The sequence below is a fragment of the Capra hircus genome, chromosome 15 (assembly GCF_001704415.2).
Source record: "Capra hircus breed San Clemente chromosome 15, ASM170441v1, whole genome shotgun sequence".
In the NCBI taxonomy this organism is placed as follows: Eukaryota; Metazoa; Chordata; class Mammalia; order Artiodactyla; family Bovidae; genus Capra; species Capra hircus.
The window spans coordinates 81656765-81728853 of NC_030822.1; the positions used below are offsets into that span (position 1 = coordinate 81656765).

Sequence of the window (72089 nt, forward strand, 5' to 3'; positions counted from 1 at the left end):
CTTATATCTTCTTCTTGGATTGATCCTTTGATCATTATGTTGTGTACTTCTTTGCCTTTTCTTACAGCCTTTGTGTTAAAGTCCATTTTATCTGATATGAGTATTGCTCATTATTTTTCACAGAGCTAGAACAAATAATTTCACAATTTGTATGGGAATACAAAAAACCTTGAATAGCCAAAGCAATCTTGAGAAAGAAAAACGGAACTGGAGTAATCAACCTGCCTGACTTCAGGCTCTACTACAAAGCCACAAGACAGTATGGTACTGGCACAAAGACAGAAATATAGATCAGTGGAACAAAGTAGAAAGCCCAGAGATAAATCCACACACCCTATGGACATCTTATCTTTGACAAAGGAGGCAAGAATATACAATGGATTAAAGACAATCTCTTTAACAAGTGGTGCTGAGAAAACTGGTCAACCATTTGTAAAAGAATGAAACTAGAACACTTTCTAACACCATACACACAAATAAACTTAAAATGGGTGAAAGGTCTAAATGTAAGACCAGAAACTATGAAACTCCTAGAGGAGAACATAGGCAAAACAGTCTCCGACATAAATCACAGCAGGATCCTCTATCACCCACCCCCAGAATTTTGGAAATAAGAGCAAAAATAAACAAATGAGTCCTAATTAAATTTAAAAGCTTCTGCACAACAAAGGAAACTATAAGCAATGTGAAAAGACAGCCTTCGGAATGGGAGAAAATAATAGCAAATGACACAACTGATAAACAATTAATCTCAAAAATATACAAGCAACTCCTGCAGTTCAACTCCAGAAAAATAAACTACCCAGACCAAAAAAAAAAAAAAAGGACCAACGAACTAAATAGACATTTCTCCGAAGAAGACATGCAGATGGCTAACAAACACATGAAAAGATGCTCAACATCACTCATTTTCAGAGAAATGCAAATCAAGACCACCATCAGGTACCATTTCACGCCAGTCAGAATGGCTGTGACCCAAAAGTCTACAAGCCAGAAATGCTGGAGAGAGTGTGGAGAAAAGGGAACCCTCTTACACTGTTGGTGGGAATGCAAACTAGTACAGCCACTATGGAGAACAGTGTGGAGATTCCTTAAAAACTGCAGATAGAACTGCCTTATGACCCAGCAATCCCACCGTTGGGCATACACACCGAGGAAACCAGAATTGAAAGAGACACGTGTACCCCACTGTTCATCGCAGCACTGTTTATAATAGCCAGGACATGGAAGCAACCTAGATGTCCATCAGCAGATGAATGGATAAGAAAGCAGTGGTTCCTATACACAATGGAGTATTACTCAGCAATTAAAAATAATAAATTTGAATCTGTTGTAATGAGGTGGATGAAACTGGAGTCGATTATACAGAGTGAAGTAAGCCAGAAAGAAAAATACCAATACAGTATACTAATGCTTGTATATGGAATTTAGAAAGATGGTAACGATAACCCTGTATATGAAACAGCAAAAGAGACACAGATGTATAGAATAGTCTTTTGGACTCTGAGGGAGAGGGAGAGGGTGGAATGATTTGGGAGAATGGCACTGAATCATGTATAATATCATATATGAAATGAATCGCCAGTCCAGGTTTGATGTATGATACTGGATGTTTGGGGCTGGTGCACTGGGACAACCCTGAGGGATGGTATGGGGACGGAGAAGGGAGGGGGGTTCAGGATGGGGAAAACATATATACCTATGGCAGATTCATGTTAATGTATGGCAAAACCAATGCAATATTGTAAAGTAATTAACCTCAAATTAAAATAAATAAATTTATATTTTAAAAAAAGAAAGAAAATTCTCATAATGGCAGTTTCCATTCTCTATCGAGAGAAGTGTATTCAATAGCTGGCCAGAATGTGAAGAATGTTTCCAAGTCTTACTTTGATGCCTAAGAGAGAGGGGAAGGGCGGCTCTGGCAGATGAAGTCAAACTTTTTCCTGATGTTTCTCAAGGACTGTTTTCAAAATGGTCCCTGACGACCCTGTATGCAAGACAGGAAAAAAGACACAGATGTGTATAACGGACTTTTGGACTCAGAGGGAGAGGGAGAGGGTGGGATGACTTCGGAGAATGGCATTCTAACATGTATACTATCATGTAAGAATTGAATCGCCAATCTATGTCTGACGCAGGATACAGCATGCTTGGGGCTGGTGCATGGGGATGACCCAGAGAGATGTTATGGGGAGGGAGGTGGGAGGGGGGTTCATGCTTGGGAACGCATGTAAGAATTAAAGATTTTAAAATTAAAAAAAAAATGGTCCCTAAAATAAAAAAAAAAGCAAACTTTCTTGCTTAACTTCCAACTGGAATTTAAATAGGTTTCCCTGTGAGGTCATAAACCTGGACGACTACCTCTCAGTCCCCCTCGAGGTTTAGCAATTTCCCATCATAATGATTTTCCAAGACACTGTGGTTTGACTTACTTAAATGTTTTAAAAATTGTATGGCCTCCGCCAATTCAAGACTTTTTTTTTCTTTTTTATACAATCCTAGTGTTTGTATTTAAAGATTATTTCATCCTTCATATTCAGAAATGGAAAACTTTCTATTGGGTTGACTAAAAAGTTTGTTCAGATTTTTCTTTAAGCTGTTATCGAATAGATCATAGTGTGAGACAAAATATAATATCTCTGCAAAATTGGGATAAAATGCTTGTGTGCACTAAATGCAAAAAGGTGAGTTCTGGGACTAGGCAAAGCATCAGACAATGAAAACACCCCCCATTTCATGACAAGAATGAAATTGTATTGATTAAAGAACAACAAACTTCACAAATATACAAAAATGTGTACATTATTCCAAGATGTTATTTTCTTCTCTCAGTGCCTGACCCTGATAAACCATGACTTTAAAACAAAGTGAATTTTTCACCATTGAGGATAATGTTTGCTGTGGTTTTGTCATATATAGCTTTTATTATGTTGAGGTATGTTCCTTCTATTCCTGCTTTCTGGAGAGTTTTTATCATAAAAGGATGTTGAATTTTGTCAAAGGCTTTCTCTGCATCTATTGAGATAATTATATGACTTTTATTTTTCAATTTGTTAATGTGGTGAATTGCATTGATTGATTTGTGATATTGAAGAATCCTTGCATCCCTGGGATAAAGCCCACTTGCTCATGGTGCATGATCTTTTTAATGTGTTGTTGAATTCTGAATGCTAGAGTTTTGTTAAAGATTTTTGCATCTATGTTCATCAGTGATATTGTCCAGTTGTTTTCTTTTTTTGTGGCATCTTTGTCAAGTTGTGGTGTTAGGGTGATGGTGACCTTATAGAATGAGTTTGGAAGTTTACCTTCCTCTGCAATTTTCTGGAAGAGTTTGAGTAGGATAGGTGTTAGCTCTTTTCTAAATTTTTAGTAGAATTCAGCTGTGAAGCCCTCTGGACCTGGGCTTTTGTTTGCTGGAAGATTTCTGATTACAGTTTCAATTTCCATGCTTGTGATGTGTCTGTTAAGATTATCTATTTCTTCCTGGTTTGCTTTTGGAAAGTTGGGATGACCCAGAGGAATAATATGGGGAGGGTGGTGGGAGGGGGTTCAGGATTGGGAACTCATGTACACCCGTGGCAGATTCATGTCAATGTATGGCAAAACCAATACAGTATTGTAAAGTAAAATAATAATAATAAATAAAAAATAAAGAGCCAAAATAAATAAATAAATAAAACAAAGTGCACAGTATCTAGAGACTAAAGGAATTATTCTCTTTTCATTTTTTTGAGAAAAAAAAAAAAGGTGAGAGGAATGATAGGTCTGTTTATTCTGATGGAATGCAGCATTAGGATTGGGAAAGTCCAGACTTATTTCACAAGGTCCCTGCAGAGACAGACCACAGTGAGGAGTTTGTTGCCCTCTATACTCTTCTACCCCATAGAAAGAAGCAGTTCTGAAATAATTCATCAGAAAAGTGAAAGCCTGTAAGTGCCTAGGTTTCATTTGACTATGGTGTTAAGGGACAAGTGTTAACCATCTGACAGCAGCCCACACTCCTGAAGGCGATGGTATTTTGAAGTTATGACTCACTCACAGGACTCCAGCAATTAATCCTAGAACCCTGGTTCTTACTTGAAAGCACACTTAGCATCTTCTACTTTATTCCATATTTTCCTTTGCTTAATTCTTCATTATTTGTTTCTGTTAGAGGAAGTGAGTGGGACAATATTGAAATAATATTGTTAAGATGGAGTGGGCAAGATCATATAATAAGCAGGATATCTACGAAAAAAGTAAGGTGAACTTAAAAACTTTAAAATCAGAGAAAGAGAGAAGGATGCACAGATAAAAGCACAAAAATAAGGGGATGAGGCAGAGGGAAGATAAGTTACAAGATGCCCTTCTAGGATTTATCCAATAGTACACACTTTCTGACAGATCAAAGTTCCTGACAGATTAAAGTTCCACCTTCATCATTAATTAAATTACAAAGTGTGTATCTCCAAAGATATATGGCTCAATTTTGGGCCATTTCTTCTGTTCTTTAGAATTCTTCTTAACTGGGCACACAAAAACATTTACCAAAAAAAAGCTTTATGATATGCCTGTCTTCTGGTAAGTCTAGTCCCCTATCTCTATTCTTTTCATATTGTTTATCATCAAGGCTATGCAAATCCAGGCATATTCCCTTATAAATATTAGAGCTGGTTTATCAATTTCCATGAAAATATACTTTGTCATTTAGGGATATGCTGTTATTTCATCACAGAGCAGCAGTCTCTTAAATCAGGGTCTGTCTGGGGTGTACAAAATAAGCCATATAATTTGTAAAGAACTCCACTATAATAATATGACTAAAATATATTACAAAATTAATGGATGTGTGAGATATAGTAATTTAGTGCCTGAAACTTAGAATCACAGGTAAAGAGGATGTATTATGTATTTTTTTAATCAAATAAGAGCACAGAAATAAACTTTCTGGTGTCCAAACATCTCTTCCTCTTCAGTTCTAGAACCTACTTCCTCCTGTTCTCTTTAGAATCCTTGTATTTTGGAATAATGCCTCTGAAGTTCCTTTTTACCATATGTCTATTATGCTTTATATCATAAATGATAAGCTTCATTGTTTATTGGACTGTCCACAGTTATTGCTGGCCAATTATTTTCTCAACAATATTTTATTAATGAGCACAAATTGTGAGGACTAAAGCCTGATGTAAAATGTGAACACTAATTCATTTCCTGGTCATACTAGGAATTGCACAGTGGAAATAAAGAATTACTCAACTTCCAACCGTGTCATCCTTTAAATTCTTTAGGCTATTATCACTGCATTCCTAGAAGGTGATATTTTCGACACTGACCACAGCCTGCCTCCCACTCACCACACCAGTAGGCACAATAGGTGAAAGACCTGACTGCAGACAAAGAAAAGCAGTCTCATACATGCTAGTTATATTCCTCATCACGCATGGTTTAGCACCAGCACAGGAAAACACAATGCCACCACATCCATGGAAGCAGGAGAGGACCAGTTCCACAATATAGAGCAATGTAGACCCTTTGCAGGAGTTAAGCACAGCCGCCTCTGAACAACTGACAGATGCATAACATAGAGCTTAAAGAAGCACTGGGATGACCTTCTTGGGTGTCAGTAGGAAAAATGAACAGGATATAGGATATGTGCCTATACCAGTGTGTATGGTGGTACTGCAGTCAGCCATGGACAGGTGAGAGCCAAGAAAGGCCAGACATCTGGCCCAAGCCAAGGGTCAGAAAGGGACCACATATAATTTAAATCTTTAATGGGTCTTGTGTCCCCCAAGTCAGCAATGTGAACACCATCCTAGTAATAAATTGAATACAATATCATAAGAAAAAAAAAAAAAAGAACCAGCTAGTGGAAGCTATTTGCTTGCTAAACTGCCCTTCTGGAACCAAGGTCCTGACCATGGGGCCATATATAGCTTCATAGGTGAAGAATACAGAGCCTTGGAGAATACCTGGTGGACCCCATGGGAGGGATAGAGAATCAGAGATAACCCAGAAGGGGAAAGACAGATATGAGAGCCATACAGTCTAACCCTGGCTGGAACATCCCACTAGAAGTTATTTCCTAGTCCCAGATACTGGAAGAGAGTTTAGAAAAATTCTCAGAAGACCTTCAACATACGGAGAGAAGAATAGTGGCCCTGCTTGCCTGGGCTCAAGGGCAGTACTACCTAAAATATCGGCTCTTCCCACTTATAACTGTAAAGTAAATTAGCTATGCTAATGACTGGAACAAATTATACCACGCAGAGACAAATATACAATGCACAGCCTAAGTAAAGACTCTACAGCAAGAACACACTGGCCAGTATGAGGGACAGACTGGTGCCAGTAAGGGGTCACTCATAAGAGTTAGGTTCAGAGAGATAGCAGGCAGCCAGTTAGAGCTACCTGGATTTACTAATTGTAAGAATTTTAGATTTTACCCTGAGTGACATGGAGAGGACTTGTAAAGTGTGATACAATCTGACTTACTAGTTTGATGGATAATAGTGAGTGTTGTATTGAAGATAGACTACTAGAACAGTAGATGCCAAAATTAAAACAGAAGAATAAGAATGGAGTGAAAGAGGAGAGTGAAAAAATGGGCTTAAAACTCAACATTTAAAAAACTAAGATTATGGCATCTGGTCCCATCAATTCATGGCAAATAGATATGGGGAAATGGTGGACAGAGTGACAGACTTTTTCTTCTTGGGCCAGAATCACTTCAGAGGGTGACTGTAGCCAAGAAATTAAAAGACGCTTGCTTCTTGGAAGACAAGTTATGATAAACCTAGATAGCATATTAAAAAGCAGAGAGATTACTTTGCAAACAAAGGTCTGTCTAGTCAAAGTTATGATTTTACCAGTAGTCATATACAGATGTGAGTTGTCCATAAAAAAGGCTGAGCATCGAAGAATTAATGCTTTTGAACTGTGGTGTTGGAGAAGACTCTTGAAAGCCTGTTGGGTTTCAAGGAGATCAAAACAGTCCATCCTAAAGGAAATCAGCCCTGCATATTCATTGGAAGGACTGATGTTGAAATTGAAGCTCCAATACTTTGGCCACCTGATGTGAAGAGCCAACTCATTAGAACAACCCTGATTCTGGGAAAGATTGAAGGCAGGAGGAGAAGGCGATGACAGAGGATGAGATGGTTGGATGGCATCACCGACTTGATGGACATTAATTTCAGCAAGCTCCAGGAGATGATGAAGGACAGGGAAGCCTGGTGTGCTGCAGTCCATGGGGTCACAAATAGTCAGACACAACCGAATGACTGAACAACAGCAAAAAGTTTTGAGGCATTTCAACAATTCAGGTGAAAAATGATAGTAGTTTGATACTAGGTAACAGGTCTAAAGGCTTTCCCTGTGGCTCAGTAGAAAAGAATCTGCCTGCAATTCAGGAGATGTTGGTTTGATCCCTGGCTCAGGAAAATCCCCTGGAAGAGAGCATGGCAACCCACTCCAGTATACTTGCCAGGAAAATTCCATGGACAAAGGAGCCTGGTGGGCCAAAGTCCCTAGGTTTGCAAAAGTTGGACATAATTTGGCCACTATACCACCACTACTACCACTGAAGTTTGAGCCAAAAAGATTTTCTGATAGATGTGAGGTGAAAATGAGAGATCAGATATGCCACTGGCTGAGACAGAGAATGCTGTAACTGAAGTAGGTTTGGGGATGAAGGATGAACCAGGGCACAGCTTTAGCCTTATTTGCTTTAAGAAATCTGTTAGTCTCAGGAGGAATACTATGGAGGAACTTAAATTTCCAGGTTTCAACCTCAGGAAAGCCATCTGACCTGGAGTTAATTTGGGAAGTGTGGCCTTTTAAAGAGAGTGTGCCAAAGAAGACTGGATGAAATGTTGCTGATGGATTTTGTAATATGAGAAGCAAGTGATGAGTGCTGTATCTAGTGGCATAGAGGTCACAGATGACATCAAAAAGAGCATTTTCAGTGTTAATATAATAACTGAAGTGTGAATGAATATGGTTAAAGAAAATAGAAGGAGAGAAATTGGAGACAGGTATTACAGAATCCTCTGATTTTTGTTATAAAGCAAAGAGAATGAAATGAGGTCATAGACAATAAAAGAAATGGGATCAAGAGATTTTATTTTTAAGGATGAGCTAGATAATATATTAGTTCTTTGCTGACGTAAAATGATTCAGAAAAAGGAAATGCAGATGAATTAATAGGGATAGAAGATATTTTTGACCAATGTCTTCACGTGAAGTTTAAGATGAAGTCCAGTGTGCATGATGTTGGTTGCTTTTGGATAAAACAGAAAATTCATTTAGAAGAATCAAGAGGTTATCATATAACTGAATGTTAGTCATGGATGGCGGAGCCTGGTAGGCTGCAGTCCATGGGGTCGCTAGGAGTCAGACAGGACTGAGCGGCTTCACTTTCACTTTTTATTTTCATGCATTGGAGAAGGAAATGGCAATCCAATCCAGTATTCTTGCCTGGAGAATCCCAAGGATGGGGGAGCCTGGTGGACTGCCGTCTATGGGGTCGCACAGAGTAGGACACGACTGAAGGGACTTAGCAGCAGCAGCAGCAGCAGTCACTCAGTTGTGTCCGACTCTTTGCAAACCCATGTGCTTTAGCCCACCAAGCTGTTATGTCCATGGAATTCTCCGGGCAAGAATTCTAGAGTGGGTAGCCATTCCTTTCTCCAGGGGATCTTCCTTACCCAGGGAATGAACCCAGGTCTCCTGCATTGAAAGCAGATTCTTTCCCGTCTGAATCACCAGGGAAGCCTGTATGTAACTAAACGGGTGCTGGCAAATGGGAAGATAAAGTTGTAAGAGTCTGGAGAAATTTCTTCTGATGGCTTACATTTTCTAACTGAAATAGGAATTAAGTTCATCTAATGTTTCCCAGTAAGTCTGATGCTTGCAGCAGTTTTTTTTGACCAATACTCTCTTTCAAATTAAAGAACCATTTTATTCCTACACTTTGATATTTTTGTATCGTGAGTAGTATCAAATTTTTTTGATATAGATAGATATCATATGGTTTACAATCTAATATTAGCAACAGCAAGTTTCTATAAAAATAAGCAGTAAGGCCAAGGATTATTTCAAAAGATAAAACAACATCATCCATTGAGCTGCTAAATAAATGTTTATTGAATAAAGCTATTTCATGTGAAATAATTAATGGGACCTATAGAACAGATTAGAGAAAAATATTGTGGCATCTACATGACAGGAAATAATTTCTGCTTGAATGGCCAGAAGAGCTTTTACCTAATAATAGAAGGGATAAATTATATATCTAACCTTGCTGCTGGAAAATTACAAAAATATTACAAATATTTAATGTTAGGGATCTCATTGTGATCTTCCCTATTCTTTAATTCCACAATTAAAACAGGAAAAAAAATGATCCTCAAATGTTCTTACACAGTTCAAAGTTATAACACTGCCATGATTTTTTTCTTCTTCTTTGACATGAAGCAGGCAAAAGAGTTGTAAAGTGAATCTAGAAATTCAAATTTTAAATATTGTAAGCCAGCAGTAAATATTACATTCTGCCATTGATGCAGCAAAATTCAAATGGAAGTTCTGTGCAAAGATGTTTGACAGCAATTTTCTATGTCATCCATAAACTCATGAAGAGTTTGATTTTTAATTATTATTCTAATAAAATTATTTTGAAGTCCATGTTCTTTTCAAACCTGAGATTTAGAAAATAGTAGATTCTTTCATCATGGCTCTGGCTGCCTTTTACATTTCACCTTCTACCAGATTTTCTCCTGTCCTCTGTGTATAGATTACCTTGATCTTCACTTCAAGGTGGTTTCTATCTTAGTGTTTACCCCCAAGCTTTTCTCTTGCCTTGAATGTTCTTCCCACTGATGTACTTAAGGATGGTCCTGTCTCATCATTCAGACCTCAGTTTTGAAGTACACTCTCAGAAAACCTCCCTTTGTTCACCTCACTAGAGCTATCCAGTCACATGTGTGTCACTTCATTAAAATTTTCTGAATATCAGTTATCAACTTATGACCTTATTTTCATTTTAATATCATCTTCTTTAGTATCTTTAGTATTTTTGACTTCTGGAGAAAGTAAACTCCAGGAAAAAAGTCAAATGTATTGCCTTAGTCATTACTGTACACCTCAATCCTATAAGAGTATCTGATGCTTCATTCTACCTTGGCAAAGATTCTTCAAAAAGTATATGTACTTCATAGTTATTGAAAATAGTTCACAATTAATGCGAAATACCTTTGCACATACACATTCTGTGTTTAAAGATAAACTACTGTTTTATATGTCATGCTTTTATGAAATAAAAAACTGATACTGTAATTATTATCATCATATACATCAAATATTTTTAAAAAGTAAGAAAACTATAATGGAACACTGCTGCTGCTGCTGCTGGTAAGTCGCTTCAGTCATGGCCTACTCTGTGCGACCCCAGAGGCAGGCAGCCCACCAGGCTCCCCCGTCCCTGGGATTCTCCAGGCAAGAACACTGGAGTGGGTTGCCATTTCCTTTTCCAATGCATGAAAGTGGACACTAAGTTAGACCAAAATCTTAGTCTTCCAATATACCTATTTAAGCAATGCAGTTTTGAAAAGTATCAATGTGTCTCTAGTGACAAAGAAAGCAAGACCTGGAAGAAATAAAGTCTTTTGCATTTAGAAACTAAACTCTCAGATTTAACAGCGAGGATAGTTCTTCCCATAGTTAAAAAAAAAATTATGTCTATATAGAATACTCTTGAGAGTCCCTTGAACTGCAAAGAGATCCAACCAGTCCATTCTGAAGGAGATCAGCCCTGGGATTTCTTTGGAAGGAATGATGCTGAAGCTGAAACTCCAGTACATTGGCCACCTCATGCGAAGAGTTGACTCATTGGAAAAGACTTGGATGCTGGGAGGGATTGGGGGCAGGAGGAGAAGGGGACGACAGAGGATGAGATGGCTGGATGGCATCACTGACTCGATGGACGTGAATCTGAGTGAACTCCAGGAGTTGGTGATGGACAGGGAGGCCTGGCGTGCTGCGATTCATGGGATCGCAAATAGTCGGACACGATTGAGCGACTAAACTGAACTGAGTTGCTCTCTTCTCATAAAGGATTACATAACTTCAAGATATAGACAAACATTCTGAATTATGCTGACATGGCTATTTCTTTTTCAGCTCACATAAAGGAAGAAAAAAAAGTAGTAGAGAATGTTTGTAGTGGTGTCTTCCATATTAAACAATAAACTACTAACTTGAAATTACACTGCCTTCTAGAACTTCCAAAAAGGACATTTGGAAGCAAGAAAACCATAGGAAGATTCTATCTTCCAAAAAAGATAGGGAGATTTTATCACCTAAAGAGTTAATATTTATGTATTCTCCCTTACTTTGTACCCAAATCTATTTCTTTTAGACTTATATTCATTCAGCAGTATTTATTGAGCACCAAGTGACTGGAAGTGTACTTGTAGCATGAATGAATAAACCCAATGCCTCCCCTTACAGGGGTTATAATCTTATGGGGGAAACAGAGAAAATTAAAATAAAGAAACAATTTTTTAAAGTACAGCTTCTGATCATTAATGTGAAGGATATAACCAGATGGAGAAGTAGGGAATAATAGAAGGGAATGACTAGAAAAAGTCATCAGGGAAAATTTGTCTAACAAGATGGGAACTCTTCTGAAAGCAGATAAAATAAGATGGAACGGGACAAGCAAAACTGCTGGAAAGAGAATTCCAGCAGTAAATAGAATCAGATAAACAAAAGTTCTGAATTGAGGAAGACTTGAATTATGCAAAAGACAGGTTAAAAAGGAAGAGAGAGACAGAGAGCTTTAAGAAAAGGGTTGAAATGTAAAATGTACTTGAGACGTAGACAATACCTAACTTTATTACCTTAAATTGATTTGCATTCTTAAACAGATTTGCATTATTTGTTGTGTCCCAAGTGGGTTATAATGAATGGGAGGTAAGATCTCACTGTACTTCAGGAAAGAATTGCTCTTAGCATGTAAGCTAATGACCACACAAAGCCCCTTGTTTCATCCACAATTTCCTCATGGCATTTTTTACCTCTGTGTTCCTCAAGGTGTAGATAAGGGGATTTAACATGGGAGAAATGATGGTAAAAGACACAGCCATCACCTTGTCTATGGGGTAGGTGGCCACAGGCCTCAAATTCAAAAACATACAAGGCACAAAGAACATAATGACCACCATGAGGTGGGAGCCACAGGTGGAGAGGGCTTTATCCCACCCTTTGGAGCTGAAGGACTTCACAGAGCAGAGAATGACCACGTAGGAGGTGACGAGAATCAGGAAGATGGTGACACACATCACCCCATTGTTGAGGATGAGTAAGAGGCCCAGGGTGCCGGTGTCCATGCAGGCCAGTTCCAACAGTGGGAACAAATCACACGTAAAATGATCAATGATGTTAGGGCCACAGAAGGGTACTTGATACATAAAGAGAAGTTATATTGTTGCATGTATGCACCGCCCCACCCCCAGCCAAGCCACTCCCAGCAAAAGGCAGCACATCTGAGGCCCCATGATGGTCATGTAGTGAAGAGACTTACAGATGGTGACTGAGCAGTCATAGGCCATCACCGTGAGAAGGCTGATGCCCACTCCACCAAAGAAGTGGTCAGCGAAGAGCTGGACCATGCAGCCTTCCAGGGAGATGGCAGAGAGGGAGTCACTCTTAGAAAGGGAGTCCACAATCATCTTGGGGGCAATGGCAAAAGAGTAGGTGTCATCCACAAAGGGTAAAAAGGTAGGGAAAAAGTACATGAGTGATCTCAGACTCTGACTTGTGACCATAGTTACCACAATGAGGAAGTTTCCCAAAATGGTGAACACATACTTGATTAGAAACACAGCAGAGAGGATTTTCTGCAGCTCTGGATTCTTCATCATGCCCAAAAGGATGAATTCTGTCACATTGTTGGGATTCCCTATTTACTATGGGCTGATGTAAGCTTCTTTCTAATCTGAAAAGTCTAGAAAATAATATTATTTGTAGTTAGTAATCATTGAATGTGTTGGACATTATTTGCATTGTTACACCCTCCTGGCCTACCTTTTTCTCCAGCCATCTGTACAACAACCAGCTGATAATAATTGTATCCTGATAACAGCTTGATCCTTGTGATTCTCTCTACAACACCTCTCACCAGTGTATCTCCTGCTTTCCTTCCTGACACTTGCTGGTTGAGACACTTAAAAGATTCTGTTTCATCAATCACATGGTGTTTTAAGGAATTATCATATCTTAAGGAAGACTCTTTGCAACTGCACAGACAGCAGCCCACCAGGCTCCTCTGTCCATGGAAATCTCCAGGCCATAATACTAGAGTGGGTAGCCATTCCCTTCTCCAGGGGATCTTCCAGAGCCAAGGATACAACTCAGGTCTCCTGCATTGCAGGCAGATTCTTTACCATCTGAGCCACCAGGAAAGCGCTTTATTTGTATATTATTTTATAAGGAAAACCTAGATCATCAGTTGATAGGAGCCAGGGGATCAATGGATTCACTTACATTCATTCCTTGTCTTGCTCACCCCCATTTACAACCTTCATTCTGTTTTCCAAAATGAACCACTTACCCACAAGGCCTTCTCTCAGCCTATGCCTTTTAGAAATCTCACATTAGGAATCTGAACTTATGTTATCACTAGACACACCTAATAGCCAATAATTTAGAAAGTTTCCTATAAATTGTCATTCATTTATTCTGTATACTTACTGAGCACCTACAATGTGTTAGCTGAAAAACTTCCAGGTAAGGTAAGTCATGTTCCACCAAATATCAAATGCTGTGCTGTGTGCAAAGTAGTTTAATTAAATTTAATGACATTCATAGAACTGAATCCATCCAAAGGGAACTGCATTGAACCGTGGGGCCCAGGCAAACAGGTTCGAGACCTTGCTTCCAGAAATGAGAGAGTGCTGCTCTCAGAGCCTGGTCGCTATTCCCCCGACAGTCAGGTTGAAGAATCCCAGTAACTTTCTTTTGTCTTTGCTTGTTTTATTCCCAAACATTCATTAGCCAAAATCAAGAGCTTCTCCATTCCTTAGAATTCCAAGTTCAGTGTCAGTCACTGCCATGAGACTTTCTTTGTAATAACGTCTATTTCTTTCCAGTGTGCCTGTGAAATACCATTGCTCATAAGATGTTTACATAAAACCTACACTGCATATATTTCTCACTTAATAACATGTCTGATAGTGCAAGGAATACAATTCAGCACCTTCTCCAGAAAAGGGAGAGAGAACGAGCTCTCCTGAAGCAATGCATGTGCAAAATAACTTTCAGAAGAGAAAATATCAGTATGATATGCAGACTTCAGAAAAGATAATATAAGCTAGTCTTTGACACAAGAATTTAGACAATTCTAAATTTATAAAGTTATAATATAGAGAATGAACAAGGGCAATGACGTGGTCAAGGCACAGAGAAAGAAGCATGAATACATGGTGTGTAGAATCAAATTATATGGATTTTGAGGTCAGAAAAGCTAGGTTTCATTATGGACCTTCCAGGGATGTATCAATAACTAACCATATATCAATTGTTTTTCTCAGGGTTGTTATATGAAACAAATTAATTTCCTGGGATTATAGTTTAAATGTTAATATTAAACCTTATAGTCATTAAAATGCAATAAAAATGTGAACTTAAACTATAGCTTAAATATTTTTTTTAATATAACAATGTCCTGGTATATGTTGTGTGTCTCATGAAAGTTAGTCACACATACCCATGCTAATCTCAGGTTGGTGGTGTTTTAGGTAGAGATATATATCCAGACTGGAGTTCAACTGTGAATATTAAGTAAAAGCTTTAGTGGTGACTCAGACAGTAAAGAATCTGTCTGCAATGTGAGAGACCTGGGTTCAATCCCTGGGTCAGGAAGATGCCCCGGAGAAGGAAATGGCAACCCGCTCCGGTATTCTTGCCTGGAGAATTCCAAGGGCAGAGGAGCTTAGCAGGCTACAGTCCATGGGGTCGCAAAGAGTTGGACACGACTGAGCGAGTAACACTTTCAACTTTCATCTTAAAGAAATCTATGTAAATACTTCATTTTTCCCATTTCAGTTGATTCTTTCTTCTAAGTATCTGCAATATGTCAGACAACCTCTCTGTGCCTCAGTTTCATTCTCTATAAAATGGGAAAGTAACATTACCATCTGAAAAGGTTGTTTTAAAGTTTGAATGGTTTTATGAATGTAAAGGGGTTAGATCATCATTCTCATTTGTTTTCCCAGCATGAGGAGAATGCCACTGACAATACACAATTTCTAAAAACTTCCCCTCCTTTGGATCATGTGTTTACATATGCATCTGATAAATGTTCCATTTACTGGCAGGATATTGACTTAATGACTCCTCAACACTTTGGTAGAATGTAAGGTTTTGAATTGATCTGAAAGGAAAAATATGCCAAAACTCTTTTCTAAAACATAGTTCTGAAAAAAAAGAATAATAACTTAAATAAAAGGCTTTTATTTATGTAAGTTACACCATTGGAAAATAGTACATACAGATAGAGTGATAAAAACTTTGCGGTCAAAGGACCTCTCCCAACTGTAATCACTCATGGACACTCAATCACCAGTCTAGTGCACGCTCTTCAGATGTTCATTTGTGTGTAGGTAAATGCACATTTTTTAGTGTGTTTACTCCAGATAAAAGTATACACAATGCAATAATATACATGAAATTCTATTAAAATTTGCATGAACATTATTTGTCAGTATTTATGAATTCTCCTTCATTTTAATTGCTACATATTATTCTATTTGGGGCTTCCCTAGTGGCTCAGAGAGTTAAGAATCTGCCTGCAGTGTGGGGGACCCTAGTTTGATTTCTGCACTGGGAAGATCTCCCGGAGAAGGGAATAGTTACCCAAACCAGTATTCTTGCCTGGGAAATCCCATGGACAGAGGAACTTGGTAGGCTACAGTCTGTGGGGTCACAAAGAGTCGAACATGACTGAGAAACTTAGACACACATACAAACATTATTCCATTTTATGGTTGCAACATAGCTCTTTTAACCAGTCCAGTTTTGCTTGGAATTATATTTCTAATATTTTGCCTCCCATACAGGGCCATAAGGAACATCCCTTACAGAAATATTTACTTAGTAGTTTGAATATTTCTGTTGAAGAAGTCTATATCATCACCACATCAAAAATGTGCTTATGCTTAAATTTGATAGACTCTGTAACATTCCTCTTTCAAAGATTTGAAGCACCTTTTATTGTCATAAATCATATATTACAAACTATTAAACAGTAATTTTCCCCACAGGGTTTCCAATTCTAAATATTATCATTATTAAATGAATATATTTAAAATAAATTAGGTGAAAACACACCTCATTTTAATTTGTATTCATTCATAGAATTTCGCTAATGACATAAAGAATAAATATATTATTGGCCTCCAGATAAATTTAAATTGCATGCAATTTAATGTCTAAATAGACATATATAATCTTAACAAATGTACCAATCTCATAATAATACATCACCCTCAGCACCAAAGCCAACACCATCCCTGTAGGCAGAGCTGCTCACAAAGGAATGTATTTTTACATGGATAGATATATTTCTAAAGTCAACGCTTTAGTATCACTGTAAAAATGGAATCATTAATCCATTCAAATAGAGAGGAAAAATCATGATAAAAAGTCTTTCTCAGAGATGATTAGTGTAAAAATTAAGTTAAAGGAAATGGTACAAGAAGAAAAAAGAATATATCCAAGTATATATGTATATGCATATACACACACACACACACACACACACACACACAGAGAAAATTGCATGAAAGAAGAGAAACACAAAATCTATCTTAGAGTATCCTACATATATCAGCTACTCCTGTTCCTCTCTTTTCTTAAACAAATCTCTGGAGGAATCAACCTGCCTGACTTCAGGCTGTACTACAAAACCACAGTCATCAAGACAGTATGGTACTGGCACAAAGACAGAAATATAGATCAATGGAACAAAAGAGAAAGCCCAGAGATAAATCCACACACCTATGGACACCTTATCTTCGACAAAGGAGGCAAGAATATACAATGGAGTAAACACGACCTCTTTAACAAGTGGTACTGGGAAAACTGGTCAACCACTTGTAAAAGAATGAAACTAGAACACTTTCTAACACCATACACCAAAATAAACTCAAAATGGATTAAAGATCTAAACGTAAGACCAGAAACTATAAAACTCCTAGAGGAGAACATAGTCAAAACACTCTCCGACATAAATCACAGCAGGATCCTCTATGATCCACATCCCAGAATTCTGGAAATAGAAGCAAAAATAAACAAATGGCATCTAATTAAAATTAAAAGCTTTTGAACAACAAAGGAAACTATAAGCAAGGTGAAAAGACAGCCGTCTGAATGGGAGAAAACAATAGCAAATGAAGCAACTGACAAACAACTAATCTCAAAAATATACAAGCAACTTATGCAGCTCAGCTCCAGAAAAATAAAAGACCCAATCAAAAAATGGGCTAAAGAACTAAATAGACATTTCTCCAAAGAAGACATATGGATGGCTAACAAACACATGAAAAGATGCTCAACATCACTCATTATCAGAGAAATGCAAATCAAGACCACAATGAAGTACCATTTCACACCAGTCAGAATGGCTGTGACCCAAAAGTCTACAAGCAATAAATGCTGGAGAGGGTGTGGAGAAAAGGGAACCCTCCTACACTGTTGGTGGGAAAGCAAACTAGTACAGCCACTATGGAGAACAGTGTGGAGATTCCTTAAAAAATTGCAAATAGAACTGCCTTATGACCCAGCAATCCCACTGCTGGGCATACACACTGAGGAAACCAGAATTGAAAGAGACACGTGTACCCCAATGTTCATCGCATCACCATTTATAATAGCCAGGACATGGAAGCAACCTAGATATCCGTCAGCAAATGAATGGATAAGAAAGCAGTGATACATATACACAATGGTGTATTACTCAGCCATTAAAAAGAATATATTTGAATCCGTTCTAATGAGGTGGATGAAACTGGAGCTGATTATACAGAGTGAAGTAAGCCAGAAAGAAAAACACCAATACAGTATACTAACACATATATATAGAATTTAGAAAGATGATAATGATAACCCTGTATGTGAGACAGCAAAAGAGACACAGATGTAAAGAACAGACTTTTGGACTCTGTGGGAGAGGGAGAGGGAGAGGGTGGGATGATTTGGGAGAATAGCATTGTAACATGTATACTATCATGTAAGAAATGAATCACTAGTCTAGGTTCGATACAGGATACAGGATGCTTGGGGCTGGTGCACTGGGATGACCCAGAGAGATGATATGGGTAGGGTGGTGGGAGGGGGGTTCAGGGTTGGGAACTCATGTACACCTGTGGTGGATTCATGTCAAAAAAATTTAAAAAATAAATTAAAAAATAAAACAATCTCTGAAACATAAATACATTATTTTATTTGATAATCTCATAATCTGGACAGAGACCAAAGGGAGACACTTATATTTTGATAAATTGCCAAAGAGATTAAAGTAAATTAAATTGTTGATAGCTCAAAGCTCTTCATCCTGAGGCTACAATTTGTTTATACAGACAAACCAACTGAACTACTGACAGATTTTAAATATAATTGTGTGTGCATATAGGTAATTCAATTATTCAAAGATTTTAAAATAATAGTTCAAATTAATAAGGCTGTAACTGTCTTAAATACTCAAATATTTGTTAAAATCACCTCCAAAACTCAGTCTCATGTCATCTCTGTGACCTCAAAAGCCCAGTTACCTGATGGTCCCAGTAAATAGAAGGCAGATATTGTGGAAGTAAATTTTTTAGAACCATGTCAGGGTAACCAAAGATCTGGCTCCATCCAGGATGTAGTTATGAGAACTTTCCTCTAAAAAAGGAGCTTGGAGTCATGACACATTAGAGTTACAACTTAGCAAATCCAAGCACAGAGGCAAATAAGTCAGGACCACATTGGGAGCAAAACATCCAATCACTTAATAGAGAGTTATTTTGATAGGACCAGAATTTCTAATGATTTTAAAGAAAGATTTTAAACACATGATCTAAGTGTCCAGAGATTTACATAAGAAACCACTTGCATGAGGCAAAGTAATTCAGACTTCATCCAAATAGGAAAGGTTGCCAAATAAGGCAGCCAGCTAAGCTGTTTATAGAATTGTTCATGGAACTGTGCCTACCATTTAGCTATATTTGAGTTTAATTTGAAAACAGTTTGTAATACACACCTTAGCAGACACGTCATTATTGAGATGTTCTCCTTTGGTTAACAGAACCTGGGCTCAAAGAGGGCAAATAGTCATTTTCAAGTCCAAACTTGCATCATTTCAACTGCACCCCTTTGAAGCTGTGCCTCTGCTGACTGAGGCACTAATCACCATACTAGTCAATTCCCATCTACCCCTGCAATGATCTGCTTTTCCCAGGGGCAGAGGTTCACTGGAGCCAGGCCAAGCTGATACTCCACAAACACAAAGCCATATCACAATATTAACCATCCAGTAATTTTTGAACAACTAAACTCTGTTCTTCAATAGAAGAATGCCCACACAATAATTTGCCTGCCTGATAATACAGATGAAGAAAAGTCAATAGGACTTACTTTTGGCCACCTAGGTAGTATTAAGACTGAAATCTTGTATCATCTAACCTGATGTTCTCTACATCTTGCAAGACTGTTGTTAAAATAATATCACATCTAACTTCAGGAGAGTTGTCATTATAATGGATTCTAAAATGTTTCTAAGCCAGAAAAAATAAGGACTAAACTTTCACTTCGTAACAGGATTCTCAGTTGACATCCTTTGAATTTAGAAATATTTGGGGTCATCAGTTCAGTTCAGTCGCTCAGTCGTGTCCGACTCTTTGCAACCCCACGAATCGCAGCACACCAGGCCTCCCTGTCCATCACCAACTCCTGGAGTTCACTCAGACTTATGTACCTCGAGTCCGTGATGCCATCCAGCCATCTCATCCTCTGTCGTCCCCTTCTCCTCATGCCCCCAATACCTCCCAACATCAAAGTCTTTTCCAGTGAGTCAACTCTTCGCATGAGGTGGCCAAAGTACTGGAGTTTCAGCTTTAACATCATTCCTTCCAAAGAAATCCCAGGGCTGATCTCCTTCAGAATGGACTGGTGGTTTCTCCTTGCAGTCCAAGACACTCTCAAGAGTCTTCTCCAACACCACGGTTCCAAAGCATCAATTCTTCAGCGCTCAGCCTTCTTCACAGTCCAACTCTCACATTCATACATGACTACTGGAAAAACCATAGCCTTGACTAGATGGACCTTAGTTGGCAAAGTAATGTCTCTGCTTTTGAATATGCTATCTAGGTTGATCATAACTTAGTCTTTTAATTTCATGGCTGCAATCACCATCTGCAGTGATTTTGGAGTCCCCCCAAATAAAGTCTGACACTGTTTCCACTGTTTCCCCACCTATTTCCCATGAAGTGATGGGACCGGATGCCATGATCTTTGTTTTCTGAATGTTGAGATTTAAGCCAACTTTTTCGCTCTCCTCTTTCACTTTCATCAAGAGGCTTTTTAGTTCCTCTTCACTTTCTGCCATAATGGTGGTGTCATCTGCATATCTGAGGTTATTGATACGTCTCCAGGCAATCTTGATTCCAGCTTGTGTTTCTTCCAGTCCAGCATTTCTCATGATGTACTCTGCATAGAAGTGAAATAAGCAGAGTGACAATATACAGCCTTGACGTACTCCTTTTCCTATTTGGAACCAGTCTGTTGTTTTATGTCCAGTTCTAACTGTTGCTTCCTGACCTGCATACAGATTTCTCAAGAGGCAGGTCAGGTGGTCTGGTATTCCTATCTCTCTCAGAATTTTCCACAGTTTATTGTGACCCACACAGTCAAAGGCTTTGGCATAGTCAATAAAACAAAAATAGATGTTTTTCTGGAACTCTCTTGCTTTTTCCAAATTTTGGGGTTATAGCCTTCCTTATTTTCAACCTTCGATAGTTAAAAATAGCAATATCTTATATACTTCACAGAATACAACTGGTTCGTTAATATATTTGACAACATACTCTGAGAAGCCTGCTGAAAAGGAAGAGCCTCTCAGTTTTACTGAATATGATCCGTACAGGTGATGGGCCAACCTCTGTGCTTGGAAGACGTTTCTTAGTTGCACCATGAGTAGTTATCTTGACTAACCATTCAGATATAAGCTATGGCTGTATTCGTTAATCTTCTTTCTTTTATCAATCAGTTCAGTTCAGTTCAGTCGCTCAGTTGTGTCTGACTCTTTGTGACCCCATGAATTGCAGCACATCAGGCTTCACTGTCCATCACCAACCCCCAGAGTTCACTCAAACTCATGTCCATCTAGTTGGTGATGGCATCCAGTCATTTCATCTTCTGTCGTCCCCTTCTCCTCCTGCCCCCAATCCCTCCCAGCATCAGAGTCTTTTCCAATGAGTCAACTCTTCACATGAGGTGGGCAAAGTACTGGAGAATAGTGTTCTCTAAAGGCACACTGTAATATTATTTCCTTAATCACTCCCCTTAAAATATTATAAACACACATATACTGCTCACATATCTGTTTTATGTATATCCGTGCTTTATATATAAAAACTTTGACAATTTCATCCTCCAAGAAAACATTACTACATGCTTTGAAGAGATATTTTCTTCATTTCAAGTGTATGTATCAGAGAAACCTACTTATTTTTTAAAAGGGTGAGAAGAATAATGCGATTATTTAAACTTTGCCCTAACTACAATTCTAGCTGGATTTAAAAACTACACAAATCTCTATCCAATTCTTCCGTTCTGCAACACCCTCGTATAAAATGATTTTCATCAGACCCATTGCTAACAAAATTATGTTTTTCATTTATTTATTTGTTTATTATGCATCTACTCCCTACTGGAAATTAACTTTCACACAAACACAACTCTTATTTGTAAAAGTTGTATACCCAGTTCCTATAACTCTCTCACATATTGTAGGCACTAGACAGTATTATTTGGCCAAATTAAATATGTCAAAATTTCCTAAGCTGAATTTCCCATGGAGGCATTTTTCCAGTAGTATTTGTTAACACTATGTGATAACAATGTGAAAAGCCCTGAGGAAACGGTACCTATGTAGTTGCTCAAGGTGCTACCTTCATGCTCAAACAAAGTATCAGTCTCCTCAATGACTGAGCCGCTTATTTTTTGTCCAAATATCTCTTTCATCTGAGTGTCACTCTTTTTTGAAATTCAACTATTTGATTTTTATTTCTTAAGTCCATTGTACTTCACTTTTCAAGATGTGCATAAAGGGTAGCATATCTGCACAAATGAGATCATTAGTTGTTTTTTCTCTGATACAAGAGGAATCAGAGATGCAAGTAGCCTGGGAAGTGAAGATCAATGCAGAAATGAGAGGAAGAAAATGCCCCACCCCTTCCTCCACCCCAAAATAAAGGCTGAATACTTCAATGACAATCTTCACAACTTGATCAGATCTGTGTTTTTATATGTTCACATCAAGCTAGGAAGAAATCTTGTGAAGCGGAAAGAGTAGAGGAAGCAGAGTTTCAAAGGTTTGATATTGTTTAATTTATTGTCACATTTTCTTTTTTATAAAATGAAGTAACAACCTCTCTAATAATACATGTTGCTTCATTAAGAGAGTTAAAGCATATAAAAGTGAAAGTGAAGTCGCTCAGTCATGTCCAGCTCTTTGAGACCCCATGGACTCTAGCCTACCAAGATTCTCCACGGGATTTTCCAGGCAAGAGTACTGGAGTGGGTTGTCATTTCCTTCACCAGGGGATCTTCCCAACCCAGGGATCGAACCCAGGTCTCCCGCATTGTAGGCAGATGCTTTACTCTCTGAGCCAGCAGGGAAGTCCCTATCAAAATGTATGCCTCATAGTTGGCCTTCAACAATGAGCTCACCTTCCTTTGATGCCTAATATTTTCACTAAATTAACAGTCCAGATTAAATGAAAATATTCTTAACAACAGATTCAAACATTATTTATCTCTTTGATTTTAGGAGAGACATATGTCTTTATATGTTTCTTAAAGAATCAGACATAATCAAATGGCACTGTCCTCATGAGATTTTTGATGATGAGTGCAAAGAAATATTTTAAATTCCCTAGAATTATTTATAGACCAATAAAATTCCATACACCGAGGTGAGATTGCCTTACATTTCTTTCTTCTTTTCTTACACCTTCCAAGTTTGCTGTTGACACTGAGCCTTTGGTATAGCCCCTTCGGTCTTATTTTCCTCTTAAAATCAATAATTTCGTCTTTGAGTAGAAATGCCATCTACTTAATACTTTTTCCATTCTTACCCTTGAATTACTATCAGCTCCTATCTAACAGTCATAATGCAAAATGAACCCTATATTATTAAGTGTAGATTCTATTGCAGTGCTTCTCATTATCAACCTCAAAATTGATCATCTTTAACAGATTAAGTGCTGATGACATTATCTTCCAGGCTTAGATATTGTGGGAAAACCTTCTGTTTCTTATGAATCTGAGGTACCATGCATAAGCTAGTAAACAGTCACCCCACAGAATAGGTGTGGATGCTCTGGCATATCGATATGGTCAAATTATGGTGAAACAGTTACCCCATAGAATAAGTGTGGATGCTCTGGCATAACAATATGGCCAAATTATGGTGAAAAAATGGCTAGAGATGACTACTGAGTTTGAGAGAATATTTCTGAAAAAGCACAATTTGGAGTGTTATAGTCAGAGAAGCTTTGACTTATAAAGTGTTAGGTAATAACTTAGAATGATCTGGTATTCTCCATGTGTCTAGAGGAGCATTACAGGTATCACTGCTTTCCTAAAGTTTGTGTTATGAAAACTTTTGTAAAATTTTGCTTTCATAAAAGGCTATCATTAGTACAGTAATGTTTTTGTTCATAAGAGCAAAATTTCTCTTCTGATTTCTTTCAGTTAGTGGAAATAATTCCAAGCGTAGGTATTCTTATATTGCCCTACATATGACAAGGCTACAGCAAATTTGATTATCTTCTTCAAGGAGAAAGTGAATCATTAACATTATAGATACATTTCTTATCTATAGACGTAAATGTATCAGGAGTTGGTGATGGACTTACATGCTACAGTCCATGGGGTCACAAAGAGTCAGACACCACTGAGTGCATGAAATGAACTGAACTAAAGGGTGTCAAAGACAACTGTGTTTTATTTGAAGAAAGTAGAACTGAGATTTGGAAAACCTAGATTCAAATGCTGTAGCTAAAACTCTTAGATATGTTTTCTTCTTGTTGCTGACGTGATTAAAGAATGTTTACTCTTCTTTATTCAAAAGACTTCTCAAGTCTTGTTAAGAAGAAAAGAAAATAATTCGTTTATATTCTATAAAAACTGCAAGTGATAGGATATTTAAGATGATAAGACCAAATTAAGAATAATTTTCAAATTTCTGGTTTATTTTTTATGCTACAAAAAGAATTAAAGATAAATTGAGAACTGTTCCTTCCTCCTTTAGTGAGTGTTTCTCTTTTTGCTTTTGATAAATTCATAGTGCCAAAAAAATCAGCAGTGATTCTTTCACTCCATAAATATACCTAAGAATTTCTAGGATTTATTTGCTTTACCACAGGTTAAGTAAAAATAAAAGAAGATCTGAAATCAAGGCAGGCCCTAGGGAAAAGCCAATTTCATCCAAGCAATATTTGTATGAAGAATTTAGTAGAGTAGAAATACATACTCTATAATCATCTCACTAGGCATTCATAGGTGTTTTTCCTATTGTACATCCTAAATCTATGCACATGAATGTTAAAGCCTTGGCAGAGTACATTAAAAGTTATAAAAAGCACCTAGCAAAGTACCTATCCATTAAGCATTCAACAAATTTTAGTTTCTGGGGCCTTTTTAATGTCAATGATCTGCAAATTTTATTAATTGTTTTTTTTTTCATATTTTACAATAGATATAATCCTCTCTACATAGATAAATCATCATACTATTGGCTTCATGAACAGTCTACTTTATTCTCCTCTTCATCAAATTCATCATGGCATTTTTCACCTCTGTGTTTCTCACTGTATAAATGATAGGATTTAACATGGGAGTCAGGATTGCAAAGAACACAGCCACCCACTTGTCCACAGGATAGGTGGCCACAGGACGCATGTAGGTGAATATACAAGGGACAAAAAAGAGCACCACTACTGTAAAATGGGAGCCACATGTAGAAAGAGCCTTGTGTCGTCCTTCAGAGCCGTAGGATTTCAGGGAGTTCAGGATGACTGTGTACGAGACGAGGAGCATGAAAAAAATGAGCAAACACATGGCCCCACTGTTGGCTGCCACCAGCATACCAAGCTTGTAGGTGTCACTGCAGGCAAACTTTAACAGTGGAAAGAGGTCACACATGAAGTGATCGAAGATGTTGGGACCACAGAAGGTCAAGTTGACCATGAAAACAATCTGCACAGTGGCATGCATAATCCCCCCGATCCAGGCTACCACCACCAGGAGCTGGCAGAGCCCCTGTCGCATGATGGTTGTGTAGTGCAGAGGCTTGCAGATGGCCACATAGCGGTCATAGGCCATGACGATGAGGAGTATGATTTCTGATCCTCCCAAGAAGTGCTCCAGAAAGAGCTGAGTCAGGCAGCCACCCAAGGAGATGGTTCTCCTCTGGTACAGCAGGTCAGTGATCAATTTAGGGGTGGTAACGGATGTGTAGGAGGCATCTATGAAGGCCAAGTAAGTGAGAAAGAAGTACATGGGAGCAGAAAGTGTGGGGCTGAGGGAGATGGTAATGACAATGAGCAAGTTGGCCAGAACAGTGACTAGGAAAATAAACAAAAACACAATGAAGAGTATTTTCTGCAAGAGTGGATTCTGTGTGAGTCCCAAGAGAATAAATTCAGTCACATTGTTAGGAGGTATAAGAACATCCATTTAGGAAGTAATACCTTCTTGGGGCCTGAATTACCTACAAAGGAGTAAAAAGTGGCACCTGTTAATCATGAAAGGTTTGTGGTCTGAATTTCTTAGAACAAAACAGAGCAGTCACTATAGCTGTGGCTCAAGTCCTTGGCAGTTTTGCCCCAGTAATTGTTTCAAATCATTCTTATTTTTTTTCATGATGTGTTCCACCTTTTCAGACACCCAGCACCTGTCACTTGTAAAACATCTGGAGGGAAACACGTGATGTGTAATTTACTGAGAAAATACTGGGTTCCCTACATGAAACCTAGATTCTCCTCCTGATTTCAGCTGCTTGCAACTCTGCCATGTCATCTCAGTGTTCCTTGATTTCAAGCCCTCCTTTGTGTATGTGAGGTTACAAATTGTAATTCTCAGATGTATCTCCAAAGCTGAGAGGTGTCCCACAGGGGTTAGAGCTATTCTCTTTTCCGTGAGAATTTACATTTGAATTCTTAGATCTAGCTGTGGAAAGAAAGACACATCAATAAATCTATCACAAGCAGGCGGTTTAGGGAAATGGATATAAGTCTTTGGTAACACACTGTCCATTTTACCTACCGGAGCACATATGCTATTCAAGTGTATTTACTAACTGTGCCTATCACAGTGCCTGGCAGGATTTCTACAGTGTCTGAAACCTGTTAGATGATGAGTAAATGCTTTCCGAGTTGTCGTTCATGGGTAAGAGTATGCCTTCTTCCACAGATTATAAATCCAGAAGAATTCAAGTGTTCTTGTCCTCCAGCTCTGCTTATCATTACTTTTTATGAAAAACAAAAATAAACATTTGAAAGGAAGCTGCATTCCACTTTAATAATTTCTGACACACTTTATGGGGTAAGTATGAAAATATTAATTGCCTCTAGGAAAGATTATATTACTGGGTAATTTTACTTTCAGGATAATTACAATATTTATTAATTAATATTTTTAATTCTTCAAAATCCTGTTCCACATGCAATTTAACATAGTTACATTCAGTAAATGTACAGCTTCAGTAGACATATAAAAAACTGTGACATAGGTGTGCAGTAAAATAAGATTTATCAATCAAAGAAAATCATTATTTTCAAAGTTTTAAAAATAGAGATTTGATGTGAAAAATATAAAGACTCTGCTGGATGAGATAAAGTAACTATGCATATATACCCAAACACATATATAATCTGTTTGTATAAGTAATTATTAATATTACAATTCATCCATTCAACAAGTATTTATTGGATATGACTATGTATAGTAATGTGTATGTGTTCACATAGAGTCATAAAAAATGTGCCTATTAAATGTCTTTGTAATCCTTTCCCTGAAATTTCATCACCAAATAGCAGCAAGGCATCCATCCTTGATATGAGTCACCCTCCCACTCCATTATGTTTCTGCTACAGAAATTCCCCTGCCTTCTTTTCCCATCTTCCCATAGCATCCATCATCAATCATTCTTGGTTACAAGATACTGCATTACTAATATGATGAGGACAGGTGAGACATACATTTTCCAAAGAAAAGAGAAAACATAAACATAATTTTAAAAAACTATTCTTTTTTCCAAGATGAAAATTCTATACATATGTGAAAACAAAGTACAGCAGCTTCACTGAATTTCCTTATTCTGAGGTGGAGTTTCTCAGCAGATCATAAAAAGTATAGTGAATAGAAAAAGTAAGAATTAGATATAACTAATAAAATTTATTCAGACATAACTGAAAAAAAAAGAAATTATTCTGTCTTTTTTTCTTTGACTCCAAAATACTCTCTCTAGAAATAACTTAATGGAATTTTTTTTTTTAAACAGAAAAATTAAATGTTCAAATACGTTCAACACAGTTATTAAAAGCTGTGGAAAATTTAGAAACCACACAGAATGCTGAACATTGGGGAAAGGGATAACTAAAATATATTCCATATTTTTGAATAATGTATTATTTTAACAGAGGTGTTAAATAAATATCAGTAAGAAGAAGTCTGATATATTTTTACTTCTAAATTGATAGCACTGTAGTTAAACCTATTTTTCTTGATGCTTGACATGCTTAAAAGAGATTTAAATCTTAGACTGGTGGGTGTGAGAGGTGATTATATGATTTGTAAAATCCATTTAAACCTGATATTCTATGACTGCATAATGTCCTGTCCGGGGGGCGAGCTGGGGAATCTCACCCATGAACTTGTCTGACATAGGTCTACAGCCAGGGCCCCAGGCAGCTGTTAGTGCACCAAAAAAGAAGTAAATTTCAATATTAAAAGCATCAACTAATTCAGATACAGTAAGTGTTTTTTTGAGATATAAACAGTACCTGTGGAGAAGGGCTTTCTCTTGAGCCTCAAAAGTGTTACCATATATCCTGTTTGGGAGCAAAGTCTATGAAGTTACTTACCTGTGCCTAATTAAACCCAAGGGATATTTCATCATCATTACCAGGTCTTGCCAACAAGCTGATTATCTCAAGTAAGGAACTGAACATCAGAGATGAACTTTTACAGAGTACATCTTTGTAAACTTCATCCTGATGTCTACATGAAAACAAAACGTGATGAGAGGAAAAAAAAAAATTGACCATATATGAACTTAGATATTTGATAGTAAATGAGCTTAAATATGGAGTCTGAATATTTAATATTAAATATGTAAACAGTTGGGTATCTATTTTTTAATTTTTTATTAAATTTTATTTTTTAGTAGATCTACCATTCATGTCCATGAAAATAATTTTTCAAAAAGGAGTTTCTTGGATCTATACCAGGAAAGCCTGTTCCCAGAATACAAATCCAAAGATAGAATAGTTCAAAATCCTGAAAAGACAGCAACACAGATTCTCAAACTTGAAAGGTAAAACAAAATGAAAACAGGAGAGATTATATATGGATCATATCACTGTTGATCAGAAACTAGTTGAGGTGTGCTTTGACCTTTGATAGACTCAGGGACTAATTTCACAAAAACCGGGTACCCGTCAAAGTGTTCTCTTGGCAGCTTTATGTACTTGGGTAGCAGCTTTATGTACTTGGGTAGGTGCAAGAACATGTTCTCAAAACAACAAAGCACTTGAGTAGAGTTTGTATGTCTTATTGTTGTTCAGTCAATAAGTCATGTCTCACTGTTTGCGACCCCATGAACTGCAGGACACCAGGCTTCCCTATCCTTCAATATCTCCCAGAGGTTGCTCTAACTCATGTCCATTGCTTCAGTGATACCATCCAATCATTTCATCCTGTCGCCCAGAGGCAACATGTATTAATCCAATCCCAAAACACTTTTATACCAGGAAGGTATTTCTTATGTTATTTATCAGAAATAGAAAAGTTTGGGGGAATGAGATAATTTTACTTCTAATAGAAGTACAAGCAAATATAAAAATACTTATAGCAAGTTATTGGCATGGGAAGAATCACAGAACTTGGAAACAGCTTCCAAATCACCTAAGTAAATTACTTTTAGAAATGTAAAGGTTATGGAATAAAATAATGGTATGTTGCAAAGTCACTTCAGTCATGTCCGACTCTGTGGAACCCCATAGACAGCAGCCTACCAGGCTCCCCTGTCCCTGGGATTCTCAAGGCAAGAACACTAGAGTGGGTTACCATTTCCTTCTCCAATGCATGAAAGTGAACAGTGAAAGTGAAGTCGCTCAGTCGTGTCTGACTCTTCGCGACCCCATGGACTGCAGCCTACCAGGCTCCCCCATCCATGGGATTCTCCAGGCAAGAGTGCTGGAGTGGGTCCCCATTGCCTTCTCCTAAATGACGGTATAGTAAAAATTAAAACCCACATCTCCTAATCCTGAAGCTAGTGTCCTAGATTTCTTTCTGATTAAAAGATTTAAAACACTTTTCTATTTTTTACACTGAGAAATAAAGGAAACTTAATTTAATGTGTGTTAGGTATGTGGAGGCATTAATATTGCTAAATACATGTGATGAATCCAAGTAGAATTGAGAAAGGATGAAGGCATATTTTAGGACTTAGTATCTGTGCTGTAAATTGAGTTCTAACAGGAAACATGTAATTCTAGAGCCTTAAATAGGATGCTTATAAAATAGTATCTGATTTCCAAGTCTGATATAGAGCAATTGCCAAAAGCAAGACAACTTCTAATTACTCTTTTAAGTCAAGAATGTACAGCTTATAGAGAATCAGATTATCATTCATTATATAAATCAGAATAATCTGTTTCCAGAATGTTAAACCTTCATTGTGCTAAAAAAAAACCATGTACCTAGACATTTTAATTTAATGCAGGTGGACTCTGAGGCCTTATATGATGTGAATGACTTAAATATGTATTTCAATTATTGGAGGAGGTCAAGTGATCCAGATATAGAGACTGGGGCTGAACAATTTAATTTTTCAGTTCAAAATTTGATCAGAATATACAAAATCAACCATATGGCACAATCAGAGTATATGCTAAAAAATTTCATTTTTCACAGATTTGAAAATGCAACTATGATCCTGTCTTTGAAATTTTAAGTTTAATTTTTTATCAGATTCGACTATAAAATCTTAACACAGTATGATTACATCTATAAGAGATTGAAGCTATGCAATTCTCTTGGTGTTTAAGATCTATAAACTATTCCACTAGGATAAGGATTAGTTCATATAGCGGTTTCAGGAATAAGTAGTTTAAGTAACCCAAAGAAAATTACTTTTTAGTTGTAATTACTGATACTGAAAATATTCATTGATTCTCCGAAAAAAAAAAGAAAAAGAATATCATGTCCTACACAACCTCTTCCAACTAAAGTCACATTTTTTACTCCAAAGTTTCCTCATGGCATTTTTAACTTCTGCATTTCTCAGGGTGTAGATTAAAGGGTTCAACATGGGAGTTATGAAAGTTAAAACCAGTCATGGATTTATCAATGCTGCTGCCGCCTCTGCTGCTGCTGCTAAGTCACGTCAGTCGTGTCCGACTCTGTGCGACCCTATAGACAGCCACTCATGAGGGTCCCCCATCCCTGGGATTCTCCAGGCAAGAACACTGGAGTGGGTTGCCATTTCCTTCTCCAGTGCATGAAAGTGAAAAGTAAAAGGGAAGACACTCAGTCGTATCCGACTCTTAGCGACCTCATGGACTGCAGCCTACCAGACTCCTCCATCCATGGGATTTTCCAGGCAAGAGTACTGGAGTGGGTTGCCATTGCCTTCTCCAATTTATCAATGGGTAGGGTTGAATTAGGCCTGGCATATAGGACGATACAGGGAACAAAGAATAAAATGGCCACCATCATTCGGGAGGCACAGGTATAGAAGGCTTTGTGATTCTCTTCCAAACCATGAGTCTTCAGGGATTGTAATATGACACCATAGGACACTAAGAGGATGAAGAAGACAACAGTGCAAATTGTTCCTCCATTAGCTGTCATAAAGAATCCAGTGAGGTGGGTATCAAAGCAAGTTAGTTTCAGTAAAGGGTATATGTCACAGACAATGTTGTCAATCACATTGGGGCCACAGAAAGGGAGATGAGAAATATACAGCAATTGAACCAGTGAGTGCAGAAAGCCTCCAGTCCAGGCCACCAGCAACATAAGGACACACACCGCCTGATTCATGATGATCAAATAATGAAGAGGTTTGGAGATGGCTACATATTGATCATAGGCCATCACCACCAGAAGAATGCCTTCAGCACCAGCAAATAAATGATCTATAAAGACCTGAGTCATACAAGACTGGAAGGAAATAGTCTTTTCCTCATGAAGCAAGTCAGTGATCATTTTGAGAGTAACAGTAGTAGAATAGACAGGATCTATAAATGATAAAGAAGCCAGGAAAAAATACATGGGGGAACCAAGTGACCTGCTGGCTGCAATGGTCACCATGATAATCAGATTGCCCAATATTGTTGCAATGTAGGTAAGTAAGAATAGGACAAATAGAACTTTTTGCATCTCAGGATTTTGTGTGAGCCCCAGGAGGACAAGCTCTGTCACATTGTTCCTATTTTCCATGTGTGCTTCTGAAGCTGTGAATCGAGTGTCAGAGGCTACAAACAAATGGCCAGTAATAACTTCAGAGGATTGCAAGCTTTGTGTCAAATACGTGGTGCCTTACTCAACAGTGTTGGCTCCATGAGATCTCACACATAGAAATTATAGAATATCAGAATTGGACACTTTTCCCACAGCACTTCATTCATTTTATCAAATTCCTTGCTTAAACTATAGCGGTGAGACTTCAGTATTCTAACTGGGAAGTATATATGAGTGGGTGTGAGTTGACGTACCAAATGACAAGAAAGTTGCTTTCTCTAGAATACCTCTCACAAACACCAAATGTTTTAACTTTATATATAATTTCTTTCCTTTCCTTTCCTTTCCTTTCTTTTCTTTTTTTTTTTTTTGAGAGCAATTTTGGCATTCTGAAATATACCATGAAAACAATCAAATCCCTAATAGCTTTATTTATATATTTACATAAAGTAATACCTGGGCATGGGGCATAAAATTGTAAACTGATGCTTAAATAGCAGCCTTTCTGAGTTGCCATGAGCTCCAAAATCAGTCAGTCGCCCTCTGCAGGGAAAAAACCAGGGACATCATAAGTGCTCAATAAATGCTGATGAGATTCCACTTATTTACAATGAATTTCAAAACACATAAGAAAGCACCTGAGAACAGATAAATGTATGAACTTCTTCCCATCCAAGAAAATACAATGAAAGCAATGTTTTGTTTGTAAATACACACACACACACACACACACAACATGTGTGCTCAGTCACTAGCTCTGTCTGACTCTTTGTGACTCCATTGACTATAGTATGCCAGACTCCTTCCTCTGTCCATGGAATTCCTCAGGCAAAAATATTAGAGTGAAAAAAAAAATTAGGGTGGTTGCCATTTCCTCCTCCAGGGAATCTTCCAGACCCAGGAATCAAACCCATGTCTCCTGTTTCTCTTGAATTGGCAAGTGGATATTTTACCACTCAGCCACCTAGGAAGCTCCCTCAATCCTGCCCCGGCCCTGCCAAAGACACACTAAACAGACATTTATTATAGTCTAGGTTATTGGAGGAAAATAATAGATAATACAAATCTATGTTAATGAGTACTACATAGACACATTTCTTGATTTACATAACTGTTTAGATTTGATTATTGCTAGCCATAGCTCAATTCAGGATGCCAAAATAAAAATTTTAAGCAGAATCTTGGTATAGTAGAAAGAATTCCATGCCAAAAATCTAGAGCTATTATTTTATTTTGCTCAGGCATCTTAGGAAAACTCATACTTTTCTTGGAAAGATGACGATATTTCCAGATACTATGAGTTTCTGAATTTTTGTCATTGAAGCCTTTATCCTAAATGACATGCTAACACTTTTGCTGGTAGATCATCTTTATATTAACCAGAGTTAATTAGTGTGTATTGAAGGTTGTTTAACTATTATAGTAATCAATAAATTAAACTCATTATTTGGTTCATATTGTAAGTTCCTGGTTTTTTGAGTCTATATGAAAAACAGGACAATCCTCACTTGAGGAAAATAGATCCATGGCCAGTTTTACATGTAATGCGTGTAACTTCATTTTGGCAAAATTATTTCAAGTGTGCTCCATCTCAGTGTCTAATTTACAGACTGTCATTTGTGAAAGGTGGAAGATTGTTCTCTTCTTTGTGCATTTGGTAATTCAATTTATGCTCAGATATCAGCGGGAAAATAAAAGTGAGAAAGAAGGAAGAAAGAAAATAAGAGACGACTGAGAAAATGTAGATTCAAAACAGCAAAGGCTAAATATTAAATAAAATATGCTTTGAAATCAGCCAACAGTTTGGGTTGAGGGTACTGAATGAACAAGGAGTGGAGGATTTCCTGAGCTGTCCAGCTAGAGATGAATTGGAGGGTAACTCAGAATCAGCATCAGGATTTGCCTCTCAGAATCTTTATACTTCTAGGTCAAAAAAAGAAAAGAAAAGAAAATTCTGAAAGTATGTGAATTGAAGAAACCAGTTGCCTCAGAGTTCCATCTTCAAGGTTCTGGCTGTTCATTGTATACATACATAGTTAAATATCTCCACTCACAATGACATAACCACATATTCATTTGTAATGGAAAATAAATACTTGTGGTTCCTGGAAGTTGTCCTGTGTTCAAGAGATAACTTCCAGTAGGAGAGTCTAACCCTTTGACCTTCTGAGCATTTAAAACATTTATGTGTTTATAGCTGGTTTTATGCTTTCATCTGTTGAGTTTGTTGGGACAATAAACATGTCTTAATAACTGTTTCTCTGGAATCTGAGTGTGCCTCATATATTTTAAGTGATCAAGAAATAGTTCACTATTAAAATATTCTTATGAACACATTTATTCCTCTAAATGGTTTAAACCATTAATTTGACAAGACATGATAAAAAATCCTATATTTTATCGATATTATATTTTATTAAAATAAATATATCTGCTTTAAACACTTGGGATATTCTTCAAACTTCTTAATATAATCAATTGGAACAAATAAATCTTTAAAGAATCTTCAGAACATGTAAATCCATGTTAACTATCCCACAATGATAAATGAAGTAAGATAAATTAAGTAGGTCTACACAATGACAAATTCAACAACATGAGGAAAAACAAAACATCTACATGGATATGCAAAGTGTAAAATACTGAGAAACATTTTCATTCAGTAATATATTAGAAATTATAGACTGAAATTTCAGTTTCTGAAAATTTTGGTACATATTCTTTTGAAACGTGATCGCAATTCATGCCTAAATATGTTTCTCTTTAACTGTCTATATAGTAAAACCTGGGGCTTCTCTTGTAGCTCAGTCACTATCTGCCTGCAGGAGGCCTGGATTCGATCCCTGGGTCAGGAAAATCCCCTGGAGAAGGGAATGGCAACCCACTGCAGTGTCCTTGCCTGGGAAATCCCATGGACAGAGGAGCCTGGTGTACTGCCATCCACAGGGTCACAAAGAGTTGGGCGCAACTGACATTAACACTATCACTGTCACTGTCATAGTAAAACCTGCTTCCCACGTGAGCTATAGTGACCATTAAAATGATGCAGCAAAAAAATTGACGTCCTAAAAAATGCTTATCCAGTTCATTAGGTTAAAAAGAGATAAATTTTAAAGCAATATCACATTTTCCAAATCAATTTCTTTATAACAAAAGTGTTACATCTAAACCCTGAATATGGTTGAATAGACTTTGGAAACAAATACACACACACAAAAATAAAACTATCAGAGATGTCATATTGCCCAACTTATATATAGTTATATAACTTTTCTTTTGTTTTATAAATATAAAATTTATTTTATAAATATTGTGACCCTAAACGTCCACAGTATACTTTTTGAGAGTGCAGGTTCTAAACTCTTGTTTGGAATTTGAGCCTCAGAATCTGTACTTACAAACTTTGTGACTTGGGTAAATCATTCAACATAATCTCTGTAATTAAACATAATACAATCTAACACACTAGGGTTTAAAGAGAATAATGTAAATGAAGATCTTCAAAACTGTAAAAAATTGTCTAGCAAATAATAGGCATGAAATAAGTTCAAAATATATTTTATTATTCTTTTGTTTCTCCATTTAACTTTAGTGTCACATCTCTATAATTAGTTTTACTTGAGTTTTGTCAAAATCTACTCTTTTATATAACTATCCAAAGATGCTTTCCTGAGGGATGGAGAGATTGATTGGGTCATTATTATATGCAGTTTTGAAAGATGTCTGGTTTTACTACTCACATGATTGTGTGGACATTCCCTTTTATGTCTTTCTCCATATCTCACTCTCCTCTTTGAAATGTATCAATACATTTAAATTTAATTTGAGGGATCTTCTTTCCATAAATTATGAGGTCAACTGACTGCCTAATGCTATGTGTCTTGTTTCATTTACAATATTCATAAGACCCTAAAAATGAGAAAATATCCAGTTCATTAACCCCGTGAAGATAGATGCTGACATTTTCTCTAAGACTTTAATATACTTTGTGTAGAACACAATTCATGAATTGTATTTCCACAGACACTAAAATTCACTCTCCAGCTAGGTGTAAGTACAAATTGATGAGTCTAACAAGTAAATAAAGTCTCTGAATGTAAGTTTTTTACATTTCAAGTTTTGAGTTCCCTTTTATAATAAGAAGCTATTGATTTACATATCAAAATGTTATTTGGGGTTTATACGCAAAGGAATAAGAAGCAGAGATTTTAACATTCATACATCAGTGTTCATAGAAGCATTTTCCACAATAGCCTAAAGGTGGTGACAACTCTAATGGCCATCAATTAATGAATGTGCAAACAAATTATGGTATCTACAGACAATGGTATATACAATTGGTGCAGAGGTTAAAGCGTCTGCCTGCAATGTGGGAGACCTGGGTTCAATCCCTGGGTCTGGAAGATCCCCTGGAGAAGGAAATGGCAACCCACTCCAGTATTCTTGCCTGGAGAATCCCATGGATGGAGGAGCTTGGTGGGCTACAGTCCATGGGTCGCAGAGGGTCGGACACGACTGAGCGACTTCACTTCACTTCATGCTGATACATGCTATCAGATGAATCTTGAAGAAATTAACAGTAACAGATCGAGAAATTAAAGTAACAGATGAATCTTGAAGAAATTATGCTAAGCACAATATGCCAGACACAGAAACATTTATATTTTATGATCTCCCCTTTATGAGGTACCTAGAATAGTCAAACTCAATGAGGTAGAAAGTATAACGGTACAACAGGGACTGGAGGGATGAGGAGACAGGGAATTACTTTTTTACACATCGAGTTTCAGTTTAAAATGATGAAAAAAATTCTGTTAGATGGAGAGTGTTACTGTATAATTTACCACAACAACAACAACAACAACAACAACAACAAAACAAATTATGAAAAGGAGTTAAATATCTACACAAAACAAGAATATTAAAAATACCGTGTACAAGGTAGCAACTTGTAAAGAACTATAATAATCTTTGGGTTTCCCTCAGAGCACAGAACCTGCAATAAAGGAGACCCTGGTTCAATTCCTGGGTGGGAAGATCTGCTGGAGAAGGAATAGGAAACCCACTCCAGTGTTCTTGGTTTTTTTTTGTGGCTCAGCTGGTAAAGAATCTGCCTGCAATGTGGGAGACTTGGGTTCAATCCCTCGGTTGGAAAGATGCCCTGGAGAAAGGAAAGGATATCAAAATCTTTACTATCATTATCTTCAATATATGAAGATGCAAAATAAATAATTGTTTGATTTTCTAAATTATATGAAACATTCAGTTCAATTCAGTTGAGTCGTTCAGTCGTGTCCGACTCTCGGCGCCTCCATGAATCCCAGCACGCCAGGCCTCCCTGTTCATCACCATATCCTGGAGTTCACTCAGACTCACGTCCATCGAGTCAGTGATGCCATCCAGCCATCTCATCCTCAGTCGTCCCCTTCTCCTCCTGCCCCCAATCCCTCCTAGCATCAGAGTCTTTTCCAATGAGTCAACTCTTCGCATGAGGTGGCCAAAGTACTGGAGTTTCAGCTTTAGCATCATTCCCTCCAAAGAAATGCCAGGGCTGATCTCCTTCATAATGGACTTGTTGGATCTCCTTGCAGTCCAAGGGACTCTGAAGAGTCTTCTACAATACCACAGTTCAAAAGCATCAATTCATCAGCGCTCAGCCTTCTTCACAGTCCAACTCTTACATCCATCCATGACCGCTGGAAAAACCACAGCCTTGACTAGACGGAACTTAGTTAGCAAAGTAATGTCTCTGCTTTTGAATAAACTATCTAGGTTGGTCATAACTTTTCTTCCAAGGAGTAAGCGTCTTTTAATTTCATGGGTGCAATCACCAACTGCAGTGATTTTGGAGCCCCCAAAAATAAAGTCTGAAACCGTTTCCACTGTTTCCCCATCTATTTCCCATAAAGTGATGGAATCGGATGGCATGATCTTCGTTTGCTGAATGTTGAGCTTTAGGCCAACTTTTTCGCTCTCCTCTGTCACTTTTGTCAAGAGGCTTTTTAGCTCCTCTTCACTTTCTGCCATAAGGGGGATGTCATCTGCATATCTGAAGTTATTCATATTTCTCACAGCAATCTTAATTCCAGCTTGTGTTTCTTCCAGACCAGCGTTTCTCATGATGTACTTTGCATACAAGTTAAATAAGCAGGGTGACAATATACAGCTTTGACGTACTCCTTTTCCTATTTGGAACCAGTCTGTTGTTCCATGTCCAGTTCTAACTATTGCTTCCTGACCTGCATACAGATTTCTCAAGAGGCAGGTTAGGTGGTCTGGTATTTCCATCTCTTTCAGAATTTTCCACAGTTTCTTGTGATCCACACAGTCAAAGGCTTTGGCATAGTCAATAAAACAGAAATAGATGTTTTTCTGGGACTCTCTCACTTTTTCCATGATCCAGCAGACGTTGGCAATTTGATCTCTGGTTCCTCTGCCTATTCTAAAAGCAGCTTGAACATCAGGAAGTTCCCGGTTCACGTATTGCTGAAGCCTGCCTTGGAGAATTTTGAGCATTACTTTACTAGCATGTGAGATGAGTGCAATTGTGCGGTAGTTTGAGCATTCTTTGGCATCACCTTTCTTTGGGATTGGAATGAAAACTGACCTTTTCCAGTCCTCTGGCCACTGCTGAGTTTCCCAAATTTGCTGGCATATTGAATGCAGCACTTTGGCAGCATCATCTTTCAGGATTTGAAATAGCTCAACTGGAATACCATCACCTCCACTAGCTTTGTTGGTAGTCATGCTTTCTAAGGCCCACTTGACTTCACATTCCAGGATGTCTGGCTCTAGATGAGTGATCACACCATCATGATTATCTGGGTCATGAAGATGTTTTTGTACAGTTCTTCTGTGTATTCTTGCCACCTCTTCCTAATATCTTCTGTTTCTGTTAGGTCCAGACCATTTCTGTATTTTATCGAGCCCATCTTTACATGAAATGTTTCCTTGGTATCTCTAATGTTCTTGAAGAGATCTCTAGTCTTCCTCATTCTTTTCTTTTCCTCTATTTCTTTGCATTGATCGCTGAAGAAGGCTTTCTTATCTCTACTTGCTATTCTTTGGAACTCTGCATTCAGATGCTTATATCTTTCCTGTTCTCCTTGGCTTTTTGCCTCTCTTCTTTTCACAGCTATTTGTAAGCCCTCCCCAGACAGCCATTTTGCTTTTTTGCATTTCTTTTCCATGGGGATAGTCTTGATCCCTGTCTCCTACACAATGTCATGAACCTCATTCCATAGTTCATCAGGCACTCTATCAGATCTAGGTCCTTAAATCCATTTCTCACTTCCACTGTATAAACATAAGGTATTTGATTTAGGTCATATTTGAATGGTCTAGTGGTTTTCCCTATTTTCTTCAATTTGAGTCTGAATTTGGTAATAAAGAGTTCATGATCTGAGCCACAGTCAGCTCCTGGTCTTGTTTTTGTTGACTGTATAGAGCTTCTCCATCTTTGGCTGCAAAGAATATAATCAATCTGATTTTGGTGTTGACCATCTGGTGATATCCATGTGTAGAGTCTTCTCTTGTGTTGTTGGAAGAGGGTGTTTGCTATGACCAGTGCATTTTCTTGGCAAAACTCTATTAGTCTTTGTCCTGCTTCATTCTGCATTCCAAGGCCAAATTTGCCTGTTACTCCAGGTGTTTCTTGACTTCCTACTTTTGCATTCCAGTCCCCTATAATGAAAAAGACATCTTTTTTGGTGTTAGTTCTAAAAGGTCTTGTAGATCTTCATAAAACCGTTCAACTTCAGTTCCTTCAGCATTACTGGTTGGGGCATAGACTTGGATAACTGTGATATTGAATGGTTTGCCTTGGAGATGAACAGAGGTCATTATGTCTTTTTTGAGATTGCATCCAAGTACTGCCTTTCGGACTCTTTTATTTACCATGATGGCTACTCCATTTCTTCTGAGGGATTCCTGTCCACAGTAGTAGATATAATGGTCATCTGAGTTAAATTCACCCATTCCAGTCCATTTTAGTTCGCTGATCCCTAGAATATTGATGTTCACTCTTGCCATCTCTTGTTTGACCACTTCCAACTTGCCTTGATTCATGGACCTGACATTCCAGGTTCCTATGCATATTTCTCTTTACAGCATTGGATCTTGCTTCTATCACCAGTCACATCCAGAGCTGGGTATTGTTTTTGATTTTGCTCCATCCCTTCATTCTTTCTGGAGTTATTTCTCCACTGATCTCCAGTAACATATTGGGCACCTAATACCTGGGGAGTTCCTCTTTCAGTATCCTATCATTTTGCCTTTTCATACTGTTCATGGGATTCTCAAGGACTAAGCGCAGGTGGCTGTGAGAGCCGGCACACTAAGCGCAGGTGGCTGCGAGAGCTGGTGCACGAAGCACGTCCGACAGAAGCTACCCCACGTCCGAGGTCAGTGGCGGCTGGAGGAGACATCCCGCATCAGAGGTCAGTGGCAGCTGGGAGGAGACCCCCTGTGTTCCAGGTCAGTGCGTTGACCAAGAGGAGCTACCCTGCATCCGAGGTCAGGGGCAATGGGGAGGAAACACCCCACGTCCAAGGTCAGGGGCGGCGGCCAGGAGGAGCTATCCCTCGTCTGAGGTCAGAGGCGGCCAGGAGGAGCTACCCTGCATCCGAGGTCAGGGGCGGCCGGTAGGAGACACCCCATGTCCGAGGCCAGGGGCGGTGACCCTGAGGAGCCACCCTGAACCCAAGGCCAGGGGCAGCAGCTGGGAGGAGCCACCCATGCTGGAGGCCAGGGTTGGTGACCAGGAAGAACATCCAGAGGGGAAGTCGTTGGGCAGGCACAGGAGGGCCTAGAGGAGCTATCCCATGTTGAAGGTTAGGAATGGTGGCGGTAAGGAGATACCCCTTGTCCAAGGTAAGGATCAGTGGCTGCACTTTGCTGGAGCAGCTGTGAAGTGATACCCCACGCCTAAGGTAAGAGAAACCGAAGTAAGATGGTAGATGTTACAAGAGGGCATCAGAGAACAGACACACTGAAACCATACTCACAGAAAACTAGTCCATCTAATCACACTAGGACCACAGCCTTGTCTAACTCAATAAAACCAAGCCATGCCTGAGGGGGAACCCAAAATGGGCGGGTCATGGTGGAGAGGCCTGACAGAGCGTGGTCCACTGGAGAAGGGAATTGCAAGCCACTTCAGTATTCTTGCCTTGAGAACCCCATGAACAGTATATGAAACATTATAAAAAATTATTGTGCAGACCTTATGCATGTCCTGTTATATTTTGTTATGTTATATTTAAACTCTATTTCAGTTTGAATTTAAACAATCTTAATACAAAATATTGGTGAACATTATCATCATTGGACTTATTCCAATAGTATTTTGTAAAATGGAGTAAATGTACATACTATATTATTCCTGGAACTTTTGGCATAAAATAATTAAAAAGTCAAACAATAAATAAATCAGCTCCTTAAGAAATATACATGATTAATTTCAAATAACTCTATTTTGCCCTCTTTTCATAGCAAGGAAGATTTTTATGAATGTGTTACCTGGGTTTTCTATTTCTTCTTTTGTCTCTTGTTCCAAATTCAGGCTTCTCCAATTTTATCTTTGGTTCTTGAAAATGAGTGTTTAGTTTGATGAAGATAAGGCAGGAGTGAGTGAAGAAAAAAAATCAGGACACACTTAGTGCCTGCAACTGGAAGTGCTTTGTTATTTGGATACATCTCTCTGCCTGCACAAAGCATGAACATCTTGTTCAACTTTTATAAGCTTTTTACACTCTAGATTGTAGAATTACTCAGAACTGGCTTCAAAATTATACAGTTGATGTCACTGAATTTGAAAGCTGTTATTGAAAATATATCAAGAACAAATTTAAAACTTCATGAACAAATTAATTGAATAATTTCAACAATGTTTTAGTCAAAACTGTAAAACACTGCATTATTACAGAAATTGACTATATTTTGTATATTTTAAAACATTTATTTGACCATTCTAATATGTTTCATAGTTAGGGAACTAATAGATTTTATTTTACATCTTGACAGTGACATTAATACCCAAGGAGAAATCTTCCAGGTAAGGGAAGATATGAATGGGCACTTAATCAACAATGAACAATAAGTCACTTCATTTAGTTGTTAAAAAAAAGTTTGTCCCAAGGTTTGTTCAAGATTAAATTCACTGAGGAATCATGCTCTAGAGGACTGAGTTTTTTTTTTTCAGTGCATGGTATATTTTCAGAGGCTTCTCCTGGCCAATCATTTTAGGGGAGTTAAATGAAAAGAGAGTCTTCTAATAGAAAAGAATAAGCCTCTTACTTGGACTTCCCTGGTGTCTCAGATGGTAAAACGTCTGTCTACAGTGTGAGAAACCTAGGTTTGATCCCTGGGTTGGGAAGATTCCCTGGAGAAGGAAATGGCAACCCACTCCAGTACTCTTGCCTTGAAAATCCCATGGATGGAGGAGCTTGGGGCAGGCTACTATCCATGGGGCCGCAAAGAGTCAGGCATGACTGAGCGACTTCACTTTCTTTCTTTCACTTTGGGCTTCCTAGGTGGCGCTAGTGGTAAAGAACCCACCTGCCAATTCAAGACATGTAGGAGATGATTTCATCCTTGGGTTGGGAATATCTTCTGGAGGAGGACGTGGCAAATCACTCCAGGATTTTTGACTGGGGAATCTCATGTACGGGGGAGCTTGGCAGGCTAGAGTCCATAGGATCACAAAGAGCTGGACATGACTGAAACAACTTAGCATGCATGCACATCTCTTATTAATAGCAAAGCAGTAAGGTTGCTTAAACAAGAATCATTTATTTTCAGCTAATCAGTGTATATTTGAAACTCTCAAGTCTAAGATGGCACTGGAATAAAGTGAAAGTCTGTGTATGATAGACATATTTAATAAGATTGTCACTAATCAATTGACTTAAAGTACCATTTAACTTAGATAACATTCTCATGCAAAATTTCGAATCAAACTTTGTCCGGAAGAAAATAATCTTTCTTAAAAAGAAATGCAGAAATAAGTAACCAGGACTTACAATTTGAAAGACACTATTATAGATTACTATAATAAAGTATAGAAACCAAACCCAGGAATCTTTAATATAGCTATGGCAAGTCCTTAAATCTGAATCTCTCTACACATGGTCTTTTAAAACAAACAATACAATGGAATAAGCACATAAGTTCACATATAACTAACACTTTATCGTAACTGAGACACTGAGAATAAGCAAGTTCCAAATTGATTCTAAATAAACAAATAAGCATCAAATTCCAGCAGAACAATCTGGAGTTTATGGTCCAAGCTTGAGAGGAGAGTGAGAGAACTTGCAGAGAGGATTGAAAAGAAGAGGAAAGTAGCAATCCCAAGATACAGCATAGCCGTAATTGTGTAAAAGAGTCAATCACACTAATTTTTTTAAACTTTTTATTTTGTATTTGGCTATAGCCAATTAACAATGTGGTAATAGTTTCAGGTGAACAGTGAAGGGATTTAGTCATACATATACATGAGTTCATTCTTCCCCAAACTCCCCTCCCATCCAGGCTGTGGCATAGCATTGAACAGAGTTCCATGTACTATACAGTAGGTCTGTGTCTATTATCCATTTAAATTATAGCAGTGTGTACAGGTCCATCCCAAGTTCCCTAACTATCCCTTCCCCCTTTCTTTTCCCCTGACAACCATAACTTTGTTCTGTAAGTCTGGGAGTTTTTTTCTGTTTTGCAAGTTCATTTGTACCATTTCTTTGTAGATTCCACTTACAAGGGATGATATATGATAATTCTCCTTCTCTGTATAACTTACTTCACTCAGTATGACAATCTCATTGGCCATCCAGGTTGCTGCAAATGGCATTATTTCATTCTTTTTAATGACTGAGTAATATTCCTTTGTATATATGTACCATATCATCTTTATCCATTCCTCTGTCAATGGATATTTAGGTTGCTTCCATGTCTTGGCTATTGTACATTAGATGGCGACCCCGTGGACTCTAGCCCACCAGGCTCCTCTGTCCATGGGATTCTCCAAGCCAGAATACTGGAGTGGGTTGCCATTTCCTTCTCCAGGGGATCTTCCTGACCCAAGGATTAAACCCAGGTCTCCCGCATTGTGGTCAGACATTTTAACCTCTAAGCCACCAGGGAAGCCCTGTCAATTATTAGAGAAATGCAAATCAAAACTATGAGATATCACCTCACACCAGTCAAAATGGCTATCATAAAAAACAAAAACCACACACACACACACACACACACACACACACACATTAAGTGCTGGAGAAGACGTGGAGAAAAGAGAACCCTCTTACATTCTTGGTGGGAATGTAAATTGGTTACAGCCACTATGAAGAACAGTATGGAGATTCCTTATAAAATAAAAAATTAAGCTACCATATGACACTGCAATTCCACTCCTGAGCATATATCTGAAGAAAATCATAATTTGAATCAATATATGCACACAATATTCATTGCAGCAGTATTCCCAATAGCCAGAACATGAAAGCAACCTAACTGTCCATCAATAAAGGAATTCACAAAGAAGATGTGATATATATACATAATGAAATATTACTAAGCCATAAAATGAACAAAATGTCATTTGTTGCAGCATGTATGGACCTAGTGATGGTCATACTGAGTGAAGTAAGTCAAATAGAGAAAGAAAAATATCATATATCAATCATATATCACTTATATGTAGAATATAAAACAAGACTACAAATTAACTTATCTACAAAACAGAATTTGAGTTACAGATGTAGAAAATAAACTGATGGTTATAAGTAGGGGTATAGCTGGGGAGGTGTAAATTGGAAAATTGAGAGGGACACATACACTCTGTGATATATAAAACAGAAATGCAATCTCACATTGCATCACAGCAAAGCAATGGGCCCATAATTCTGAAATTCGCTGAACTTATGTTTCCCTATCACTCAGAAACATGTTCTATTCCATTTGTTTCTTTAGCCCTTTCCATTTTTCTTTCTTTCTCTTGCTACTGCGTTTTTCTTTGTCTCCTTGTATTCATTATTGTAAGATGCAAAACAGAAGAAAAATCAAAAGTTTATAAAAACAACCTGACTGTATGCATCCTTGTTTATACCATTTAGGATCTGGATAGAAAATGTTGAAAAACATAGGTAGTGGTGTATACATTATATTTGAAAAAGCTCAAGACATATTACTGAAGAACTAATGAAGAGGTGACATGTAGAAAATCATTCTTCCATTGTTTTCTTCTATGAAGAATCTGTGGATTTGTATTATATATTAAGCATTTACATTTGGTTTGTTTCACAGGTAAAATATGAACAATTGAGTACAGTATTGAAATATTCAATGTGCTGGCATTTGTAGTTTTGATAAATCCCATTGCTGGCAATGGAGTCATGCTAGAAAAATTTGATTTCTATTGCAAAAGGATTAGAGACTTTCCTGGTGGCTCAGATGGTAAAGCATCTGCCTACATGCAAGAGACCTGGGTTCGATCCCTGGGTCAGGAAAATCCTCTGCAGAAGGAAATGGTAACCCAGTCCAAAACTCTTGCCTGGAAAATCTCATGGATGGAGGAGGTTGGGGCAGGCTACTACCATGGGGCCACAAAGAGTTGGGCACGACTGAGCGACTTCACCTTCACTGCATATGAATAACATTGATGGCTTGTATTTCAATGTAGATATGAGATGTGAGTATGTCTGAGTTGAAATTATTTGATGGCAAGGAAGTAAAAGGAACTTGTACATTTCCCATGTTTGGGGCAGGGTTTTACTTCTTGTCCAATAGTCAAAATGTGAATGATAAGAGCAAAAAATGACCATTAAGGATACATTCTACATTTGCTCCTACAAATGCAATTCTAATCTTTGCAAGTTATTCTGGGCCCTAGTAATTTGATGCCTATAAAGTACGTCAATCAATCAGACTTGCCATTTTGGCAACGCACTCCGTATTTTTGTCTGGAGAATTCTGTGGACGGAGGGGCCTGGTAAGCTACAGTCCATGGGGTTGTAAAGTGTTGGACACTACTGAGTAACTTCACTTCACTTCTTCTTCTAGGTCCCACTCATAGGAGCAAATAGGAGATCTGAGAGTGAAAATTAAAATCACCAGTGTATTAATTCCCCTAGCACTTTCCCTTAAGAGCCATGATTTGGAGTGATCATACCTCTCTAATCAAGCCAAGGCTCCTGTTAATGACCCTTATTCTTTACTTATAGCTATTACCATCCTCTAAATATATATATATATATATCTTCCTTTGGCCCCTTCATAGCTTGGATACTAGTGACTTCTCACTGTTGCTAGAAGTAGGTACATCATCATTTTAAAAAGTCTCTTTATCTTGAAAACTTTGTGAGTAGCTTTCAGTTGTTTCTTTGAAGACTAATATCTGTTCCTGTCAGGACACTGACATACAGGTGGGAGTTATAATATTTAACACACACATTTTTATAGAAGATCACCACAAGCATCCCTATTGAAGCTATAAATGATTCAAAATTTCCTTTTTTCTCAGTTGTTACCTTGCTCTCCTATATCAAATAATACAATAATAAGGAGAAACAAATATTTTTAGCCAAACACAGCATTTTCTCCTGTCTAAATATCGTGAAACAGATGGAGAAACAGTGGAAACAGTATCAGACTTTATTTTATTGGGCTCCAAAATCACTGCAGATGGTGACTGCAGCCATGAAATTAAAAGATGCTTACTCCTTGGAATAAAAGTTATGACCAACCTAGATAGCATATTCAGAAGCAGAGACATTACTTTGTCGACTAAGGTCCGTCTAATCAAGGCTATGGTTTTTCCAGTAGTCATGTATGGATGTGAGAGTTGGACTGTGAAAAACCTGAGCACTGAAGAATTGATGGTTTTGAACTGTGGTGTTGGAGAAGACTCTTCAGAGTCCCTTGGACTTCAAAGAGATCCAACCAGTCTATTCTGAAGGAGATCAACCCTGGGATTTCTTTGGAAGGAATGATGCTAAAGCTGAAACTCCAGTACTTTGGCCTCCTCATGCAAAGAGTTGACTCATTGGAAAAGACTCTGATGCTGGGACGGATTGGGAGCAGGAGGAGAAGGGGACGACCGAGGATGAGATGGCTGGATGGCATCACTGACTCGGACGTGAGTCTGAGTGAACTCCAGGAGTTGGTGATGGACAGGGAGGCCTGGCGTGCTGCGATTCATGGGGTCACAAAGGGTCAGACACGACTGAGCAACTGAACTGAACTGAATTGTAATATCCTGAACTGCAAACACATAGACATTGACTTGAGGAATAGAAATTGTCTTAAGTGCAAATGCATAATGTATCCACAGAAAGTTACGATGATGAAAGAATAATTTTAACACTTTAAAATTTTAAAAACTTTTTTTTGTGTGTCAGAACTATGTTCTATTAACCAAAATGACTTTCTCCCATTAATTTGGATTAAAAAAATATATTTTCAAGATTAGCTTGTTTTTCGCTTCTGAAAAGAAACAATTCTTTCTATTCTTTCTTCTAAAATCTGATTTTAATAAAAACTGAGAAAATTAAGTTACAAGATAAACTTTATTTTTTTCTGGTAATGACACAAACACAGTTGCCTTTTATTCATCTTGAAGAATTTCTCTATTAGATTGATTCTCTAGTCGATTAATTCTACTTTTTGGGTGCTTTTGTATAAATGGAAAAAAACCTCCTTGTAGAGTTCGTTTAATTGACTAAATCATCCATTGTTAGAATCGACTGCCCATTGACTGCTTTAGGATTAGTAACAAATGTATTCAATGTGGGTGACACATTCTTATAATTGCCTACAGTTAACCTTTTATACCAGAGTTTTGCCATAGCACTTTTCACCTCTGAATTTCTCAAAGTGTATATTAAAGGGTTCAGCATTGGAGTGATGATGGTATACATCACAGTTATGGATTTATCAATGGGAAAGTTGAAAACAAGTCTCACACACATAAAAATACAGGGAATGAAAAAGAGAACCACCACTGTGATGGGGGAACTGCAGGTAGATAGGGCTTTGTGCCTTCCTTCCTGACTGTGAGCTCTGAGGGAGTTTAGGATGATCCCATAGGATACTAGCAGGAGGATAAAGATAACCGTACAGATTGCTCCACCGTTAGCAACCACCCTGAGACCTGCAATGTGTCAGTACAGACAAGATCCAACAATGGATAATGTCACAGATGAAGTGGTCAGTGACACTGGGGCCACAGAAGGGGAGTCTGTACACAAAGAGGAATTGAACCATCGAGGGCACAAGACCTCTCACCCAGGCCACCTCCAGCAGCAGGATACAAACCTGTCACTTCATGATGGTCAGGTAGTGCAGTCCCTTACAGATGGCTACATAGCGATCATAAGCCATCATGTCCAGAAGGAAAATCTCAGACCCTCCAAATAAGTGTTCTACAAAGAGCTGTCCCATGCAAACTGGGAAGGAAAGTGTCTTTTTACCACTGAGTAATTCTATAATCAACTTGAGTGAAATGGCAGTGGAATAACCTGTATCCATTAGTGAAAGATAAGCAATGAAGAAGTACATGGTAGTCCAGAGAGGGGTAGTCCAGAGCAAGTTTCCCACCATTGTCACAAGGTAAATGAACAAAAACAAGACAAATAATGTAATTTGCTCCTCAGGATCCTGAGTGAAACCCAGGAGAATAAATTCTGTTACTTTGTTACTATGTCCCATTTAGTCTTCTGTAGGAGGCTCAGTATTAAAGAATCCACTTATCAATACACTAGACACAGGAGACACAGGCTCAGTCCCTGGGTTGGGAATATCTCTGCAGAAGAAAATGACCGCCCACTCCATTATTCTTGCCTGAAAAATCCTATGGGCAGAGAAGCCTGGCGGGCTACAGTCCATTTTTTCTCAAAGAGTCGGCCACAACTTAGGAAATGTTTCAGAAGTAAGAACTCAGGAGAACCAGACCTGTACTGAGATTGTGAACAGGACTGTAAACATATCTGTTACATTTTGGAACACATCTTCATCATTATATCTTCTATGGTGGTTTGCACATAAAACACATATAGTAAATATCTACTGAGTTCTTTCAATGAGCCCGTGAAGACTTCATTTGGGAATTCTGTTATTCTTCAGATGGTTCTGTTGGGGTTATAAGAGATTATATCTTTATGTCTTAGAGCATCTTCTACAGAGAGGAGTAATTAAAGGCCTAACAAGCAATCATACATTTAATAGAACTTTATTGAAATTATATCAGTTTTTGACACAAAAGCCATCAATGACAAACTGGTGAAAGATCTCTGTTTCCCAGAAATTTCCTCTTTGGTAATAACAATCAACTATAGTGAAGGACAAGGAAGCTTGGTGTGCTGCAACCCAGGGAGTTGGAAAGAGTCAGACAGACACAGACACAACTTAGCAACTGAGCAACAACAAAACTGACTACTAACAACAGACCACAACCCAGTCCTTTGAATTGGTAGTGTTTTTAGTGAACACCATTGCAATATGACTTATATAACATCAAAAATAACTTTTGAAGTAATTCCCTTAATATTATAATAGTTCACACTATTAGATATTCAATCCTTCACGTTTCAAATGCTGTTTGATTTTCATGAATCTCATTGGCTCTATCAAAGAGCTATACCAAATATAGAGAATTATATAACATATTGTTTCCTACAGCAATTACTTGGTCTGACTCTTTGACTATCAGATTTTTAAGTAACTGTAATTTTCTTCATTTAATCTTTTTTTTTTTTAAACTGGAGTGTAGTTGCTTTGCAATATTGTATTAGTTTCTGCCATACGACAAAGTGAATCATTTTTATGTACACATATCAGTTCAGTTCAGTTGCTCAGTTGTGTCCGACTCTTTACGATCCCATGGCATGCAGTATGCTATGCTTCCCTGTCCATCACCAACTCCCAGAGCTTGCTCAAACTCATGTCCATCAAGTTGGTGATGCCATCCAACAATCTATTCCTGTGTCGTCCCCTTCTCCTCCCACCTTGAAACTTTCCCAACATCAGGGTCTTTTCAAATGAGTCAGCTCTTCATATCAAGTGGCCAAAGTATTGGAGTTTCAGCTTCAGCATCAGTCCTCCCAATGAATATTCAGGACTGATTTCCTTTCAAGTGGACTGGTTGGATCTCCTTGCAGTCCAAGGTACTCTCAAGAGTCTTCTCCAACTCCACAGTTCAAAAGCATCAATTCTTCAGTGTTCAGCTTTCTTTATGGTCCAACTCTTACATCCATACCTGAGTCTTAGAGTGAACTGACTTGAAGACAGTGTCTAGGGTAAATACATTGTTCATTAACATAGATTGACAAACATTCTATAAGAAAAAAGCATTGGTTAGCCCAAGGTTTGAGAAAAGTTAAGTTTATGTGGAGCCAGATGTGGTCATGGCAACCCAGAATTTTAAGAGAAACCTCTTTTTAAATTTGTATAGAGAAGGGGGGAAAAAAATCTAACACTTGTTTGTTTCCTCCTGCAGCTTAAGAGAGAGAGAAAAGTATATCTGACACTTGCAGCCTATTTCCTCTGTTTGGAGACTCCTGGCCTTTCTGCCTGTTACCATCTCAATATTGTACATAGAAAACCCTAAAGATAGTATCAGAAAATTACTAGAGCTAATTGGTGAATTTAGAAAGTCATAGGATAGAAAATCAATACACAGAAAACATTTGTATTTCTATATACTGACAATGAAAAATCAGAAAGAGAAATTAAGGAATTAATATCATTCACCACTGCAACAAAAAGGATTAAGTATCCAGGAACAAACTTACCTAAGGAGAAAAAATAACTATACACAGAAAATTATAAGGCACTGATGAAAGAAATCAAAGATGACTTAAATGAATGGAGAAATATTCCATGTTCCTGGGTAGGAAGAATCAATACTGTGAAAATGACTATAATATCAAATGCAACCTACAGATTCAATGCAATCCCTATCAAATTACCAATGGCATTTTTCACAGAACTAGAACAAAAGATTTCACAATTCATATGAAAACACAAAACACCCAGAATAGCTAAAGGAGTCCTGAGAAGTAAGAATGGAGATGGAACAAACAACCTTTCTGACTTCAGATTATATTACAAAGCTACAGTTATGAAGATAGTATGGTACTGGCACAAAAACAAACATATAGGTCAATGGAGCAAGATAGAAAGGCCACAAATAAACCATGCACCTATGGGTAACTTATTCTTGACAAAGGAGGCAAAAATATACAATAGGGCAAAGACAGCCTCTTCAATAAATGATGCTGGGAAAACTGGAGAGCTACATGTAAAAGAATGAAGTTAGAACACTTCTTAACACCATACACAAAGATAAATTCAAAACAGATAAAAGACCTAAATGTAAGACCAAAAACTATTTAACTCTTAGAGGAAAACATAGAGCAGAGCACTCAATGACATAAATCAAAGCAAGATCTTCTATGATCCACCTCCTAGAGTAACAGACATAGAATCAAAAGTAAACAAATGGGACCCGATTAAACTTAAAAGCTTTTGCACAGCAAAGGAAATTATAATCAAGGTGAAAGACATCCCTCAGAATGGGAGAAAATAATAGCAAATGAAACAACTGACAAATGAAATTAACTGCCAAACTATATAAGCAGCTCATACAACTCAATACCAGAAAAACAAGCAGCCCAATCAAAAAGTAGGAGAAAAACATAAACTAACATTTCTCCAAAGAAGACATATAGATGGCTAATAAGTACATGAAAAGATGCTCAATATGACTCATTTATTCAGTTCAGTTCAGTTCGGTTACTCAGTTGTGTCTGGCTCTTTGCAACCCAATGAATCGCAACATGCCAAGGCCTCCATGTCCATCACCAACCCCCGGAGTCCACCCAAACCCATGTGCATTGAGTCAGTGATGCCATCCAACCATCTCATCCTCTGTTGTCCCCTTCTCCTCCTGCCCTCAATCTTTCCCAGCATCAGGGTCTTTTCAAATGATTCAACCCTTTGCATCAGGGAGCCAAAATATTGGAGTTTCAGCTTCAGCATCAGTCCTTCCTATGAACACCCAGGACTGATCTCCTTTGGGATGGAATGGTTGGACCTCCTTGCAGTCCAAGGGACTCTCAAGAGTCTTCTCCAACACCACAGTTCAAAAGCATCGGTACTTCAGTGCTCAGCTTTCTTTATAGTCCAACTCTCATATCCATACATGACTACTGGGAAAACCATAGCCTTGATTAGATAGACCTTTGTTGTCAAAGTAATGTCTCTGCTTTTGAACATGCTCTCTAGGTTGGTCATAACTTTTCTTCCAAGGAGTAAGCGCCTTTTAATGTCATGGTTATAGTGATTTTGGAGCCCATCCCTCCCAACCCCCGCCAAAAAAGAAAGTCTGTCACTTTTTTCATTTGTTTCCCCATCCATTTGCCATGAAGTGATGGGATCAGATGCCGCGATCTCTGAATGCTGAGTTTTAAGCCAAAATTTTCACTCCTCTTTCATTTTCATCAGGAGGCTCTTTAATTTTTCTTTGGTATATGTGTGTATATATATATATATATTTCATCTTTTATGAATTTCTTTGCCATTTAGGTCACCACAGAGCATTGAGTATAGTTCCCTGTGATATACAGTCGGTTCTCATTAGTTATCCATTTTATACATGGTATCAATAGTATGTATATGTCAATCTCAATCTCTTAATTCATTTTCATTTAATCTTTACCTGTCCCACAGCTCTTAACCCACATATGGTACATAGCAATATTTCAGAATATATTTTTGAATTGGTCTAACTCACAGCTGTTGCCAACTATTACACTGAGATTAGCAGATAATACTTTTTTCAAAACTCTTGGGGTGAGCTAGATAGTGATTTTTACTGCTAAAGTACTGAGAGTGCTCAAAAATAGGACTTCAGTAAGCAGCATACTGGAGGGAAAAATCTGAGTTTAGTATGAGAAGGCGTGGGTTTGAATCCTTTTCTAAGTGTAATGGCAAGTCTGTGTCAGTTTGCTCATTTGAAAATAAAGGAATTGAACTAGATGATCTTAGAAACCTTTCCAGTCTATCTGTGATACTGTTTGTGCAGCTCCACCTTATGCTATTCTGCTGATATCTTTTTTATTTCTTCAAAATTTTTAAAATTATGCAAAAATTTTCATGCTTATGACTATTACTTTAAAAATGCTAGCTAGCAAGCAATAAAGGGATTTGATAATTGTAGGGACCAAACAATGACTACATATTTCTCATCCAGTGAGCTCCTATCTAAAATCCAAAATATCCGTGGAGAGAGAGTATGGCACAGTGATAAGTAATGTTTGCTTAAGAGCTGCTCTGCCTGTGTTGGAATCCTGGCTTCACTACCTACAATTCAGCTGACCTTGGAAACTTAATAAACCCTCTTTCAACATTAATTTCATCTGAAGGAAACAGAGGATACCAATAGTGCCTGTCTCTTAGGGCTGTTTGTTTTATAAAGCAGGGACATTACTTTGCCAACTAAGGTCCGTCTAGTTAAGGCTATGGTTTTTCCTGTGGCCATGTATGGATGTGAGAGTTGGACTGTGAAGAAGGCTGAGTGCTGAAGGATTGATGCTTTTGAACTGTGGTGTTGGAGAAGACTCTTCAGAGTCCCATGGACTGCAAGGAGATCCAACCAGTCCATTCTGAAGGAGATCAACCCCGGGATTTCTTTGGAGGGAATGAGGCTGAAGCTGAAACTCCAGTACTTTGGCCACCTCATGCGAAAAGTTGACTCATTGGAAAAGACTCTGATGCTGGGAGGGATTGGGGGCAGTAGGAGAAAGGGACGACCGAGGATGAGATGGCTGGATGGCATCACGGACTCGATGAACATGAGTCTGAGTGAACTCCGGGAGATGGTGATGAACAGGGAGGCCTGGCGTGCTGCGATTCATGGGGTCGCAAAAGTCGGACACGACTGAGCGATTGAATTGAACTGAACTGAACTGAAATCCCTGGAAGTCTCCCTAGTACTTATTAAAGGCTAGATAAATGCTATTATTACTGTTTCTAAATACTTTACTATGAAAACTGCATCAGAAAAACTCATTTGGATTTTTCAGTTTAATTGTTATGGTCAAGTCGCGAAATCTCCCAATGACCACCAGGGAGCTGATATCCGATGCAAAAGCAAGAGAGTTTTTATTACCAAGCTCAAGCTGGGGATCCCACTGATACTGACACAGTGGCTATACGGAGGAGCGCCAGATTTTGGATTACATTGCTTATATATGGAGCATACATGGAAAAAAAGGATTTCTAGGTAGGGGAACATCTGATTGGTCACTTTCTTTCGAAGGGTTGTGTGTTGGTTCTTGATTGGTCCTATTGTCTAGGTAGACCACTAATTCCTGAGCGTTAAGTCAGGAGATTTTGATCTGGGGTTCGATTGGCTCGTGGGTGGTGGGGTGAGGTCCGGGCATTTCCAAAGGCTCTTGGATTTCCAAAGGCTCTTTTCCTGGAACCTTATAAAACGGAGTTTTTCTGTTAACAAAATGGAGTAGCTTAGATTCTTCATTCCCCCCTTCTCTAGGATCCAGGACAGACCCAATCATGGGTCTGGGGTCAGCTTTATATTGTCTCCCGCTAAGGGGACCGTTGGCAAGGCTGTATATTGGGATCTGCGCACCATGAGCTGCACCGCTTTGATGCAGCTTTTAATGAAGGCCACCAATTTGTTTAGTAAGCATGGCCAGAGGGTGAGTAACAGTAATAAGATAATCAGGGGCCCTCCAAAGGAAGAAATGAGATTTGTGAACCAGGGAGATGAGTTGAACCAGAATTCAAACAGACATTTCTCTTTCTCTTTTTTCTCTGACTCAGCCCTTCTCTTATCTTGGCCAGGGACTCCCTGACTAACCCCAAGTGATTCACATAAAAACAACGTTCTTCCCCTAATGCAGCACATAGGGCCCCTTAGAGACTTCATACTCAAGATACTTCTTGGGAATTCGGGCGGAGGCCTCTTTCTTCTGTAACTTCTTCCTGCTGTTCATGGGTGTAGGCCTGCCTAGCAGAGCAGAAGTCTCTCTCTACCTGATCTAAGTTGGGGTTTTCCACATCTGAAATCAGCTTCTACCCTTGTAGTAACTGCAATTTAGTTGACCCCTCTCAGAGATGAAATAGACAAGGGCCAAACAGGAGTCCTAACAGGATGGTCATCTCTGGTCCCCGGAAATAGAAGACAACATTTGGGATGAGGGTTGTAGGGTTTGTGACCCTTTCTGATTGGTTGGTGGTGAGGCAACAGAGCTGTGCTCCAAGAATCTTGTGTTCAGTCTGAGGTTACCATCTTCCACCTGGGTGGGAGCTCAAAGACATTGTTATACATATTTCTTTGACTAGGAACCAGGACTCTGTCTGGAGGCTGTACCAACTTTTGATTGTTTCTGTTTTTGTATCCCCTTCCTTCCCTGATTAGCAATTGTTTGAATCCATGCTTTGTAATTCAGAGAAGGTCAAGGAGGCTGAACAAAATCTATATCCTATAGATAAGAAATGGAGAACACAGAACAGATCTGTACTCCAGAGCCCCACAGAGTCCTGCTCAGTTTAATTTGAGGGAACTAGGCAACTATGACTGTGATAACTTCCTGTCAAAATGGGGTATAGTTCTTCCCCAGTTTGGCGTATAGACACTAAATTGGAAGTATTTCTGAGTTCCAAGTTCTAGATCTGAGACTTGTATGATTAAAACCTTAATCCCTTGGTCTGCCATTTTGACGTAACAGACCCAGTTAGAAGTAGTTAGAGGAGTGATAACTGGAATTTAGTAGACAAAATAAATCTCATTTCTTTTTAGAAGAATAGGCCTGAAACCCAGTATAGACATGGCACTTCAGGGAGACTTGTAGCCATGTAGCCAGTTGCCTAGTTTTATAAAAAGTAAGGTTACTAACTTCCAGCAGACATTGTTTTGAAAATGGTGGCATCCAAGCCTGGCATGACTCAGAAAACTCAAGTTTTTAGCAATGCAAGATCTAATCTGAAAGTACACCCATAGCATCACCTAGTTAGTCCCCAGGATATCTGAACCATAGCTACTCTATTTTGACTTTATTTTATTTTATTTTTTTAGTTTTTTATTTTTAAAATTTTAAAATCTTTAATTCTTACATGTGTTCCCAAACATGAACCCCCCTCCCACCTCCCTCCCCATAACATCTCTCTGGGTCATCCCCATGCACCAGCCCCAAGCATGCTGTATCCTGCGTCAGACATAGACTGGCGATTCAATTCTTACATGATAGTATACATGTTAGAATGCCATTCTCCCAAATCATCCCACACTCTCCCTCTCCCTCTGAGTCCAAAAGTCCATTATACACATCTGTGTCTTTTTTCCTGTCTTGCATACAGGGTCGTCATTGCCATCTTCCTAAATTCCACATATATGTGTTAGTATACTGTATTGGTGTTTTTTTTTTCTGGCTTACTTCACTCTGTATAATCGGCTCCAGTTTCATCCATCTCATCAGAACTGATTCAAATGAATTCTTTTTAACAGCTGAGTAATACTCCATTGTGTATATGTACCACAGCTTTCTTATCCCTTCATCTGCTGATGGACATCTAGGTTGTTTCCATGTCCTGGCTATTATAAACAGTGCTGCGATGAACATTGGGGTACATGCGTCTCTTTCAATTCTGGTTTCCTTGGTGTGTATGCCCAGCAGTGGGATTGCTGGGTCATAAGGCAGTTCTATTTGCAATTTTTTAAGGAATCTCCACACTGTTCTCCATAGTGGCTGTACTAGTTTGCATTCCCACCAACAGTGTAGGAGGGTTCCCTTTTCTCCACACCCTCTCCAGCATTTATTGCTTGCAGATTTTTGGATCACAGCCATTCTGACTGGTGTGAAGTGTTACCTCATTGTGGTCTTGGTTTGCATTTCTCTAATAATGAGTGATGTTGAACATCTTTTCATGTGTTTGTTAGCCATCCATATGTCTTCTTTGGAGAAATGTCTATTTAGTTCTTTGGCCCATTTTTTGATTGGGTCGTTTATTTTTCTGGAATTGAGCTACATAAGTTGCTTGTATATTTTTGAGATTAGTTGTTTGTCAGTTGCTTCATTTGGTATTATTTTCTCCCATTCAGACGGCTGTCTTTTCACCTTGCTTATATTTTTCTTTGTTGTGCAGAAGCTTTTAATTTTAATTAGATCCCATTGGTTTATTTTTGCTTTTATTTCCAGAATTCTGGGAGGTAGATCATAGAAGATCATGCTGTGATTTATGTCAGAGAGTGTTTTGCCTATGTTCTTCTCTAGGAGTTTTATAGTTTCTGATCTTACATTTAGATCTTTAATCCATTTTGAGTTTATTTTTGTGTGCGGTGTTAGAAGTGATCTAGTTTCATTCTTTTACAAGTGGTTGACCAGTTTCCCGAGCACCACTTGTTAAAGAGATTGTCTTTACTCCATTGTATATTCTTGCCTCCTTTGTCAAAGATAAGGTGTCCATATGTGTGTGGATTTATCTCTGGGCTTTCTATTTTGTTCCATTGATCTATATGTCTGTCTTTGTGCCAGTACCATACTGTCTTGATGACTGTGGCTTTGTAGTAGAGCCTGAAGTCAGGCAAGTTGATTCCTCCAGTTCCATTCTTCTTTCTCAAGATTGCTTTGGCTATTCGAGGTTTTTTGTATTTCCATACAAATCTTGAAATTATTTCTTCTAGTTCTGTGAAAAATGTGTCTGGTAGCTTGATAGGGATTGCATTGAATTTGTAAATTGCTTTGGGTAGTATACTCATTTTCACTATATTAATTCTTCCGATCCATGAACATGGTATATTTCTCCATCTATTAGTGTCCTCTTTGATTTCTTTCATCAGTGTTTTATAGTTTTCTATATATAGGTCTTTAGTTTCGTTAGGTAGATATATTCCTAAGTATTTTATTCTTTTCGTTGCAATGGTGAATGGAATTGTTTCCTTAATTTCTTTTTCTACTTTCTCGTTATTTGTGTATAGGAATGCAAGGGATTTCTGTGTGTTGATTTTATATCCTGCAACTTTACTATATTCATTGATGAGCTCTAGTAATTTTCTGGTGGAGTCTTTAGGGTTTTCCATGTAGAGGATCATGTCATCTGCAAACAGTGAGAGTTTTACTTCTTCTTTTCCAATTTGGATTCCTTTTATTTCTTTTTCTGCTCTGATTGCTCTGGCCAAAACTTCCAGAACTATTTTGAAGAGCAGCTGTGAAAGTGGACACCCTTGTCTTGTTCCTGACTTTAGGGGAAATGCTTTCAATTTTTCACCATTGAGGATAATGTTTGCTGTGGGTTTGTCATATATAGCTTTTATTATGTTGAGGTATGTTCCTTCTATTCCTGCTTTCTGGAGAGTTTTTATCATAAATGGATGTTGAATTTTGTCAAAGGCCTTCTCTACATCTATTGAGATAATCATATGGTTTTTATTTTTCAATTTGTTAATGTGTAATGTAATTACATTGATTGATTTGCAGATATTGAAGAATCCTTGCATCCCTGGGATAAAGCCCACTTGGTCATGGTGTATGACCTTTTTAATGTGTTGTTGGATTCTGATTGCTAGAATTTTGTTGAGAATTTTTGCATCTATGTTCATCAGTGATATTGGCCTGTAGTTTTCTTTTTTTGTGACATCTTTGTCAGGTTTTGGTATTAGGGTGATGGTGGCCTCATAGAATGAGTTTGGAGGTTTACCTTCCTCTGCAATTTTCTGGAAGAGTTTGAGGAGGATAGGTATTAGCTCTTCTCGAAATTTTTGGTAGAATTCAGCCTTGAAGCCGTCTGGACCTGGGCTTTTGTTTGCTGGAAGATTTCTGATTACAGTTTTAATTTCCGTGCTTGTGATGTGTCTGTTAAGATTTTCTATTTCTTCCTGGTTCAGTTCTGGAAAGTTGGACTTTTCTAAGAATTTGTCCATTTCTTCCACGTTGTCCATTTTATTGGCATACAACTGCTGATAGTAGTCTCTTATGACCCTTTGTATTTCTGTGTTGTCTGTTGTGATCTCTCCATTTTCATTTCTAATTTTATTGATTTGATTTTTCTCTCTTTGCTTCTTGATGAGTCTGGCTAATGGTTTGTCAATTTTATTTATCCTTTCAAAGAACCAGCTTTTGGCTTTGTTGATTTTTGCTATGGTCTCTTTTGTTTCTTTGGCATTTATTTCTGCCCTAATTTTTAAGATTTCTTTCCTTCTACTAACTGTGGGGTTCTCCATTTCTTCCTTTTCTAGTTGCTTGAGGTGTAGAGTTAGGTTATTTATTTGACTTTTTTCTTGTTTCTTGAGGTATGCCTGTATTGCTATGAACTTTCCTCTTAGCACTGCTTTTATAGTGTCCCACAGGTTTTGGGTTGTTGTGTTTTCATTTTCATTAGTTTCTATGCATATTTTTATTTCTTTTTTGATTTCTTCTGTGATTTGTTGGTTATTCAGAAGTGTGTTGTTCAACCTCCATATGTTGGAATTTTTAATAGTTTTTCTTCTGTAATTCAGATCTAATCTTAATGCATTATGGTCAGAAAAGATGGTTGGAATGATTTCGATTTTTTTAAATTTATAAACTAGATTTATGGCCCAGGATGTGATTTATCCTTGAGAAGTTTCCGTGAGCACTTGAGAAAAAGGTGAAATTCATTGTTTTGGGGTGAAATGTCCTATAGATATCAATTAGGTCTAACTGGTAAAATGTATCATATAAAGTTTGCGTTTCTTTGTTAATTTTCTGTTTAGTTGATCTGTCCATAGTTGGGAGTGGGGTATTAAAGTCTCCCGCTATTATTGTGTTCTTATTAATTTCCCCTTTCATACTTGTTAGCATTTGTCTTACATATTGCAGTGCTCCTATATTGTGTGCATATATATTTATAATTGTTGTATCTTCTTCTTGGATTGATCCTTTGATCACTATGTAGTGGCCCTCTTTGTCTCTTTTCACAGCCTTTGTTTTAAAGTCTACTTTATCGGATATGAGTATTGCCACTCCTGCTTTCTTTTGGTCTCTATTTGCGTGGAATATCTTTTTCCAGCCCTTCACTTTCAGTCTGTATGTGTCCCTTGTTTTGAGGTGGGTCTCTTGTAAGCAGCATATATAGGTGTCTTGTTTTTGTATCCATTCAGCCAGTCTTTGCCTTTTGGTTGGGGCGTTCAACCCATTTATGTTTAAGGTAATTATTGATAAGTATGATCCCGTTACCATTTACTTTATTGTTTTGGCTTCAGGTTTATACACCCTATTTGTGTTTCCTGTCTAGAGAATATCCTTTAGCATTTGTAGGAGAGCTGGTTTGGTGGTGCTGAATTCTCTCACGCTTTGCTTCTCTGTAAAGCTTTTGATTTCTCCTTCATATTTGAATGAGATCCTTGCTGGGTACAGTAATCTGGGCTGTAGGTTATTTTCTTTCTGCACTTTAAGTATGTCTTGCCATTCCCTCCTGGCCTGAAGCGTTTCTATTGAAAGATCAGCTGTTATCCTTATGGGAATCCCCTTGTGTGTTATTTGTTGTTTTTCCCTTGCTGCTTTTAATATTTGTTCCTTGTGTTTGATCTTTGTTAATTTGAATAATATGTGTCTTGGGGTGTTTCACCTTGGGTTTATCCTATTTGGAACTCTCTGTGTTTCTTGGACTTGGGTGATTATTTCCTTCCCCATTTTAGGGAAGTTTTCAACTATTATCTCCTCAAGGATTTTCTCATGGTCTTTTTGTCTTCATCTTCTGGGACTCCTATAATTCGAATGTTGGACCGTTTCATGTTGTCCTGGAGGTTTCTGAGATTGTCCTCATTTCTTTTAATTCTTTTTTCTTGTTTCCTCTCTGATTCATTTATTTATACCATTCTGCCTTCTATTTCACTAATCCTATCTTCTGCCTCCATTATTCTACTATTTGTTGCCTCCAGAGTGTTTCTGATCTCATTTATTGTGTTATTCATTACATATTGACTCTTTTTTATTTCTTCTAGGTCCTTGTTAAACCTTTCTTGCATCTTCTCAATCCTTGTCTCTAGGCTATTTATCTGTGATTCCATTTTGATTTCAAGATTTTGGATCATTTTCACTATCAATATTCAGAATTCTTTCTCAGGTTGATTCCCTATCTCTTCCTCTTTTGTTTGGTTTGGTGGGCATTTCTCCTCTTCCATAACCTGCTGAGTATTCCTCTTTCTCTTCATCTTGGTTATATTGCTGCGTTTGGGGTGGCCTTTTAATATTCTGGTAATTTGTGGAGTTCTCTTTATTATGGAGCTTCCTCACTGTGGGTGGGGTTGTATCAGTGGCTTGTCAAGTTTTCCTGGTTAGGGAGGCTTATGTTGGAGTTCTGTTGGGTGGAGCTGGGTTTCTTCTCTCTGGAGTGCAATGGAGTGACCAGTAATGGGTTATGAGACTCAAAGGTTTTGGAGTAGCATTGAGCTGCCTGTATATTGAAGCTCAGGGGTGTGTTCCTATGTTGCTGGAGAATTTGCATGGTATGTCTTGCTCTGGAACTTGTTGGCCCTTGGGTGGTGCTTGGTTTCAGTGTAGATATGGAGGTGTTTGATGAGCTCCTATTGCTTGATGTTCCCTGAATTCAGGAGTTCCCTGATGTTCTCAGGCTTTGGACTTAAGCCTCCTGCTTCTGGTTTTCAGTTTTATTTTTACAGTAGCCTCTAGATTTCTCCATCTATACAGCACTGATGATAAAACATCTAGGTTAAAGATGAAAAGTTTCTCCACATTGAGGGACACCCAGAGAGGTTCACTGAGTTACCTGGAGGAGAGAAGAGGGAGGGGGTAGTTAGAGGTGACTGGAATGAGATGCGGTGAGATCAAAAGAGAAGAGAGCAAGCTAGCCACTAGTCACTTCCTTATGTGCGCTCCATAGTCTGGACCACTCAGAGGTATTTACAGAGTTATACAGGGAAGAGGAGAGGGAGGAAGTAGACAGAGGTGACCAGGAGGATAAGAGAGAGGAATGAGTAGGAGAGAGACAAATCCTGCCAGTAACCAGTTCCTTAGGTGTTCTCCACCGTCTGGAACACACAGAGATTCACAGAGTTGGACAGAGAATAGATGGGGGAGGAAAGAGACAGAGGCCAGCTGGTGGAGAAAAAGGAGAGTCCAAAGGAGGAGAGAGTGGTCAAGCCAGTAATCTCGCCCTCAGGTAAAATTGGGTAGTGAAGTTTGGGTTTTTAAATGCACAAAACTGACAACAAAAACCAAAAAGCAAAGATTAACAATCTAGAGTAGAGGTAGGATTTTCAAAAATACAATACTAAAGAAAAGAAGCAGAAGGAAAAAAGAAAAAAGAAAAAAAAAAAGGAAAAGAAAAGCCACAAGAATTATTAAAAAAACTCCAACAAGAACCACATAAAGACTATATATGGTGTTTGCCTTAAAAAAATAAAGTCTTTTTTTTTTGAAAAGTAATAGTAGGTCATAGAAATAAAAACTAGAAGAAAAATAGAAGACTTAACAATTTTAAAAAAAGTTAGGAAAAAAGGCAAAAAAAAAAAAGAGGGAAAAAAAAAAGGAATGATTGTAAAAATAGTAAAGATATATCTGGCCCTTCTCTGATGTTGTGGGCAGTGTGGGGTCACTTCCAAGGCGGTTCCCTCTGTTTAACTTCTTCTGTTTGCTGGTTTTTTAGGCTCACTAGTTCAGTCGCACTGTGGGGAGGCGGGGATGCTGCAAACAAATAGCACTGTCGTGTGCACACGGTGTCTCAGCCCTGCTGGACCTGTCCCTTCTCGTGGTGCACAAACCGCTCCGGTTATACGATGCTCAGCCGGGAACCGTCTGGGACCGGCCCTAGGCTGTGTGCACCTCCCTGGTCTAAGCCGCTCAGGTTCGGCGCTCAGGTAGCCCTCAGAGGCTCAGATTCAGTTGGGACTGCGTTTTGTGCCCTTCCCAGGTCCGAGTAGCTCAGGAGTTTAGTGATCACGGTCGCTGCGACTTGTCGCCTTTTCTGTCTCTGCTGCTCAGTTTTCTGGGTGTATCGCTGGTGCCCCTTGTGAGGCAGATGGTAGCTGTCCAGCACCCCCAGAAGTCTTAGCAAAGAAGCCTGCTTGCAGTTTTGTAGGTAGAGTCTCTCTGGGGCTGCAATTGCACCTTTCCAGCCCTTACTGCTCTGGCTGCCTGTCCCCGGCGGGGGATGCTCTGCAGCCGGCTATTTCCGTTCTGTCCTTTGTTCTCTGCATGGTCCTGGTGGTGTCTTATGTTCAAGCTTTTCGCGTGGTAGATATCCCACAGTCTGGTTTGCTAGCTCAAGTTAGATCGCTCAGGTTACGCATGGGACGTTCCTGCCCGATTCTTACAAATCTCTGCAGCCCGAGCCTCCCACGCTTCCCTGCCCTACCCCTGCTTGCCTGTGGCAGATGCAGGCGTCTGTGCTGCTTTTCCACTGGGGGAGTTACTGTTGGGCTTGTAATCTGTTGGTTTCAATTATTTATTTATTTTTCCTTCCTGTTATGTTGGCCTCTGTGTTTCCAAGGCTCGCCACAGACTCGGCAGGGAGAGTGTTTCCTGGTGTTTGGAAACCTCTCTTCTTAAGATTCCCTTCCTGGGACAGGCTTCCCTTCCCAGGACGGAGCTCCCTCCCCACCTCCTTTGTCTCTCTTTTTGTCTTTTATATTTTTTCCTACCTGTTTTTGAAGACAATGGTCTGCTTTTCTGGTTGCCTGATGTCCTCTGCCAGAATTCAGAAGTTGTTTTGTGGAGTTTGCTCAGCGTTGAAATGTTCTTTTGAGGAATTTTTGAGGGAGAAGATGGTCTTCCCGTCCTATTCCTCTACCATCTTAGGACCGCCCTGGATTGATTTTTAAAACTAGCATAGGATCAGGTCTATGATAGAACAACATTTGATTTATATGCAAAGGTCTAGGTCAAGAAAACATAAATAATCATATGAATCAGGTCCAGCATCTTGGGGAAGCTGTCTACCTCTGATGTCATCGTCTTCTCATCCTGGTGTAGTGTAATTTTTATGATAAAAAAATCCTTCCATCCATGTTGGAGACAGTCCCTTAAATTATGTCTTTTACCAGTCCTGGTTGCAGGTCATGAGGCATCTGATCTTCATCCAAAGATAGATTACTGAGATAAGCTTCAGAAACAAACTTAGGGTGTTCTTCAAGAATTCAATTAAATTTTACATTAATATCACATAACAGAAAAGAACTATCTAAGAGATGAGTCTTACTAGATGCAGACCTCCATTAACAAACTGGTATTTAACATTTTGAAATATCTTTTTCTCCTTAAAGTTACCCTTATTTTTATTAAATATAACCAAATTAAGGCTAGTTTGTTTGCAAAATAATTTTGGTCTGATGATTTTTTATAACCATAATTGATTATAGCCTTTTTATTTTGCTGAAACATTTATAGAGTCTCAGACTGAACTTTTAAAATAAAACAGGGCTTGGAAACTCACACCAAAGGCTTATCACAGATTTTGCCTAAAAAATCTAGGTGAATTCTTCGCTTTTTAAGGTCTCAAAAATTTCTTGAGATTTTTGTACCCATGAAGTAACCTTCCTAACTCATTTGATAAACTTACTGGAAACTTAAGAACTGCCAATTTTTGTAGGAGTCAGAAAATATAATTGTTTTGTTTATAACGTTTAATTTTACCAAAGTATTGTCATAATTACTTTGAGAGGAAGATTTTCCCTACTCCCTGAAAACATAAGATTCAAACCCATAATTGTTCAGATAGAAATGATAAAAGTTATAAGCATATTTGCTAGTTCATTCAGTCCTTTTGTTAACTTTTGTGAAGTCATCAGGTTATCCATTAAAATACCAGGACATATCAGAATGCTAAAAACTCCATATAATTTCTAGGATATCTGTATTAGTTATTTTACCATACGTTATAACATGAGCGGATTTATTACTCATCTGATAATCTTTTCCATGTAATTTAACCAACCAAATAAACACAGTTTAATATCTCTCTTTGGGATGTTCCAGGGGCCATCTGAAGCACCCCAAAGGTAGCTAGAGATCAAAAGAATTTCAAAAGAGTTCTATTTAGGAAGTTTTATCAAAAAGATCAATTAGAAGAGTTTAGAACATTTGGTCAGATTTAGTCAATGTTGATGGGTGTATCATTTAGCTTGTTGATATGTCACAGTGGGTGTAAATACTGAGGCTCAAGGTCTATGAAAGTCAGCTCTGCCATCTTGGACCTAGTTGACTCTAACCTTTTTTTTTTTTCAATGGCTGTGCCATTCTTAACAAAATTCATTTCTCTAACTAACTGTAATTCAATTTTAGAAAGTCCTGATCATGCATAACTCTTTTTAGTATTTTATCATAACTTTTTTTTTTTTACTGAAAACATTTCTTACTTTCCTTTAGCAACCAATAACCAACTTTTGTATTAACATTTTATAGATTGGTAAGCATAAATGCCAGCGATAATTTCTAAAGAATAATTATTCTTAATAGAGTTTATATAAAAGCTCATATCTCATTTACACTTTTTAGAAGTTTTTTTTCACTTGGGGTAATTTCCTTGTTGACAAACTTGTAACAGATATAATATTTAACTTATATTAAACCTAGGTACAATGAAAATATTCTACTTAATGTTAATTACTCTAAGAAATATCTATATTAGATAGGTCAACAAACATTAATATCAGGTATTTAACATTGAATATTTCCCAGTTCACATGAACATGGAATTTATTGTTTAATTTAGAATTACTTTATTTGTAACCACTTACCTTTTTTTAAGCCAAATAAATAGAGCTCATATACAAATTAGCTTCAAAAATATTACCCAGAGACAGAGACATACTAAAACATATTTAGATAGACACAGTGCAAGATCTACCTTCAAGTTTTTTTTTTCCCTTTTTCCTCAGTGTCAGGAGTTAGAGATGGTCTAGATAAATGTTCCTGAGAACCCTGGACTCAAGGCACAGGGAAAGAAAATCAGGTTCTAACGAAATGGCGGCAGCATGGTGGCCAGACAAAGCAAAATGGCCATCAAAAATCACAACACAGAACACAGAGTTAAAACACATATAAACCTGGCGGTCCTCATCAAAGTGAAAGTGAAAGTGAAGTCACTCAGTCATATCCGACTGTTTGCAACCCGTGGACTTTAGCCCACCAAGCCTTTCTGTCCATGAGATTCTCTAGGCAAGAATGCTGGAGTGGGTTGCCATTTCTTTCTCCAGGGGATCTTCTCGACCCAGGGATCGAACCCAGGTCTCTCAAATTGCAGGCAGATGCTTTAACCTTGGCTCCACCAGGGAAGCCCTTAGATACAAAAATACAGTCTCAGAAAACCTCCTATAGAGACACAGAACTTCAGATCTAAGTACTAACATCAAAGATTTCAAGGGAGGAAAGGAAGAGGGGGTTGAAAAAGAAGGAGGAGGAGGCAGAGAGGGGGGCAAAAGTGGTGGCCTTACAGACATCTCCTGCCACCTACAGATATCCAAGTGTTACAGGAATTTTACCTGGGCCTCCAGAGAAGGGAGGACTGAAACTCGGCCCTACCAGAAATCAGAACCAGAATTCGAGTTCTCTGCCAAGAAGAGGTGATCAGTTTCCAATCCTCAGCTCAGGCTGAGGGCCCTTTGACCAGATTCCTGCATCTAGGACTGGGGGACTAGAAAAACAGGGAAGGATAGGAAGGGTTAAGGAGAGGAAAGAGAGAGGGAAGGGGAGAGAGATCAACAAAGTCTCTTGTTCCTTACCGGTTGGGGCACTCTGGCCAGCTGTCTGCGTCAGGAGGAGACCAGGGACAAAAGGGCCCCAGTTGCGGCCACTGGGTCTGGTCCATTGGCAGGCAAGCTGGCCTCTGTGTACCTCGAGTGGTCAGGATGTCAGTCTCAGTGAAGAAGAGTCCCAACAGAGTCACCATTTGTTGCAGGAAGAGGGACTCCTTCCAGGGCCCGAAACTGGGCTCCTGTCTAACACTCGGAAATGAATTGTCTGAAGAGACACATGTGCTGACAACGCAAGATATTTTATTGGGAAAGGGCACGTGGGTGGAGAGCAGCAGGGTAAGGAAACCCAGGAAAACTGCTCTGCCGGGTGGCTCGCAATGTCGGGTTTTATGGTGGTTTTGGGAAGTGGACGGACACACGGTGTTTCCTTTAGACCTTTCCCGAACTCTTCTGGCTGGTGGATGCTTATGGCTTATTAGTTCCAAATTCCTTATCAGGATCTCCTGTCATAAAAAAATTCATGCAAATGGTTACTATGGTGCCTGGCCAGGGTGGGTGGTTTCAATCAGTGTGCTTCCCCTAACAACTCCCCCCTGTAAGATGGGGTATAGCGGCGCTGTTGGTTCAGGCTCCTTGGGATTCTTCCAGGTTCTTTCCTACACGTGTCACCAACAACTGAGCAGTAGAAAATCCCTGTTGAGGCAAAAAAAGTTTTACCCAAGGGAGGGGGCACAATATGATATGTTCCCATACTATGATATAGGGAACTTGGTCAGGGTGTCTGATCCGTGGTCGGAAGATGATATCTCGGACTCGGTGTACAGTTCCCAAGTCAAAGGTGCCTTCTGAGGGCCAACCTACATGGAAGGTTGGCCATTCTGCGCTGCAAAAAGCGATTAATCTATTCCTTATAATTTCTACACTGAGGTCATGAGCACACATCCTGACTTCCTTAAAATTATCAGTAACCAAGGATAGAGGTGTGGAGCTAGAATGGCGTTGCCCCATCATCCCTGGATCAGTCAGATGTTGGTAAATTAACACAGACAATACAAACAGCCACACAGACAGACAGAGAGACAGGAGAAATACACCTACAGGAGTCTGGAGGCAAAACCAAAAGACAACGGCCTCTGGCCGTTCAGTGGGAGTGACCCGCTATCATCTACAGAGAACAGGGGCACTCCATCCCCTCCGAGAGGGTCAGGGACCTCTCCCAATGACCCCCACCAGTGACCCGTCAGCACGTTTGCCTGAGTCATATACTGATCTCAGAAAATAGGCCCTGTCAGAAACTAACAGAAAGACAGAAAAAAGCTTACCGGTTGCAGATGACTCTCCAGATTGGTCTTCCCGTGGAGCCAGTGGGAGATCCTGGATGAGCCCCCAAATGTTATGCCCAAGTTGTGAAATCTCCCAATGACCACCAGGGAGCTGATATCCAATGCAAAAGCAAGAGAGTTTTTATTACCAAGCTCGAGCTGGGGCTCCCACCCATTCCTACACAGCGGCTATAGGGAGGAGCCCCAGATTTTGGATTACATTGCTCATATAGGGAGTATACATGGAAAAAAAGGATTTCTAGGTAGGGGAACACCTGATTGGTCACTTTCTTTCAAAGGGTTGTGTGTTGGTTGTTGATTGGTTCCTATTGTCTAGGTAGACCACAAGTTCCTGAGTGTTAAGTCAGGAGATTTTGATCTGGGGTCCGATTGGCTCGTGGGTGGTGGGGTGAGGTCAGGGCATTTCCAAAGGCTCTTGGATTTCCAAAGGCTCTTTTCCTGGAATTTAAAAAATTAAGTTTTTCTGTTAAAAAATAGAGTAGCTTAGATTCTTCATAATATTTATACACAAATCAAGGATAAAAACATCGTATGCCTATAAGTCACGAACCCTTACTTGGGCATAGAATACAACTATACACTTTAGGAATGATCCATTTTATTACATAGAAGTATAGTATTCATTTGTGGTAGTATGTATTTTGACCAGAAACATGCAGAATAATGGAGAAAAATAGGAAATGAAAGAAAAGAAGCCTCAAATCAGGAGGGAGAAATTATATTTAGGAAATGAGTACCTACAACAAATAAGAACATTTTTATGAAAATTAAGTCTATATTCTTTTTTAAAAAAATCTTCAGAAAGATTTATTTTTTTAGAGGGGAAGTGCTGGAAGCCTATTCCTCTAGACTTCCATGAGTTACTCAGGGGGCTTACATCTTTGTAAAAAAAAAATGAAAAGAAAATTCAAAAAGAAAAATAGCATTGATTATTCAGAGAACCCAAACTTTCATGTTATTCAGTGCTCAGAAAAATTACAAAATCACTAAACCTCAAGTGTAGACAAGTTGATTCTGTTTACATATGTTTGCTGAGGGGAAGGGAATGGACAGAGGATGGAGAAGGAGGAAACATGTGCAGGAAATGTTTGAGCTTGCTCTGATAATATTCACCATGACTCATTCTTGTTAATGCTCCCATCTGATTCAGGAGTTGTATCATTGTTGAAGTTATAGACTGATAAAGGCACGCCTCTTGAAAAACTTAAAGGCATATAGTAGTGTATAGGCAATGATTTTTTTTTTCACTCCTACTGAGACTGTTAACAGCCTTGGTAGGCAGGCCTGAGGTTCTCAAGCAGAAAGAGGAAATAAACTGCAAGCAGCAGACATTTTTCCCTTCTCTGTTGAGAACACCTGGTTCCGCCTGAATTTAACTTTTCTCAAATCTTGAGCTAACCAATGTGTTTTTTCTTATGGAAATGTTTTTCTTAAGCTATGTTAATGACACTATGTATTTACTTTGGAATCTGCCTTTCTTCAATGGGTTCTGCCTAAGACCAACTTTTTTTTTTCTTTTTTTCTCAAACCTTGTGGTGATAATGACTCAACAAACCATATTCATGTCAACTATTTTATGCCAGGGATGACACACCATGTTCCATTCCATCTCAAAAATGCATATTGTGGGAGAGGGGCCTGGTGAAACTTCCTCAGCCTTGAGGTGTTTCTTTAATCTGATTAGAAGCTTGCTAACAGATATAAAATGCCGTGCTAAAAATTAACAAGAAGGCACTCCTTCTGTACCCTTCTGATGTCCATGTCAGAAGTTTTCCCTATCTCTATTATACTTCAATAAAAAATAATAAAAAACAAAAATAAACAAACAAAAAATTGCTACACAAAAAGTACCCAGAAGTCAAGCCTTTTCTCTGGACCCTGGATCAAAATCCTCTTCTCCGGAAGTCACAAATTCCAGTGTACCATGGCTCACAACCTCAATGTTTCACTACTTTCTGCAGAATTTAACGTCCATACCTTTACTGAAATCATCAATGTTGGCTGTCATGAGGATAAATTTTCTGGTAGACATTTATTTGCATGTAAAAACTAAGTATATGAACTATTTTCTATCATATAAGTTATCCAAGATCAACTAAATAACTTTGAAATTGACTTTAAATTTTTGAGAAAACCAGTTTATTTTGTAGTCTAAGCTAAAAAATGCTCCTTTTGTCACTGAATTCATATCTAGCATTCATCATTTTTTCCCCCCACACAATGGATTGCTTAAAAAAGAAAAAAGTAAAGAGCAATGGGATGGCTTTCTAATTGGATTTTGGGTAAAATGTGCTTATGGCCAGATATCTCCCTTGGTATTTGATCTTCCAACTTTTTTTTTTTTAATACTGGTAGGTGCTGCATTTATATCTGTATGTTTAAATTCTGTCTTCTAATCTTCTAGTGTGGCAAATAATTTTAAACATTCAATTAAGCATTGCTAATGGAGTATCTGGTAATACTAGAAAATAATTCTGCTAAGTCACTTCAGTTATGTCCGACTCTGTGTGACTCCATGGATGGCAACCCACCAGGCTCCCCTGTCCCTGGGATTCTCCAGGCAAGAACACTGGAGTGAGTTGCCATTTCCTTCTCCAATGCATGAAAGTGAAAAGTGAAAGGGAAGTCGCTCAGTCGTGTCTGACTCTTGGTGACTCCATGGACTGCAGCCCACCAGGCTCCTCCATCCATGGGATTTTCTCCAGGCAAGAGTACTGGAGTGGGGTGCCATTGCCTTCTCCTCGCTAATGTGCTCCAAATTCAGCTTCATTTTCCACATACCTTGATGTAGAATAAAGTATTTCATTATTAGGTGCAAAAAAAAAAAAACACCTATAATGAATATTAAGTGTGGAAAGATTGCATTATTTGTCGGAAACAAGAAAATCTTTAACTGAGATAAATTTGCAGTATTAACTATAGCTTAACTCATGACATAGAACATAAATCTGTGGTCTCAACAAAGATATTTTATATAAAAACTATACACAGTTTCATAAGACATTGTGACAACCTTAAAAACATATTTCAAACAAAATATATGTTTTGAACTAGGAAATTATGAAAATCTTAAAGTATGTTTTGATCCCTGGAAGTATTCATATAATAAAAGATTTTAACAATGCCCAAGTTATTAAACTAGAGGAAAAATTTACTGCAATTAAATAATAACATATGGTTTTCCTGGAAACAGCAACTCTTCATTAAAAGTAGTTCTTATACTTCCTTGCTGCCTCATTATCTTTGTGTGGCCCAAGCTTTCTCATGCCATTTTTTCATTTCACGATTTCTCAGAATGTAGATTAGAGGGGAAAACATAGGGGTGACAATGGTGTAAAACACTCAAGGATTTACCAATGGGTAAAATGGAAGGAGGTCTCGTATACATACAAATACAGGGCATAATGAAGAAAAGCATCAGAGTAATGTGGGAGCCACAGATTCATAAGGCTTTGAGCCTCTCTTCTTGACCAAGATTCTTCAGGGAGTGCAGAATGACCCCGTAAGAGATGAATAAGACTAATGAGGAGGCAAGTGATTAGAGACATACATAGGAAAAGGACACATTACTAAATAAATGAGTATCCACAACTAGTTTTCAATCTGGAACCTAAATTATACATAGTTAATACCTTACACAAAAATAAAAATTGAGGAGTAAAAGTTCAATAAAAAGTACACCAAGATTTACTTCATATTCTGTTTTGTTGCTTAGTCGCTAAGTTGTGCCTAACACTTTGCAATCCCATGAACTGTAGCCCACCAGGCACCTCTCTTCATGGGATTCTCCAGGCCAGAATACTGGAGTGGATCGCCATTTCCTTCACCAAGGGATCTTTCTGATCCAGGAATCAAACCCAAGTCTCCTGCATTGGCAGATGGATTCTTTACCTCTGAGTCACCCAGGAAGTACTTCCTATATATTTTGCAGTTAATAAAGGAGCTAACTTTCTCCATTCAAGTGGTGGAAGAATCATCTGAACCACTCACTGAATTCCCAAGTAGATGTCTTGGACAATTTCATTTTTTAAAAAGGATTTAGGAAAAGATACCACAATGTCTTCGGCACT

General features: G+C 38.3%; 3 protein-coding genes and 1 pseudogene across 3 annotated transcripts; all 4 read right to left on the reverse strand.

Annotated features, from left to right (window-relative positions):
* On the reverse strand, window positions 12003-14753 carry LOC102188423 (olfactory receptor 4C6-like). Its single transcript, XM_013969372.1, is given in 3 exon segments — window positions 12003-12943; window positions 13069-13218; window positions 14750-14753. Coding segments are annotated over 3 exon segments (1095 nt in total).
* LOC102188152 (olfactory receptor 140-like) lies at window positions 25057-25983 on the reverse strand. The gene has a single exon (XM_005689344.1). The coding sequence runs from the start codon at window positions 25981-25983 to the stop codon at window positions 25057-25059; it is 927 nt and encodes a 308-aa protein (XP_005689401.1).
* Window positions 30866-31971, reverse strand: LOC102187877 (olfactory receptor 4A15-like). The gene is made up of 2 exons (XM_013969375.1): window positions 31170-31971; window positions 30866-30873 (listed from the first exon to the last, which is right to left on the reverse strand). The coding sequence occupies exons 1-2, from the start codon at window positions 31969-31971 to the stop codon at window positions 30866-30868; spliced, it is 810 nt and encodes a 269-aa protein (XP_013824829.1).
* LOC102187610 lies at window positions 47697-48693 on the reverse strand (annotated as a pseudogene).

What these genes read in the sequence shown, in the direction of transcription:
- LOC102188152 (XM_005689344.1), bottom strand. Translation starts at nt 25,983, where the DNA reads ATGGATGTTCTTATACCTCCTAACAATGTGACTGAATTTATTCTCTTG.
- LOC102187877 (XM_013969375.1), bottom strand. Translation starts at nt 31,971, where the DNA reads ATGGAAAATAGGAACAATGTGACAGAGCTTGTCCTCCTGGGGCTCACA.